Source organism: Centroberyx affinis, unplaced genomic scaffold (genome assembly GCF_046629955.1).
Source record: "Centroberyx affinis isolate AG114_WGS23_722 - 3 ecotype Tasmania unplaced genomic scaffold, CSIRO-AGI_Caff_v1 ptg002431l_1, whole genome shotgun sequence".
Taxonomy (NCBI): Eukaryota; Metazoa; Chordata; class Actinopteri; order Beryciformes; family Berycidae; genus Centroberyx; species Centroberyx affinis.
In genome coordinates, this window is record NW_027280675.1 from 51 (window position 1) to 69,599 (window position 69,549).

The window sequence follows — 69,549 nt, forward strand, 5'->3', positions numbered from 1 at the left end:
GAAAATTTGTTGACAATGCGTTTTGATGAAAACCTAAAACGTTGAAACCTTTACATAATTCATCTTATTGCACAGTAACAGTTTTTACAGTATTTTGACATACACAGACAAACACAAAGAATGTTACAGCATCCCCAACACTAGAGCGATTAGACCTTGCCTAACCTTAGTTCATTTTTTTTCAACAGGACACAAAGAAGCTCCGCTTTGATAGTCGTCTGCAAGCCACAATTGTAAGCTTCAAGACACTTTCAAATGATCAAAGAGAAAACACTTCTTCTTAGTTTGTTTTAATCACTGTCATTTTGATTCTAAACCACAGATGTGGAGGGATCCCGACTTGGCATGGAACACATCAGTCTACCCATATGATGAGGTCGTCCTGCCAGTACATAAAGTCTGGACCCAGAACTCCATGTAACTAATGCGTAAGTCTTTTACATCAGATAAGACTCTCAAACTATCCTGTCATGTTTTCTTTGTGGATTGTAGTTCATTTTCATGTCTTCATTATAGCCTCCCACTAAATTCTCATTCAAGTCATGAACATCTTGAAGCTGAAACACCTGGTTTCTCTCATGTCTGTAGAGTAAGCACAACTATGAAGCACAGCTCCCGCGATCTGCTGGTGTACCACAACGGCACCGTGAGGCACAATGTGATCATAAATGCAGAGGTGGACTGTGAAGTCAACCTGTTCAACTATCCCTTTGCTGCTGACAAATGTCCTGTTGCAATCCAAGCCTGGGCCAATGACGGTGAGCTCAGTTATTACTATGCTGTCTTCTGTGTAATAATACAATATTAATATACACTCACCGAGCACTTTATTAGGAAGACCTTACTAATACTGGGTAGGTATCAGCTTTCAGCTCAGTGTCAACCGGCTACCAAAGTGACATGTTGCGTTCTGAGATGCTTTTCTGCTCCCACAGTTGTAAAGAGCTTATCTGAGTTACTGAAGCCTTTCTGTCAGCCCCAACCAGTCTGGTCATTCTCCTCTGACCTCTCTCATCAACAAGGCGTTTCCGTCCGCAGAACTGCCGCTCACTGGATGTTTTTTTGTTTTTCGCACCATTCTGTGTAAACTCTAGAGACTGTTGTGTGTGAAAATCCCAGGAGATCAGCAGTTTCAGAAATACTCAAACCAGCCCGTCTGGTTTGAGTATTGGCATGGCATGGCAATAACCATGCAATGGTCAAAGTCACTGAGATCAAATTTTTTCCCCATTCTGATGCTTGATGTGAACATGACCACCTTGATGTGAACATAACTGAAACTGCTGACCTGTATCTGCATGATCTTAAGCATTGCACTGCTACCACATGATTGGCTGAATGGATAATTGCATGAATAAGCAGGTGTAGGTGTTCCTAATAAAGTGCTCGGTAAGTGTAATATAATATAATAATAATAAACAAACAATATTATATCAATGGTTTCAAGCAAAAGGGCCGTGGGCGACACTTTCCTAATGGTACAGGTGAGCAAAAACAACAGTTGAAATGATTGCAAACACAATATGGGAACTATTCTTACTTTTTTCAGAAAACTGATATTGCATATAAACCTATTTGTTTTGGTTGTTTTTAAATAACAGTTCCATAACAGTTAAAATGTAATCTCAGATAATAAGCTTTTCTGGTAATTTTCTATTACTATAATATATATATATATATATATATATATATATATGGGATCAGTAGGCCTACTAGACCTAGTAGGTCTATATATATATATATATATATACATATTGCAGCTTGTAAGAAAATATAATGCTTATTGATGCATTAGAACTGCAGTTATAAGACATTGGTGTAACTGAATTTGGGTGTAAACGAATTGAAGCACTAGTGTCTATGAGACATTGTATGGCAAGGTATGTAATGAATTATGATAACTGTTTCAACATGAGGTCCATTAGTCACCCTCTGCTGCACAGACAGACCTACTAGGTCTAGTAGGCCTACTGATCCCATGCAGCATCATAAGATATCGCTGTATGTGTTGAGTCAAGTGAAATTAAATGTAAATGTGAAGTGAAATTAAATGGTTATCTAAAATGAACCACACAGATGATAATCCTTGCCATGCAATCTGATAGAAAACTAGTTGGTACTTTTCCAGTTATGCTTCATAAAATCTGTTCTGTGACATTTTAGCAGTTTTAGTCATGTAACACATCATTCAGGGTGCAGAGGGAGTTAAGTGCAGATAATTATAAAGCTTTAATCAGGGCAAAAGTGGAGTAACGCCCTTTTTGCACCAAACTTTCACTTGATTCTTTTTTGTTTTTCTCCTTTGTGTTAACTTAGTTTATGTAAGAACTTATTTTCAGCCAAAATGTCACTTTTGCGCCAAACCCTCGATATTATCTGGTTCAAAATATATATTCTGTCAGTATGCCTTCTGAATATTCAAAGTAAACAAGGCTGAAATAGGCTACATTTTATTCAGGATGTGGAATGGAGCTGAGAATGGGACATTTGAAGATGATTGATGGTAACCATGGAGACTGGCGCACTGATGGTGTGTCCCTCCAAAAAAAAAGAGATGACCGCAATTACATCATGGTAAGTAAATACATTAGAGGACCTGTCATTTATCCTTATTATAGGTAACGATCCACCATATCCTTGCAATACTGGTATTAAACTTCAGGCACTTAAACATAAAACACTTAAACACTGTTAAAAAACTAAACAAAAAAAATGTATGCAATTTTGTTGTTTGGTGGTATATTTTTCTTATTCCCATGGAAAACCGGACAAATGTACAGCGTGACATCACTTCAAGATATTTCCAGTGCAGCTACAACAGAGTTTGATACTAGGCTTTTTTTAAACTGTGCAAAACATCAATGGTAAATGTCAGGTTTTGGTGTCAGTCCCTCAGATTTAAAGAGCAAGGGCTTCTTTCCAGATTCACCATTTTGCAAAATTTATCATCAAAGAGGCAGAGATACTAATTTCTCCACCGACAGTAGCCTCAATAGACTGGAAAAGGTATTGTGCTCTTGCTCTTACTAAGCTATTGCTAATGCTTTCTTCAACCCACAGCTGAATGCAACAAGTTCACGCGGTTCTGTAGGGGTTGCTGAAAGTCACTCTGGGAAATGTAGGAAATCACTAACTGGAGTAGAAGTAGATGAGGCAGGTTGAGGCAAAAGTAGAAAATAAAAAAGTTAATTACAAACTTCATCACAAAATAACCAGCAATCTGCCAGCTTTGACCAGCTGGCAGATTGATGATATGTGTTAGAGTAGGTGGATTCTTCCTCTGCATTTACAAATCTTGCATTCTGTCTTAGTAATAGACTGATAAATTTAGACTGGAAAGTCTTAAGAAAGAGGTAATGCTTTTTGCTCTTCATAAGTCAGCTTCAAAATGAATAAAATAGTAGGGTATTGTCTTTCAAGTCTTATGAAAAGCAATGCAAAAAACTCTTACCATCCTACTTCAGCTGTGATATCCTGACTGTCTACTTTAATCTTCAGGTGGAATTGAGCATCAGATACCTCAACCCCTTCATATCACTAGTCTTGCCCAGCATTCTGATCATCGTGGCTGATGTGGTCAGTTTCTCTCTGCCGCTAGGAGGTGGGGAGCGCAACTGCTTCAAGGTCACACTGGTGCTCAGCTTCACCATGTTCCTCATCATCCTCAATGACCTGCTCCCCGGAGACAGCCAGTGCAGCCCCATCATCCGTCAGTCATCTCACACGCACGCCACAAACACACACGCGCAGTATATAACTACATGAGCACTGTGTCTGCATCACAGTGTGAGTCTCAGTTTCCACATCTTTACCACTAACCTGCTGCTATACTCCACAGGAACCCACTTCTGTATTTGTCTGGTCTTGTTGGTGTTGAGCATGCTGGTGTCCATGGTGTTTACACGGGTGGCCAAAGATGGCGGCTTCCTTTCCTGCCGCAGGTTCAAAAAGGCATTACCGGAAAACACAGATGACAAGGAGGAGAGAGGGGATGAGGGTGAGAAAGATGTGAAGAGTCTATACTGCAAAACTCCAAGTCAAGTGTTTTGATGCCCAATGAAATATTACATAATAGAGGAAAGACTGTAATTGATCAGACTTTTGTCTGATCCTGATAGACAAATATTGAAAAACAATGACTCTGGCCAACATTCTGTATGGCACATGTAGCCTCTTCTAATTGCCACTTCAATCCATACAGAAGCCAAAGCTGACATTAGTGTCGTCCAGCTGAAAGCAGAGGAGGAGAGTCAAATGCTCCATAAGGTGGTCAACTTCCTGGAGGCTCTTGATGCCAAGGAGCTGGAGAACATGAGATGCCAGCACTATGCCAACAAACTGGACAGGATCTATTTCTGGATCTATTTGTTTATCGGTATTGTATACTTTTCCTCCATGAGCTATGTAATTATCAGCTATCCATGTTCTATTGATCATTTTGATTTCTGGTACTAATATAACTAGCTAACTTGCCTCATACTGCACCTCATTACTATAAGCAACAAGCTTCTCTAAGCCACTTGAAAGAAATAATTAATCTGTTGAGTGACAAGAGGTTATGAAATGCCTAAGCTGTTGTTTGTTGTTGCATTTATTTATCCTCACGTTCAGTCTGATGTGTCAAATCGTGTCCTCACCTCTCTCTCTGCTGTGGGATGTACTTGCTGTACCTCTCAGGGTGCTTGGTCAAATTTGTGTTGGCATATCTGTGAAAATCAAACAAAGAAATGAATAAAGGAATTTCACCTTTCGCGCCTGAATGGCATTATTTCAGATCAGCCGCATGACAACACAAGAATAATGTTGTATATAAGAATACTATGAAGTGATTACAGAGTTTCAACTATTCAATCAAATTAATTAAATCAATCAAATGTAGTGATGCATTGTGAACTGAACTGGACAGGTGGTTTGGGACAGTTTGGGAGATGTCAGCAGCACACAGGTCTGGATCTGGGACTGACCAAGCTTTCTCAATTTACCAACAGCCCTAAAGCAATTGTGTTGCTTCCACATATTAGTGAACACACGGCCTACAGATGATGATATAAGAAGACCTCTTGTTTACCCTGAACATCTCTTTGACCAGCTGGCAGTCTATAGCTTTCTGCTATAGGTGAAGAAAAACAAAGCTTTAATGAGAGGTTAAAGGGAAATACCAGTGTTTTTTTTTTAAGTTTGTGCCAATTGTCTTGGTTGCCTGTCTCCTTATATTATTTGTGGTGATGTCTGCACACAATCAGCATAGCTGGGAGGTATCAGTTTCCACTGTAATACACAGATACATACATTGAAAACAACAACCAAAATAATCTGGACTAGTATTATTTCTTGGTGTAATGGTGAGGTATAAAATCTGGATTCTGTTTGAACTCACCAAAGTGTTTGATGTTGATGATGTTTGGGTGTGACTCCAGAGATGCCTTTCTGTCTAATGACACTGTCTTCTTAGTGAGGGAGCTCCTTAGTCCCGCTGTGTCAAAGTCTTTGAAGGGCTTGAAGCTGCAATCTTTGGAGCCTGAAGGGTTAGCTGGTCCTAACTGGTCCAGAAACTTCCATTAGTGGTGGATTCTTGCTGAGTGTTGTCTGACTGTCTAGAGAGATTGTTACGAGATTGCAGAAGATCTTGATTCAAGATGGGATCTTGCTGAGAAAACTATTTGATCCTGGTTGCACAAAGGAGCTAAGTGGCTCATCAAGATTATGGTCACATGATGACTTTTCATCTGTGTTTTAGGCTTACTGACAATGTTCAAGGAGCCACTTCTCTTGCCTGTCAGGGCCATTGCTTGATGTCTGTGTGTTGCCCTTTCATTCCCACCTACAGCGACACAGAGAGAATCATAGGTTGCCTTAATGTCAACAGTCAACTCTTTCACAACAGTAAGTGAGCTCCCCCTGTGGGTCACCAGCTAAAACTACACAAGGAAGTTGGGAAGATACTGTATGTACTACTTTCTGTAGTCTGTTTGCCAACCAGGTGGCAAACCCATGTTTAGGAATGGGCTCAACACTCCCAAAATGTGAATGGGTGTCAGAGGCTTACAATAAGCCCACAACAGTGTGCAGAACTCAAAGCCAAAGCTGACATGCTGCAGGGACATTAAGAGTGTTGTTTTCAACAACATAAAACAAATAGTAGTAAAAGGCAAAGAATATGTAAAAACAGGGTAATACATTTTGACGAAAGACCTCAGTTGTTCTCTTCATCTTCTCAAAGCAGGCTATATTCATACAAACTATCTGTGGGTCTTTATGAAGAGGGAAAAAACAAATAAATGGGGAGGGGAAGTCTGTGCCAGACACTGGGGCCTGTATCGTCTAAAATTGACATCATCTCACCCCCAACTGAGTCTCTCTGACCTGAGGTAGGTTCTCTGTCCTTGTGTGCATCGAAATGACAGAGTTCTCCCGGTGCTAAAGGCGATGCTTGAATGACGTGAAGGTGGAGACATAACCTAGGTCACTCATTTTCTCCACATTTTCAAAATTCATAGATTCTGATCTGTTTCATTATTTAGGTTGTATGTGAGAAAGGTTATTTTTAGGCTGTGAGGGGAAGGTCACACAGTTTAGATACCTGGCCATCTTCACCGACAGTGTTTCTAATCAAACAAAAGCTGTTAATGGACAGCTATTTAATACCATGAACCATATAAGTGAATATACTGATAGGCCTTAATAACACTAACATTAGTTTACCCTGGTAAAAAAAAAAGAATAACTATAGGCTAATATTCCTATACAGACATAATGTATCTGTGGTACTCAATAGTGAGTTTAATGTGACCTTATCATACTTTATGGTATTTTTATCTCCTATGGAATCACTATCATTCTTCTGTTACAATATTACTATGAGGACTTAGTAGTTTTGCTGTGGTATTTAGATTCTAATAACAAAAAAAATCATAGGATTATTTGCTTTTGTGTGTTAGACCACAACTTAAAACCTATAAGGGTTAAATTTTACAGTTGCTTCACACTGCCCATTACCGCCCCCAACCGTGCATTTTGGTGGAAAAAATTGTAGGAATCAGAGGCGAACCAATTCTAAAAGTTGACATTTTAATTGAAATTGAAATAGGTGCTGTATGAAATTAAATCTCAAAAAGAGCTACAGACTATAATATTTTAATAGAATAATTACAAATTTTTGGCAATTATACTTCAATTTAGCAGTCATTGACTTAAGAGGAAAAACACACACAAAATATATGTTACCAAAATGTAAGTAAAGTAACTAATACCCATACACCCTCAGAAAAGAGAGATACCAGCCACCTGTTCAACAGGAACTAAGTAAGCATAAATATAATGTGTCATTCTACTCCATCTCACATTGCAGATGCTCGCCATTCTTTCTCTTTATCTCTAAGGCTCCTCTGTTCTGTTCATTGCCTAAAGAGAAAAAAATAAAATGGAAATACTGAGGTGACATGTGAATAGGACAAAAATGTATGTATATTATAGTAAATTATGGGCATTTTTCACATACCTGTTTAAAAATCTGGACACCGAGATAGTTCCTTGCCATGTTCCTCAGGTTGTTCTTCCCTCCCACCTTGCATCTGACATAGCCGTACAGGTTGGCCCATTGTAAAACCAACCCCATAATTACCACCGCCTGGAGGGCAACATTACAGCCAGGTATCAGAATTTGCATTTGAATGAGACCGGAATGAGAAATGACCCAGAAATTGTTTTGACAGACAGAAATTAAGTTGTCATTCAGGTAAAAAGCATTGAACTGACCAGCCACTTAATCTTGAAGGAGAAGATTGTACTGAACACAAAGATGATCCAGAAGATAGGGCACACAATGAGGCCAAGCCAGAAGATCTGGGACTCGGCACTGGAGGGAGTGTTTTTACTTTGTGCCTATCCGCAAAAGTAAAGAAGGTTTCATTTCAATCAATTTATTTACAAAGCTCCATCTCAATCTGTTATTCGAATGTTTTACAGAACAGTAGTGGCACTTTGGAAGTCATGTCGATTGTCCTCCATGAGGTGTCATCATTACGCTGCGCTGCATTTCTAAGAGAAGACAATGTAGTTGTGCTCTACTATCTTTAATTGTCCAAAAAGGTCATCCAGCTACATCACAGCCATATTAGCTGTAACACTGACTGTCTGACAAATGTTAAATTAGTATCTTAATGAAAGACACAAAGTGTGATGCATGATACGGTCAATAAACTGTAAATAACAACACAATCATAGTGTCTGTGTTACTTTGAATATCCTTATATTTATTGGATGGTCTCTATTACCTTCAGGATAGTCTAGGCTGCTACCATGGTGACATTTTTTGTAAAGAGGTAAAGTAATGAGGGCTTTTAGATTCCATGAACTTTCATGAACCTGAAGATTTCATGAACATGAAGAATTCTGGTAATTTTTTTGTCTCTATTTCCTGTTACCATGCCATACACACTGTGGGAATGCCTAACTGGTGAAAGGTCCTTATCGATTAGTTCCATACTGAATATGGCATAGATGTTTTTCATGCAGGTAGGCCACTGGGCGTTTGGGATGTGCCTAATGAACTCATGCTTACCTTTCTTGACTCAAACACCCAGTGACTCCTGCCATCTTCATCCACTTGATTCCACCATCTCAGGCCCACCAGTAATCTGCCAGACACATTCTGAAAAAAAACAACACCACCAAACAGAATATCTGTCTAAATGAAAGCTGGGTGAACACAGACTTTCCTCCCAATCTCACCGAGACCTCACAGGCCTATACCCACCTTGACTGTCCAGAAGTCACATGACAGCAGGAGAATGATGGTGACCATGCAGGCGATGAAACTACTACTGAGGATCTCACACAGCAAGTAGACCAAGATGGCACTCGTGCGAAAGAAGAGGTGGAAGAATGAGGCCAGTGGATGCCTGCAGCACAGATAATGGTCTGTTCTTTAGAGTTGTTTCAAAACTATCATGGTCGCTAGATGCGGTCTTTGCAGCACCGAATCTAGTCAGATCACAATTACAACACAAACTCTCACCTAATTTTAGACTTTCTTTGGTTTATTGTATCATCATCCTCACCAAAAAGGGGAGCGTCCTCCTGTAAAGTAAAAAATAAAAGTTAGTTTAAAAAATGTGATAATGGGCGCAAACAAAGACAGCGCTACTTGCAGTAGACTAAACGTCAATTAACAACTGTTCGTCAACTTTTTCTCAGCTTAGTTTGAACAGCTGATTTCATCATTAACACTTAAGAATATTTTAGAAAGTGCAATATATCGATTACAACGTGTTGTATACGCGTACATTTAGCCTATTGTTTGTGAATATTGATACATTAGATAGCCCACCGCTCACCTGTCTCAACATTTTGACGCTCTAGATGTATTTCCTGGTGACGTGGTTGTAAACAAACCGTGCTACGGAAAGTTGTCGGGAAAGTTGCCTGACTTAAATTCCAAGCAGCCGCTCCTCACCGTGTTTCCTTCTGTCGCCTATTTTTGGGCATGGCTTCATTACATTACCCAGCCCCACATTATGAGCAGAAGTTGCTCGTGATTTTTATAATGCAGACAAAACACGTTTGTTTCTTTCTCACAGAGACTTTGGAAAAGCATTTCTTAGGACTGTTTGATTATTCAGATATTCTTAGCATTTGTAGCTTATACACCGCTAATGAAATAATCTTCACTCAAACTTAATGCTAAATTTGTATTAAAAGTGTTTCATGCTGCTACTATTACTACTACTAACACCACTTCTTGTGTTAGACCTAATACTACTACTACTACTACTACTACTACTACTAGCCTAGTACTACTACTAATAATAATGATCATAATAATTTTAATAATAATCATAATAGGTGACACAATGAATTCATCTTTATTCACTCAGCTTCTTTTATTGCTTGCCTTTATTTTGAGGATACACAGGCTGAACCATGAAATCATTTGACATTTGAAAATAGAATTTATAATTTTTACATTCCCAAAATGAAATGCCAAGTATACAGCACAATAATGAGAGACAATACAGTAAAGATACATGCCAGTCAATATACAGTATATATTCCACTTCACAACTTTATAAAGAAATAACAGAGTATCATCATCAAAACAAACTATAATTTATACAAAACTGCTTTATATAATGTCAAAACAGTTCGCCGTTCACTTCCCTCCTCCTGCGGCGTTACGAGGTCAGGAACACCTCAAAGAGACTGGCGACTGAGTGCATTCGGTAGAAGATTCCAAAAGGAAGTCCAATATTCACAATAGCAGCCCACATGTTGAATTTGTAGAATTCAATTTCGGTGGCATGGTCAAACTGGGGACGAGCACCAAATGCAGGCATGATCCAGAGCTGTCGACAAAAAGAGAGAACATGTTTACTATTTGAGGGATTTAACAACAACAGTGAGTTTGAAGAGTCTACAGTGAGGAAGAACTGTACTCACGATGATGTTGGCGAGCAGCAGAAAGGCGCAGACCTCCTTCAGCACCCTCCTCTTCCATGTCAGTCTGGGTCTGTGCTCAGGAATGTGCGACATGTGGCCGTGCAGACTGTGGGCCGTGAGTACCCGGCTGGACTTGGTGTCCATGTCTGATCCCTCGAGGCTGCTCAGCTCTTTGCTCGCCTGCAGCACGTATGGGTTTGTAAAAACATTGACGGGGTGCGGCTCGTGAAAGGGCTCCCGGTGCAGGCCTTCAATTATGAAGAAGTTCTGCAGGCCCAGCTGGACCACAGTCAGGATTGCCCAGGCCAGGTTGAGGCCGTTCAGGTAGCCCTTGGCACCGGTTGCCACCAGAGCCACAATAGAGAAGTAACTGATGATGAATTGTCCCATCGACGCTCCCACCAGCAGCCCCACATCCAGACTGCGTGTGGGGTTTTTCTCAGAGACGTGTTCCCTATGGTCCAGCCTGTAGATGGCACAGCCGACCACAGTGGAGACAGACATCAGGCTCACTATCACTACATTCATGATAAAGTGCATCATCAGCACTCTGTCTCTCTTGTCATCGTCCTCCTTCTCCACTTCCACCTCGTACACTATGAATGTTGCTAGACCCGCCACCACCAAGAGAATTCCCGTCAGAGGACCCAGAAATACGTCCTTGAGACGGAACGTGGCGCTGTGGTGGTGGTGTTCATCTGCTATTCTACCAACATTTTTCCACATAACGTAGGCCATGGCAGAAGCAAAGAGACTGTACTCAATGTTGAAGGGGTACAGGTAGTAGTAGGCGTCCTTGAAGACGCTACATGAAGAGTGGCTGCACTTGCATTTATCATCACCGTAACTTGCTGAAAGACAAGAAAGTATGAGAGAAGTGTTATTTTACATGTGAGTGATTGCTTTATCTACTTTGATTGCTTCATCTACGTTGATTACCTTTTTCATTGTACATTCTTCGACCAGAGTGTTTAGTGGTGTTTGGATATTCTGGGATAATTGTTTGGTGAAGGGACTCCTCGGTGACCGCTGTCATCCACAAAACTAGATTTGTGGACAATATCAGCATCAGCCCACAGCTAAATAAGAGGGGGGGAAATCGGAGGAAAAGAGAGAAGGAAGAGGCAACAATGATGAGAAACAAAAAGTATTTGTGATCAGCTTTAAGCTTTTAGCCGATGTCCCTTTAAGTGATATTTTGAAAAATGTCATAATTTTTAGCACACATGCACTCATATAAGTTCAGTTACTGATATTGGCTTCCACCAGGTTAACACTGTATTGCTTTCCTTTTTCATAATCCTGATCATAATAATATGGTCACTTTGAATTTCCAAGGCAACAAATGTAAAAGGTTAACAGTTACGTTTTCTACTAAATTAAAATGTTTCATCAAAGTGAAATATTCCTTTAAAAACCTTGCACATACACTTATGAGACATAATGACACAGCATTTTAACAATGACAGTGAATAATGCAACAGATAGGAAAATCTATTAATCACCTACCGTGTAATGTTCCTTTGCACTTGCACGCAGTCCTTGGCATGGATCCACAGAAAGTATGTCTGAAAATTGATTTCACAATAATCAAAAACTTTGTAACTATAAAGACCAAATTAAATTATTGATTTCTCAGTCACTCAGCATTTATGTTGTGATCATTGTAGGATGCTGGCATGTTTACCTGCACAATTATGAAAAGAAGTTGCACGACAGGGAAGGCAACTTTGACAGCAGAATCGCAGTGGAGGTAGCCCACATAGCTGGCAATCTTGAAAATGTCCATGATAAGACTGAGGAGTCCAAACAGCACAAGTCCTCCTGAAGGAAAAAAATAAACATGGAATGGGAAAATGTAGAATAAGGAAAAGTTATAAAACCATTACAAATTGGTCAGTAACTAAATGAATGATTCACAAGCAAATATAACACAGGGATGAAAAAGTTCTTACCCCTGAGCCATATGGGTCCAGCGTGGCCGTCCTGGTAAAAGACAGCATGATCTTTCCTAGCCATGTAGATGGTATAATAAAGCATCCAGATGGTAGTGAGGAGGAGGAGAATGATGAGGAAAATCTGCAGGTCAGGGGAGCCGATGGCCACATTGTTGTAGGCGCTGCCGCTGACCAAGGCGCAGCCCAGGATCAGAACATTTAGAGAAATGATCCCAGACAGCAGCCAACCCCAGTTTCTGCCGTGCTCCCTCACAACTCCGCTGGAGGAAAGGGTTAGGTCGGGTTCACAGTGAGCGCTCCCCACTTGACCCGCTGCATTGATGTTGTTGGACAGGTGGGCCTCCTCTCCTCTCTCACTGTCTTTGGCTGTCATCCTACATGGTTCACATGGATTTCCAGTGGTCAAACAGTCGCATGGATAGCCAGTGGTCAAACACATGATTTCTCTCCCAAAGGTCTTTGTGCAAATGAGCTGTTGGCTATGTCTACCTCTATTTGAGATATTACAGGTTTAACAGCTACACCCACTCTTAGGCTTCTTCTAAAGAGAGATCCCGCCCAAGTGAAACCTTGTCATGAACCCAAAATCTCAAGTATAATTGCCACCCCATCAGTGCTATACAAAAGAGCAGTTTCTAATCGCCAAATGGGATTTGATTTCTTCCTTTGGTTTTGGTTTTGGCAAAGAATAACAAGGGGTGTAGCATGTTAACAGCGCTGCATTCTGTGGAATCCACAAAGCTATTTAGATATTCAAAGACCATTGTTCACATGGATGAACTGTGCTATTTTACTTGGGGACAGTGATAAATACACAGCTCTCCATATCTGATAAAAATAAGAATAGTATCAGGACAGATGATATAGCTCTAGCATCAGTGAAAACAGCTCATATTGACTTCATAGAAAAAGCAAGGCCCATTAACAATTCAAAATTCCATTAATTTAATCAGTGACCTGATCCAACAATAAGAATTAAACATCAAGAATAAGTATCAGGATACCTATAGAAGCCTACCTGGTGTGATCCTGAGAAGCAGTCTCAGCCTTCATGGCTTTTATATCCATCCACAGCCACTGTGGTTTACCTAGGACTTTGTGTACAAAGAGTCATAAATGTCAATAAATCTGTTATGAACAATACCATATTATTACCACACACAGTGTGTTTTGCACAAAATATTCATGTAAAGTTCAAAAGAGTTTTCCAAGAAAAGCCTTTTTTCACAACATCCACAATACAAGAAACCGGTTCCTTTTCAGATTAACAGCAACTTTTTTGATTTGACATTATACATTTTTAATGCCAATCATTCATTATAGAAGTTTTAACAACATGTCCAAAATAAATATGATGAAAGTTGAGAACAACAGAAATGGATAACACGTGAATTGATAAAAAAAAAAAGTTTTTCCATTAGCCATTTGCATTTAAACATTTTAGAGGCTTTATGTGTTGAATTTGGTTGTACTGCAAAAGTGTATCCACTTTTGCCCTGCAGCAGAGCACAGGTGCACCTCACAATCAAAATGTGGTCAAAATTCTCTAAATGGGTGTAGCAAACCCAACTTGACAATCTTTTTGGTTCAATGCTTGAAGGGAATACCTTCAGTGCGTTAATGCTATTCATGTTACATGGAAGAGATGGCTCTCTGCTCCTTTTCTAATGCGAAATGCCTAAGGTGTAGTACATGAAAAGGCTGGGCTCCATCCATGCCTATTGTCATGGAAGTTTCAATTGGCCAGTATGTCTGGCCACTTCCAGTCCCTGAGCAAGTAGGTTAAAACATGTGAAATTATCTTTATGTGAGATCAGTACTTAGGCTAATTGATATCCTTGGCATTAGGGTGGGGTTGAGAGCAATGCCACTTTCCCATTGCAACAGCCAACAACCATGTCAACACTTCAGCAGGAGACACATTGATCCCTTCCTTGTGTGAATTCAAGTCTTTTTTTTAAAATCTTGACAGTAAATGAGGAAACCTCTGAGGGAGAACAATACCTTATTGAGAAGAACAGGGAAATGCAGAATAAGAAGCAAAGTGTAACTAGAATGACTCGTTCTTTTGCATGACTGCTTGTGTAGGCTATGTCTCAATCACACTGAGAAAAAGTCCCATTATGCAAGAGATTCTTTAACCTTCTCCGATCTATAACATTTCAAGTAGTGGAGAAAAGGGGGGGTTGTAATTTCACAAATGGAAACAGCAGAAAGTGAGCAGGCGTGCCTCTGGGCTGTCAATCTGAATCATGGATGCCATAGATAGAATAGAACAAAATGAGAAATGACTGTCACTTTAGGGTGATGATGGCATTAAGATTGTTGCTCTGGCAAAAGTATATTGCTGATCTTTGTTACCATTTGAAACAGTTAAAAGTAGAATATTGGTTGTGTATTTTATGTGGAAACTTAAGAATGCACACAAGCATTTTCTGAAATAGTATACCAATTCTTCTGCTAAAGTGACACTAGGGTTGGGCGATGTCTACCAAATTGGCATATGACGATGTCCACAGTGAAACATCGCGATGGACGATGACATATCTTTGTTGGGGGGGGGGATTTTATAGACGAGTATGTAGCCTATGTTGGATATTAATTACTATTTCTATTTTTTGCACATTTGAGCCCACAGCCCATCCTCACCTACTCACCCGGTCTTTCCTTACTTTTCCTCCCTATAGCCTATGCTTAAGCAACCTCATTAAGCAGATCATCTGATTATAATTTTTTTTTTTTTTTAAATACTAGTCCTAGTGATGTAACTGCATAACTGCAGCACTTCACTTAATGTTTGGTAGGCGTAGTAGTCCGACTCCTACCTTTCGGTTTCAGAAATTTCGGTTCCTATAGGAGAGAACTAGTCCGTTGTAGATTTGAATTCATTTTCAATGACAGCTGTCCGTTGTCCGGGCACCGCCGGGCAGCGCAACCCAGTTGAACTTTATCTTGACGGATTCGTCACCGCAAATCAGAGGCGTTTTTAAAAAAAAAAATAGCGTTGACGTTCCTATCCGTTAGTAATTCTGTCCGTTTTCTGACGGATCAGTGTGGCCGGAGTTCGCTCTGTATGTAACGTTAAGTTTGAATCCTCAGTTGTGAGATACAAATAAAGACTCACCCCCCTATTTACTAAGGCAGGCGCAAACCAGGTAGATTTAAAAATAAATGTTATGTCTGAGCCTAAATTAAAACATGCTTTCACTGGGTGGTAAATAGTGTGATTAAATAAGCTATTTTTCCTTTAGTAAATCAGGTGCAAGGAGCTATTATAATAATTAGAATAAACCCATCCTATATTTTTGCGCTCTCTGGCTGACACTCCTTAAAAAACATATTCATCAGTTCTATGGATAAATGTTTTGATAAAGTTCTCTTATTGGCTTTTTATTGGTTGGGGGGGGCTTTCAATCACGATGTTGCGATGTAGAAGGCTGAATGGACGATGGCATCGGACCAACCCTAAGTGAAACCTCTATCCTGAATGAGTTTATCCCTGAGTTATAAATGGGTTATCGCCTTACTAGACCCATGTCATAAACATTTTGGAAATAATGAAAATTTCAGAAAAGTTTTGTTGAGATTTAGGCTATACAACTCAATGAAAATATTCCAGATAGCCTAAACCTAATGGAAGTGGATGGAAATTGTTTTTTTCAGCAATTAGTAGAGTGACATCTGTACCTACTTTTCTTGGCCCATAGGGTTGTAGCCAAATCTCTACGCTATAGGCCTAAACTGACAGAATATCATCAGCACCAAAGGCACTCAACACACAAATATTTTTTTATGTTCCTTTTTAGTACCTGTAGGCCCCACTTACATACATTTTGACTGTCCTTACAAAAATATTTTAGGACAGGCTATGCCATTCAAATAGCCTACCAGTGAAACTAGAAATTCCCTCTTATAGGAATATTATAGTGGTACCATAGGAGATAAAACACACCATAGTGTACAATAATGTAATTTAAAACTCATTACCGAGTACTACAGACACACTATAAATCCCTATAGGAATATCATAGGAATATTATAGTGATACAAAAAAGTTAAAAAAAAATGTATATATATATATATATATATAATCAAGAAAGGGTCACTATAAACTCACTGCTGAGTAGGCCTATCACAGACACTACAAGTCCATATAGGAATATCATAGGAATATTATAGGGATACTATATGAAATAAAAATCCCATAAGGTCACGACTCAGTTTACCTCAGACGCACTACAGATCCCTATCGCAATATTATAGGAATATTATATGCTAAAGTCAGCCATAGGCAATATGTAAAGAGATGAATGGTGTTTTGAGGGTCTACCACTGCAGGGCCCCAGTCTGAAGTGGACTACATTGGCCACCGGGAGCACTGTTAGCCATGCGGTGCGCATCCCGGTGCCGGCTGCCCCTGGATACCGACGCGCTCTGCCTCTATCTCTCGGCTCTACTGTGTAGGAGAGACACTGGCTGTGGTGGGACAGTGGAGCAAAGTGGCACCTCGGCCGGTCAGCGCCCACTACATGGCCGGACGATGATGATGATGATCAAACGGAACGGGGTCGAGGTTGGATTAATTCTGCACCATGAATGACAGGTACCACAAGGCGGCCCGGGACGGCTACCTGGACCTGTTGAGGGAGGCTACGCGGAAAGATCTCAACGCACCGGACGAAGATGGCATGACACCGACGTTATGGGCTGCTTATCACGGCAACCTGGAGGCTCTGCGGCTGATCGTAGGAAGGGGGTGGGTATATAAAGCCAGCTGCTCCTCAAATAAAAGGCCCATCATATCCTGTGCGCACTGCATGCACATACTAGGCTAGGCTACAGCCACCAGCCTGAAACAATGTCCACCTTAACTCATGCATATTCTGTAATTAAATCTATTTTTTTCTTAAAGCAAGTGTAAACTTCTGCCAACGCAACGGGGTGAGACAATTTCGCCTGTTTCAGGATTTTTCCCATATCAATATCAAGGCAGAATATGGCAGATCATTCCACACTTGAGAAGAAATTCTAAGAAATTCTTGAATACACTTTATTTGCATGAGAAACAAGTGACACTAGCTCGCCCAATCGACTCATTTTTACCTGTTTCGAGAACGAAATGGTTTTAAGATTAGACTAAATTACTTGATGATAGTTTTTGTACTGTTGTTCAGTCCAAACAGTACAGTCAAAAGGTCTGTCATTTCCAAAACCATGCCAACTGTTCACTGTGTAGAACTATGCACACGTGAAGTCACTTCACCAAATGTCCTGAAATCCTGTGATCAAAGCCTGACAATGACTTTTTTTTTTAAAACACATAGTTAAATATTTTTATATATTTTTATATTTTATCTTTCTAAATTATGAAGAAATGTAATTAAGTAAATTCAGTGTTTCAGTGTTTTGGTCTGTATGATTACATAGCATAATTGGATGCAAAGGGAAATGATTTACCAGAGAAACAGGACATACTTTTATTTTAACACGCTGCAGCATTTGACTTTTACCCTTGGCATCAATATGATGGAAATTGTTGGTCATTGTGTTGAAATTTATGTTCCATTATGTAACAGTTATGGAACAAAAGTTTTTACTTGAAATGAGTTTTCACCAGAAAGATCATTGTGGCTTTCATCTATGTTTTTCACATTTATAATGGATATATGCCATTTCAAGGTGAGACAAATTAGGCTACAAAGAAATGTTGGCCTATACTTCAGCAATGTGCGCAAATGTCATACTGTATGAAGGGACAGTTAGGACCGGGAAACACACAAAAGCCTATTTCTCTCCTTTTGTGGCTGACCTGGTTAGCCTGCCAGCCAGAAAAATGGGCCCATTATGAATGTGCATAATTGAGTAAAGTTTGAGTAACTCACTATAACAGTGAAACAACACTGTGGATCAGTGTGTGTGCGACCATGTTTTGATATCGGTAAAGCTTACATCACACATAATAGATTGGTGCAAGTTGCTTGAATGCAATACCAATGTAGGAGCACAAATAAGGAAGTGCTCAGGGCATTTATGTCTGGTCCCTTCTGCATTCTTAAAACACACAGGCAGCAAACCAAGAAGGATTTCATAGCTAGAGCTATGTGAAAATACAGGGGTTACGGTTAGGTATACCCTAAATTTCCCACGGAATAAGTGTAAACAAGGCATTAAAGGCATTTACCTCGCAAGGACACAGCATTCCCTTGATAACAGAAAACATAAACTGGCCCTCAATAATAAAGCCTGACTGACATTTGGTTCTAAAATTAAAGATTAATAGCTGCCATAATGTTTCACAGAGACGCCAAACTCGTGAAACCCAGGGAAATAATGATGAGAAGTTTAATGATGCTTGACAACTTTATGGGGACAATGCAGTACAGTGCTATGTGTGGCAGGTATATTGCATTGAGTATACAGTAACATCAAGCTGTCGCTGGGATTGAAGGCGAAACACCCCACAATGTGATAAAGAACTGGGGAGGGATAAGAGGAAAGCAGCCCTGTTACTATTGTGATCAGCATTTTACAGGGAGAAACATAAATTATTATAGATAAAGCTATTATATAAGGAAGTCCTTACCTGAGACAAGCTTATTATACAATCTGAGTTTAGTAAAGTAATAAATATTTTGTCTCAAAATAAAGATAACATAACTTACCGCTGGGCTAATTGCAGTTTATCTTTTCATGTTCCTTTATCTATTTCAGTCTTTCTGTGCCGAGTTAACGGTGTTATTTCATTGTTTGATCGTTGTTTTATTGGTGCCTCCTGGGCTGTTAGCCAAGTACATCATATCTCACACAATGATGACAAGCATTCTATCACCTTCAAACTGTAGCAAACCATGACCATTTCACTGAGGTGTTTGTCTGTCCACTGCGCTCTCAGAATAAGAACCCAATCCTGTCCAGGCCAAAGGCTTGGGGGTTGAAATCAGGGTCTGCAGGTGAGAGGGTGCTAATCGCTGCCCTGGTTGGGTCTAGCAGATCTGACACACATTCCCTGTGAAAACCTTACAACTCAATCCATAAATAATATATCTGAGCTTCTACAATGGCTTCACCTCCATCTCATCAAATATTGAACAGTCTGTACATGGCTCCATTGGAGAACTGATGCTATGCAAGGATAAGACAGTCAATCCAATAAAAATGTAAATTCAGAGGAGGGACCACTCACCAGGAGGTTCTTAACTGAAAGATGGACAGAAAATTTTACTTGAAATTCGAGTCCCATGCAATGCAAAGTTGCAGTGGCCACCTACAGCTTGTATATTACATGTACATCCTGTTTTCCTTAGAACAATTTCCGTTGTCAGTAGAAAATGAAATGCTAATGCATGATTGAATAATAATTACAACAAAATTCCAGTAATCAGAGAATAGATGAGTCATCATAGATTTGTATAGTAAGCCTATCATGGCAAAGAGAAGTGAGAAAGCTCCATACACTTCCTCTGTCTAGCCAACCAGCTGTAATGTGTTATGACTTGAGGAATCCAGCATGACATCACCAGCTATGCACAGTTGTGCTTCTGAGTCAGGCACAACCTATCCGGCCTCCCCCTGAAACTGGATACAGGTAGTGTAATGGCAATGCTGGCAAGCCTGTGGTCATATTACAGACCAACAGCAACAGTGTAGCACAAGTAGAGGTAACCCTAAGGTCGTGGGCTGTTGGCCAAGGGTGAGCACTGATGATATTATTGCCGATATGCCCCCAAATAATAATAAATTCCCTGTGCTGGATATGATTAATCAAACCATCCTGCCATTTGCCAGTTGGTTTGAGCCTTTTAAAATGGTTTATGGCCTAGAAGAGATCTGTGACCTTTTTTCAGATGCATAAAGGCCACGCAATGTTTAGGCTTTAAATTATTAATTAAGACTCCATGAACAACCCATGGATGGCAGGTCAGTGCTGAAAACATAATCAAAAAATCATAAGCTTACTCATGAGTGAGTCACTATATTTAGGGTCATCTAAACAGACGACAAGAAGAAGGTAATCTGTATCCTGGCTCGTATTGCACCTAGCTAACACTTAGCCTTTGGAACTGTGACACTTCTCTTAGCAATGATGGGTCAGTGTTTTATAAGGGATTTATGTTTCAAACAGTCCGAGAGAGATGGAAATATATATAAGTCTCTAGGATAATATATATAAGTCTGTAGGACATATTGGTCTCTGTCTCTCGTTCAAGTTCTCTGAGTCTAAAGGTGGTATCTAACTTATTTCTTCCGCACACAGAGGAAACCCTGACAAGTGTGACATATGGGGGAACACGCCACTCCACCTGGGGGCTGCCAATGGTCACCACAACTGCCTCTCCTTCCTGGTGTCTTTCGGTGCCAACATATGGTGCCTGGACAACGACTACCACACGCCGTTGGACATGGCCGCCGCAAAAAGTCACATGGACTGTGTCCGCTACCTGGACTCCATTGCTGCCAAGCAGACAGCCCTCAACCCCAAGCTTGTCGGCAAGCTGAAGGACCGGGCGTTTCGAGAAGCTGAGAGGCGAATCAAAGAGTGTGTGAAGATGCAGAAGAAGCACCACAAGCGTATGGAGCGGAAGTTCCATAAGGAGGCATCTGAGACTTCTATATCAGATGTCATGAGCTTTTCCAGTTACACCAGCAGCTCTGTGAGCCGCAAGATGCACAACTTCAATCCAACTACCGTCAGTGTGCCATATTCTCAGGTCAGGATTTTTCATGAATCTACTCTTACTTTTCAGTTGATATGCTTATGACTAATTTATGTGTTATTCCTATCCTGTAAGGCTACTTTTCATGCCACAAACCGGGGGAAGACAAAGATCCAGAAGAAGTTGGAGAGAAGGAAACAAGGGGATGGGACCTTCAAAATCTATGAGGATGGAAGGAAGAGTGTTCGCTCCCTCTCTGGCCTTCAGCTGGGCAACGATGTCATGTTCATCAAACAGGGGACCTATGTCAACCCAAAGGACCATGGCCGCCGCAACGTTCGTGACATGTTCTCTGGAATCAATGACGATGCCATTTCACGTGCCATCAGCGAGCCGGACCTCCATGGGCCCGATGTGGACTATTCTGAGATCAGCACCGACTCAGGCCACGACTCCCTGTTCAACCGGCCTGGTCTGGGCACCATGGTTTTTAGGAGGAACTATGTGAGTGGGGGGATGTTTGGCCTAGGTGGACGGGATGAGGCCAGTGTGGCGGGCATGGGCCGGTCAGCCGATACCGTACGTTTACGCAGCAGGCTGCAGCATTCCCCGAGTCTGGATGAAGACAGCATTGGCAGTGCACGCAGCCTGCAGGAGAGGAACGTGCAGGAGTTGCCCTGGGACGAGGTGGAGCTGGGGCTGGACGACGACGATGAGCCTGAGACAAACCCCCTGGAGGTCTTCCTGGCCACCCAGAGCATGAGCGAGTTTACCTCCATCTTCAAGAGGGAGAAGATCGACCTCGAAGCGCTATTGCTGTGCTCTGACCATGACCTCAAGAGCATCCACATCCCCTTAGGACCGAGGAAGAAGATCTTAGATGCTTGTAAGAGACGCCTGGAGACCATTGAGGACCCAGACTGCATTGAGGACACAGAACTGTAAGTGCTGGTTGTTGTTGTTTTTTTAATGAGATTTTTAATGATGCATCTTTCTTCTAGTCATAGAGATCTAGCCATTGAGGAAATTTTATTTTCAAATGAAAACCTCTTCTGTTACAAACATGGTTTATTCTGAAATGGTTCCTCTCTCGTCTTCCATTTTACTCTACAGATAACACGATGATCCTCCTGCTGCGTGCTTATCTAGCCTTAAAGGTCAGTAGAGCACTGTGGAGAGAGTGTCATGTATGGACTTAATGATTTACCTCCTCTGGTAACTCTGTGGTAACAAAGCAGAAAGGACATTGTCGTGATTTTACCTTGTGTTGTTAGACTCAGGAGAATCACATAGCCTTACAGAGTTACGGGAGTCCACTGCATTGCATGAATGAACAAACTCAATGACGATTATCAGAGTACAGTGTCCTGCAGTGTCCTTGTATGTCAAGTGGCATAATTAATGGAGAGTCGATTGTGTGGTCTGTGTCCCCTGAACATGTTTGCCCCTGTGGGGTAAGTCCTACCATCTCATGTGCCTGCATTGCTTGTGCCTGTGCATTTGTTTAAATGTATTTTTTCTAATAGATGCTTTGGACATTCATTTCATGACAATTTGTTTATTAATCAATTTTAAAAATATTTTTTTCCTTGACTCACTCAGCTGATGTGCAGTCATTATATTCACACATCTGTACATGTTTACATACAGTGAGCCATGTCAATCCAAGTTTGGCTCACTAGCAATGCAGGCCAATTGTTTGTAGAGTCAGTGAGCAAATATATTGAATCCTGTTTTTGAATACTCTATAGTATTGTGCATTGTGTGAAAACATGTCATCTTTAGATACGTATTTTTCTAATACACAAAATAACATGTTTTAGTTCTATATTTTGCATGTCCAGTGAATATGCAGTGAGGTATAAACCTTAAAAGCACTCATATCTTGTCTATATCATAGTCTTGTCAACAGTTTGTGTCTTGAATAGTTTTTAATATAGGCAGATAGGCTACATCTGAAAAGGAAAAGATGTCAACATTGAATGTCTAATTTTTTAAAAAGGAACATTTTTCAAGTGGACTTTTGGCTTAATAAAAGTACTAATTTAAATTATGCTGTATTCTATTTCACTGAGGTATCCATATACTCTATCTTGGGAGATAGAACAATGTAAGAAAGTACACTGATACTCATTCATTTATGTAGCTAAAGTATAACTGAATTTCATGAAATTTGCTGGGTTCCTGCTTAGCAACATGTCTATTATACTGTTCTTTATTATGCAGTTTCAGAACTACAGGTCAGTGAAAATACAGTCTCAGGCATTACCTGTTTACAAAGACAGTCTACCATGGCAGGAACTCTAGCTACCTATTTACATTTCCTGCTACAGCCAAGTATATGTGTGTGTGTGTGTGTGTGTGTGTGTGTGTGTGTGTGTGTGTGTGTGTGTGCATGAAAGAGGAAAATGGCTGTTTTGGCATCTTCAACTAGTCATAATAATCCTGCACCAGCTGCTCACACACAACACAAGGGTCAGTGCCTCCTCACTATGTACTGCATGACATGAAGTCAGGAAGTGGTAGATAAGCGCTGCTGTCTGGAAACTCAATGCCTCTGAGAATTCCAGCATAACTCTGTTATCAAAAGGAAACACTGTCAGCCTCCTCCTCAAAGGTCCTATAACAGTGTTCAGCCAAGGTCTCAGTGAATTACTTATTTGTGATAATGTCAACTAGAATAGTATCCGTGTACAGTTTTGATGTGTACATCTCTAGCTTTATTAATTCATTATTGTCACATAATTTGAAAGTAAAAAGACAACAAGAAACAAGTCAAGTCAGTAGCTTATAGGTAATGAACATGAGTACATTTACTCCCCTCCTTGCTGGGCTACAATACACGCGTCATTTCCTCCCCTCATCTCTGTGATCTGGTCAAGCTGCGTCTTGAGCTTAGTGAGGTTGGATACAGGGGAAAGAGAAGGGAAAAACAGGGGAGGGGTGAAAAATGAGAATGCTTTGGCTGGCTGACTTAACAAAAGATCTTAGGCGTGGTTCTCAATTCTTTCTTTATGCGCTCAAGGGGGTCCTCGGATTGCATTAAAGACAGGAAAGAGCAGTGTCGGAGTGTGGAGAAGTTAGGCCTTGTGACAGTTTAGCACGAAGCTTCACCAGTTCAGGTCTCCAGTGAGTAGAGGGGCTGTATCTAAGGCTGATCGGGCAGAGACTACAGTAGGTCACACTCAGACATGGAGATTCCCGACACAAACAATGAGGAGAACATGAAAGAGAATCCGCCACCTTGTGAAAAACAGGACAACTCTCACGCAAACAAAGACCTGGGGGATCCTACCAGCATGGCTGCATCTGGGGAAAGTAACTCCGACACACTGCTCCCGGATGATGTGCTATGTGACTCCTGCATCGAGAACCACAGCAAGGCTGTAAAATCCTGCCTGACCTGCCTAGTGTCTTACTGTGAATCCCATCTCAGGCCCCATCTGGAGAACGCCAAGTTTCAAAACCATCGGCTGGTGGATCCCCTCCACGACATTGAGTGTCGGACGTGTGAGGTCCATCATCTTCCTCTTGAACGCTTCTGCCTGGCAGATGGATGCTGTGTGTGTCGGGACTGCGAGAGCCAGGAGCATGATGGGCACACATCTGCATCTGTAGGGGAGGCGCGCAAAGAAATTGAGGTCTTAAACACACACTCACATAAACACACACACACTCACTCAAAGTACAATAAATTTCACAGTGTATAACACAAAGTGACATTAATGTATGTTCCTGTGAATGCAAGGCCTGATGTCTAGTAGAAAGACATGTTGGCAGACTTCTCATTTGATTATCACAAACTTATCTTTTTAATACTGACTGTTATATCTGAAATAGAATTCCTAAGTCTGATTACAGAGCTTTAACTTCCCTCTTACAAACAGGGAAAAAGAGGGCAAAATGCTCAGTTATGGTATGTTAGTAATCCTCTGGCATTTGTCCCAACATATGGTCTTGTTTGAGAACCTGATGTAGTATCTGTTGCACTTGTGTTTGATTGTATGCAGACCGAATTGCAGAAGAAACAAGTAGAGATTATCCAGAGCGTCTCAGCAGCTGAGAAGGCAGTTGGAAAGCTACAGAGCAACAATGCCTCAATTAAGGTACATTGCATAGGCAAATGTTACACCAGAATCCACTGCCTGTGTTATAATTTATTGATCTAATGCACAATGGCCCAGCACAACCTCACAAGATATTATTATGTTATTGTCATATTCCAGCCTTCAGTGTTTTTATTCTGTGTGTGTCTCTGTAATTGCACTCTGCCCCTTCAGTCTTCTGTGGCAGGGGTTGGTGTTGTTATTGAGGAGCAGTTTGCCAGGCTGCAGACAGCGGTGGAGGAGGCCAGGAGAGGGGCAGTGGAGGTACTGCAGGGAGAGCAGAGACAGGCCCTCAAACAGGCAGAGGGCATACAGGCACATCTTGAGCAGAGGAGGGCAGAGCTGACGAAAACCTTGGCTCAAATGGACAGACTGTCCAGGAACAAGACCGATGTCGACTTCCTGCGGGTAAAAATATATAGGATATTAAAAAACAAATTTAAGACACAGCTTTACCCTGTCAGTGTCAACCTTGCCTCATATGATCTGATACCTGGGGATTAGTACAGAATGTTCTCTGAGACAGACGGTTTATTTTGGATTTTGGAGTGTTGACAGTGTATACAGAGTAGGCATATCTGACAAAATTCCTTTCATTCATTTCATGGGAAAAAAAAACCACTGTCTTAGTGCTGGATCAGTGAAAAGGAGTTGCAGGTTATTTAACAGTTTTATGTCACTTCATCATGTGATCCTGAAGGGTTATTATGAGTTACAGTGTATGGTTACTTTCATTTTGCTTGTTGTAGGAGTACTCAGAGTGGAAGAAAGGAGTGATGGATGTGTGTCTGCCTGGTGTGTACGTCAACCTCATGGACCATCTAGCCCCTTTCAGTCATGTGGTGACTGATGCTACCCAGGAGCTGTGTGACCAAATCCTCTCCTCCTACAGGGAGAAACTGGTGACAGTCTGCAAAAGTGGTGGGTGTACAGTACATCATATTGTATTCCTTACCTTACATCTTGTGGCTCCTTGTGGCGAAAAGTGCCTCAACAATACTTCTCCAGTGGATCTTGCTCTGTGCTGTTTTTAGTTCTTCTTTGTTTGTTCTTCTCCACGTTTTCATGTTTTTTTATCTACCAATTAATTATTCAATATATTTATAAACCATAATGTCTTACCAAAATACAGAATAACCTCTCTGATGACTGATACCCTAGGTACTAAAGCCATGGTCCAAGCCCAGATGGCAGAATCTCAGCCTTCACCCCTGCCTGACCCTGAAACCCGAGAGGGCTTCTTGAAATGTAAATAACTGTTTTTAAGGTTTTTAATGTACATGCAACAATTTCATTTTTGTGTTTTCTATTCTTTGAATACAGATGCTCATTGTCCCTTTTTTTAAGCATATAAGTGACACTCCAATTACGTGCAATGACAAATGTGTTTCCCCTATAGATACAAGGAGTTTGACCTTTGACCCAGACACCACCCATCATTTCCTACGATTGACAGAGGACAGCAGAAAGCTGACCAACACCAGCCCCTGGCAGCACAGCTACCCAGACAACCCTGGGCGCTTTGAGTATTGGCGTCAGGCAATGACCTCAGAGAGCCTTTACCTGGGGAGGCATTACATTGAAATAGAGCTGAGTGGGGAGGGTGCACACATAGGAGTCACATATAAGAGCATTGATCGTAAGGGAGAGCAAAACACTAGCTGCATCACTGGGAATGACTTTTCTTGGTGTCTGGGAAGGAACAGGCGAGGTTTCTCTGCTTGGCATGCTGGTGTAGAGACACCCTTAGAAGGCACTGATATCACAAGGATTGGGTTATATGTTGACTTTTATCAAGGCTCTATTGCCTTCTATGATGTGACCGGCTCTATCACGCTGCTCCACAAGTACAAGGCTGATTTCATAGAGCCCTTGTATGCTACTGCCTGGCTCTCAAAGAAGGACAATATAGTTTCTCTAATTAATGCAAACACAATGCACAATATGCCAACACCTGCTGCCCCAGATTGTTAGGAATGTGAGGTTGTAAAAGGAAAATTAGCACATTTTGAATGTTTATTCTGTTTGTATAACAAGGTATACATGGAGGATTTTTTTTTTCATTGAAGTAAATTAGTGTCAGAGAAGGTTATACTTACTACCATCTAGTGGTGACTGTGCAACATGTACACAATGAACTTATGTGTAGTAATATGGGTGTTAGAAATTTACTGCAGTTTTACTACTCTGGAATATGGTATGAAAAAAAATGCAATTACCTGCCAACAATTCCTTTATTTGTTTCACAAGTTCATTCAGTTATCAAATTGCTTCAATGTCTGTCAGCTATTTTATGAGCTTATTTACATTGCTGGATTATTGTAGTTATGAGAGTATTTATTGTTTGTGAAGTGATTGTAAATCATCAACTAATATATTTCCATAATAAAAAAGAAATGAAAGTACATTGGAAATAATCAACATCCCTACTTTTCACTACAGTAGACTTCAGGCATTAAAATCAGTTTCATTCTCATCATACACTGGATTTACAAAGTGCACACCCGACTGAGTCAAGGAGATTGAACCATTAACTTCAGTCCCATACAGACTGGGTAAAGCAGGCAAAGTGGTGGGCTTGTCAAACATAGGATTATCAAAGCCGTGGTCAAGAGGCCCACCAAGTTCTCCAATGTCACTGTTTTTCTTCAAGCTGCTCAGAGACGGCATCGAAGGCATTGATGGCATGGAGATTTGGGGCATGTGGATAACCCTCTTACGAACCAGGACAACCAAGATGGCAACGAGTGTCAGTAGAATTAATAATCCAAACACAATTCCAACCACCATCTCAGTGCTACTCCCCAGATCATCACTGTTGCTGCTTCCGGAGGAGGCCTGGAATTCAGCCCCAGCAATTCCCAGGTGAGAGCCTTGAGAATGGACATCCTTCAGTATGTCACGGGCCAGAGACTCTGCAACCATACCTGCCTGTGGGCCGGTCTTCCCATCCAGAAGCACTATCTGGATCTCAGCTGAGGCACCAAATGGGATGATCCCCATGAACCGCTGTGACTTGAAGACTTTGGACATGCCCAACTGAATGGATTTGTATGATGGCTGGACAAGAAATAGGTGCTGGAGCCGTTGTCTGTAAGTCTGTAGGTTGAAGCCGATGGTATAATGGATGGTGACAATGGCACCACACACATCACAGCAGTGTCCTACAGGTCGGAGAGGCTTCTTACAGGTGAGAGGGGAACATGTTACACTGCCACAGATCCGCTCATGGCTTACAGAATTCCCACAGTCACAGCCAGAGGGATCTGCGCAGCCTGAGTTTCCAACACTGACAGTTGAGGATCCATGAAATTGCAGTCGGCCCGAGCCTGAACTGAGGTATTGGGAGAACTCAGATCTGCTACTAAAGGTCTTCCCCAGTACAGACACAGTTTGGACAGGAATGCTAGGCTTACTGGATGTGGTATCCACTCTGAAAGAGGAGCGGGCTTTGAACACCACATCGTCATACTGGCAAGGAACGCTCTCCTCATGGACCGAGAACAAGAAGTGTCCATTCTGCAGGTCATCCAGAGTTGTGGCTGCCTGCCACAGGGCTGGGTTGAACCACTGAGAAGATTCTGAATCTTTGAACTGGTGAGTGCCACCTGCTCCGCAGCCCGGCTCTTGTCCGCCCCCAACATAAAATCCAGCTCCTGAATTCAGGATGAACTCACCACCAACTGGCAACCTCATCTCCTGCACAGAATGGGTGGTCTCCACATACACTGACACTTTTCTCTGGACTGAAAACTGAACTTTGTCATTACCGCATGGAACAACTCCTTTGTCCCAGTTGGTTTTATTCTCATAGTTGGTGTCAGGAATCCATTGCTTGTACAGGGCATTTGTCACCCCAACAAGACAGAAGAGAAGAAACACGTCTGGCATTTTCAGCATCTTGAATGTTTGTGACAAACTGAGAGAACATTAAAGCGACCTTTGTTTCCAACCTTGTGACCAGCACAAGTGCACAGGTTGCCAGTAAAGTGATGAGCTAGGGGAAACATTCAGCTTTGGAACCAGGTGACCTGTAAAAGATTTACTTTTTCTGCAATAACTGAACTATCTTAGTCCTTTTATGTCCCAAGACAGCTTTTTAATCGCTTTAAAAGTATTTTTTTATATCCACCATGGAGGTTGTTTTCGCCCTTTCGTTTAGTTTGTCTGTCAGCAGGATATCTGAAAAACTGCTGAACAGATTTCAATGAAATTTGGTGGCCTGATAGGTCTTGGGTCAAAGAACAATTGATTAGATTTTGTTGGTGATCCAGATCTGGGATCTCCACCATTAGACTATTAGAATTTTTTTAGCCATAACTATGGAACTAGACAGAGACCTCATTCCAAAACTTGGGAGTATGTTTGTGGGATCAAGAAATTAATTTAACTTAAAATTTAAGTGATAGGAATGATAACTTTAGAATTGTTCAGCATGGCGGAGGTTTATTCAGGCCATCTTTTTATCTGTTCATTTAGTAATAAGATGGAGGACAGAGAGCGATCAGTGAATGAATGAATAAATAAAATTGTATTATTATTATTATTATTATTACTATTATTATTATCATTATTATTATTATTATTAGTAGTAGTAGTAGGCTAGTAGTACAGTAGTAGTAGAAGTAATATGTGGCCTAGTGGGCTGTTAATCGTAGTCTGTTGAAAGGATGTGATATAACCATATGAAAACCTGCAACTCGGTCCATGGCACGTTTTTCCCTTCCTGTGTTTAGGCCATAAATGATTTCACATCAGTAGGCCTAATTCCTAATGCTTAATTTTTGAGCTCATAGCACTCATGCACTGCCTGAGGCAGAGAGTCTTACCTGGGGTCATGAAAAAGCAGCGTTGCAAATTTCACACACGGCCTAGCTATAGGCCTCAATTAATCCTTGTGGAATAACGTGTAAATCAAGTGCAGCAGGTCGGATATGGCTCATACGAGGGCATTTACTTTGGAGAGGCGACCGGATCCCAGATTGCTCCTGAAATGTATTGGAGCATCACACCTGGTGTGGGGCGAGAATAATCAATTAGTTGAAACTGATTACACCTGTTTTCCCTCCATTTACGATATCTTGTGGTGCGCCAAGTCCAACTCCTACTGCATCAACCTGACTAGCAAACAGACAATGCGTGTGCACCGTTATTAGTTGGCTATTTGTTTTTGGGTTTCAACTCTCGGTGTTGTTCTTTTGCCCTTTCCTTGCATCGCTTTATATGTCATCAATATTTTAAACCTCTAGGCCTACATGTCTGGGTGTTAGACCTACCGCTGCCCATCTTGGCCGTCACCGTGGCCTACAATGTCGAGTAGCCGAATGGACATGAAAACTATAACCCGACAGATGTTCCGGACCTGCAACAAACTCTTCTCTAGGTAAAACTGGCATAAGGCATTGCTGCAGTGGTGCGATTCCAGTCTTGAGGTGTTGTCTGTGGCAAGTGTCTGTGGCGAAACAAGTGTTGTTTTTTTCTTTGGATCCCCGTTAGCGGCTGCAATTAGTAGCCTAACCCCATGCTGTCACACTCACACTACCGATATGGTGCATTACAAATAGACAGCTCATTGGCTGTGGCTGTCGTTTGATTATAATAATCAGTTAATTTATTACAGTCACCTGTTATCTTCCTACCAAAATGACCGTGTGATGATGTAATACTATGAATAGTAGTAACAGTAACTAATAGTATTTTATCTCCCGCAGCACTAACATAACTATAATATTCCAATAGGGGTTTAGAATTTTGTTGTGGTAGGCTATTGTAGTAATTTGTATCCTTCAAAATGTATAGGATTGCTGCTGTGTTTTGTTTTACAAAATCGTGACTTTCCTCTTAAGGAAAACGCCTAATGATGAGAGAGATGTTGTGGAGGCCCATCCATCCAACATTGAAACAGCAGCTCACATGGAGAATATCCAGCATTTGCCCAGTCTTGCACGTCCTCCCAGTGTGGAAGCGGTGAGGGAGAGGAACCACCACGGTGGCGGATGGCTCCTGTCTGGCATCATCTGTGTCAACATCCTGATCCTGGGTTGTGCTCTAGTCAGTGGCAGTGCCTTCAACAGCGTGGCCATTACTGCTGTACACAGACAAATCTTCCTTATCATTCTCCTCCTCCTCACCATCATCTGGATGCTGTTTTACACTATCTTCACCTTCCGAAAAGACGAAGCAGGCCTGTACAAAGACAGCCATGCAGGACCTGTGTGGCTCAGAGGTGAGACTGTCCTGAAATTTGGTAGGCTTGAGTTCTAGATGAGTGACATTTTAATCCTTAATAACTATTCTTAATTATGTTTTTTTTTGCAGCTGGACTTGTGCTGTTTGGCCTCCTCAGTCTGATCATGGACATTTTCAAGATTGCTAACTATGTGGGTTATCTCCATTGTGACTCTGCTGTCAAAGTTGCCTTCCCTGTTGTGCAAGCTGTATTTTTATTTGTCCAGGTTGGTGCATTTAAAAACATGACACTTGTGCATTGTAAGAACATGCACTGGCTTAGACTTAACTGGCCATTTCGCTCAATTGGAGAAAACTTCTAAAACTTGTCTGTTTTTAGACATACTTCCTATGGATTCATGCCAAGGACTGTGTGCAGCTACACAAGAATTTTACTCGGTAAATTCAGATATAAATCAAACAATTGTAGTTTTGTTTAACCTTGCTGCACACTCATTGTTTCATTTTTTTCAGGTGTGGGCTTACTCTTACCCTTTCCACTAACTTGGTATTGTGGATGGCTGCAGTCACCGAGGAATCGGTTCACCAAACTGAAATCTTTGAGAATATCACAGGCAGCATGTACAGAGGTATCTCGACATTATTAATTTCTCATCAAATTCATTCATGCAGTCACTTTCTGGAAGGACAACCAGTCTAATGAAAATAAACTTGGACTAAAGTGCTTCCTTTCCCATTTCAGCCAGCTATGGATATGACAAGTGTAAATGCAGTCACTCGGCATGTGACACCTTCAAAGAGGCCTTCTACTACTTGTACCCCTTCAACATTGAATACAGTCTCTTCGCCTCTGCTATGGCATATGTAATGTGGAAAAACGTTGGTCGAGTAGTAGACCACGCCCACCACGTTAAGTTCCGTCCAAAGGATGTGTGTTTGGGACCTGTAGCAGGATTACTCCTGGTAGTTGCAGGTCTGGCAACTTTCATAGTGTATGAGGTCGGTGTACTACAAGAGGAGCAGAAGAAGAGAAACAAAGCCCTGCTGATTCACTTCATAATGAATGTAGTGATAGTGAGCCTGATGTCTGTCTCTACTGTGGTCGGCTGTGCCATCTACAGGCTGGACCAGAGGGAACACGTCTCTGAGAAAAACCCCACACGCAGCCTGGATGTGGGGCTGCTGGTGGGAGCGTCGATGGGACAATTCATCATCAGCTATTTCACTATTGTGGCTGTGGTGGCAACTGGAGCCAAGGGCTACCTGAACGGCCTCAACCTGGCCTGGGCAATCCTGACTGTGGTCCAGCTGGGCCTGCAGAACTACTTCATCATTGAAGGCCTGCACCGGGAGCCCTTCCATGTGATGCAGGAAGCGGCACTGCACACAAATGCTCACGCTGTCCAAGATCATATGGAGATGAGCGTCGTTACAGAAAGCAATAAACCCAGGAACTTCCTGGCTTCAAATCTCAGTTGGAAGAGAAGGGTCCTGAAGGAAGTCTGTGCATTTTTACTGCTAGCTAACATCATTGTAAATCTAATTTACTTTCTTTCATTTTATTGAGATTCACTTGTATAACTGATTTAACAATGGCATATTGCCATTCCTTTACATGTCATTTCTGTTAATCAAGTCCTGTCCTAAATTTGGCCTGATTGTGTTGCTTGTTTTTGTTCTGACAGCTCTGGATCATGCCTGCATTTGGCGCTCGTCCCCAGTTTGACCACTCCATCGAGACCAAATTCTACAAATTCACCATGTGGGCTGCAATTGTGAATATTGGACTGCCTTTTGGAATCTTTTACCGCATGCACTCGGTTGCCAGTCTCTTTGAGGTGTACTTGATTGCTTAGATCAACTTATTTTAAGATGTATAGAGTATTTTTTATGCTATTGGTTGTCTATTTAATGTCTAAATCTTAAGTATTCTGTTTTTATGTTAAAGATTTGTTACAAGAATAAACTTGCTGGAACATCACACATTACTTGTCAGTCCAGTTGTTGATCAGTATTCCCAAAGCTGTTTTATTCCCACATACTTTGTTACATAAGTTGGTCATGTGTTCATCTGATTTTATGACTTCCTATGTACCATGTACCTTGTATTGCATCTAACAGCAACATATTACAGGTGACACATTTATGGTAATGGAAGGACATGGTTGGAAATTAATAACTCGCCTACATACTTCATCACCATATTATCAGTGTAGTGGGCAGGGCTTCAAGGGCTGTGATGGAGATGCTCTTGTTGGAGAGGGCAAATGACAATGGCTGTAAATTTACCACCACATGCAGTGCCACTTTTATGCTGCCAGGTTTAGAGGGAAACAAACTAAAAATCGACTAGGCCTCAACAAAGCTGGGAAAGACTCTCCACCAGAACTCTAGCAGTGAGCTATAGAGTTGGAGTTTATGGAAATTTCCTGGTAAAATCGGGCCTCTAATATCCAACTGTGCATTTATGTAGATGGTTTTCCGAAAAAGTTATGTTCCCTGTATGCTCCCTCCTGTATAGGATCATTGTTCAGTGACTACACTTAGAAAAACTGGACTAACTAATAATGGCAGCATAAATGAGCAACTAAAATGTTAAACCTTCAGAACCCATAGCCGGATTGATGGATAGGGACATAGTGCCACCTACTGGTCCAGAAGGAAAGGAGCAGTCTTAAAAGTACAATGTAAAAGTATCCTCCCTGGCCTGGTCAAACCACACATTTCAAGAGGGAATTCCACCAGAATGGACTACTGGGTTGTTAATCTGGACTAATTCCATAAATTAAAGTTTTATGAGCTTTCAAATAAAGGAAAATCCAAGCCTGTAACATCTAAATTGTGTTGGCTTAAGTGTTTAAATAAATACTTTGACATCAATGATTGGGATTCCCCTTGAAAACATGCTCTAAAAGCATACAGCCTGGTACTGTGACCAACACAATGCTTTTCAATATATATTTTCAGGATAATTTAAGGAAAATACAACTTTCAACATCAAGCATAGTATATACAGCATACCCAGCTGGAGCATAACTTAAGACAAAACCTAGTCATATACATAAAAACATACAGTCTGTATAGTTTGGTATTAAATATGTTTCCAAAGTTCTGTTCAGTTACATTGTCACATAAACTACAACCATATATAACAGAAGATAAGTGCAAGTTCACTTTGAAGCATGGCAAATACATGACAACAAATAACGTGAAACAATGTGCCATCCAAGATATGTTACAGGCTTCTATTAGACAGCATCATATCTCTAACACCAAGGCTGATGAAAACGTGAAACGATATTTTCACACTCTGTCTTTTACACTCCCTGGAAAAGAGCCAAAACCATTAGCAAACACATCAGTCATCTCAGTGCTTGGACAGACATTCTGTGGTCTTGAGGTCTGAGGAAATGTACAAACACAGTTGTTTACAAATATTATCGATCCATCAATCATCTCCCCTCTTCATCTGATGACTCATCTGGATGACTCTCCGACCCGAGTTGGTGGTGTAAGGGGCAAGCATTATGATGATGATTACGAGGCAACTTAAACACAGTGAGGTTTACTGGGGAACCAGCAGATACCGAAGCGAACAGGACTCCTGGAGCTAACCAGTCCCATTTTCAGTCAAAAAAAAACTCCCTGTCTACATCCTCTGGATCTCAAAGAGACGGACATCAGTGTCATACCAGATAGGCGGGTCCACGTTGCTAGAAAAACAAAACAAGATCTTAGTGTTCATTCATTAGGCAAAGATTACAGTCTGCATAATGCTCAGCTCTCATGCCTGACTCACCGCAAGTAGACCACACCCCACATGTAGGTGCGGAACCACATGGCAGTGCCTGCGTTGGCCTGATACTTTCTGATGAGGATGGGGTGAGGAACTGGAAGCAGGCCCACTAGTGTGCCATGCTGGAGGAACTTCAGGATCTCTGACTCATCTGTCAAGCCCCTAGAGGGAAATTATATGTAGGAGAAGGACAACTTAAGAAATATTTAAAGAAAGGTTGTGAGTCAGTGAATCCAGTAACACATCAAAGGCAGCCAGTGGATCCTTGTCCCTGCTGACCCAGAAGGAGCAGAAGTGATTACATACTTGTCGATGCAGATCTTCTCCACTTGGGGGACTAGCACTTGCAGCAAACGCATGATAGTCTGCAGGGGGAGTTTACACTTCCAGGAGAGAACCTACGATGAAAGAGTCAGATTTGGTCAAATACTCATTTGATGAAACTTTTCCAACTTCTATCAAAAACTGAAGGAGAGACTGAAGGCAACAGAAGTTACTGACCCATTCTGATGTGGGGGCCCAGTAGGATGCTGAAGATGCACTTGACAAACGTCTTCTCTCCATTTCAGCCTCAGTGTAGAAAACATCCTGATACAGTAGAAAAAAGTAGATTTGCTTAAGTGCATACATTATGCTTACATACAAACAAATCATGTGCACACACACGCACACACTTACTTCATTGTCTCTGCCTGAATTTGACTCTGTGTCACTGGTCCCAGCGATGGCACTTTGGTCTGAGTGGAGTGTGTGTGAGCCGTCTGTTTTTGGAACCGACACCATGGTTCCATCCTCTGATACCTGGGACTTCTCTGTCAGTTTATCAATGCCTGCAGAAAACCGTGATCCGCGCATCCATTAGAAGAGCCATGATACAGGCAAAAGCAATAATTCTTTAACACTTTGTTCAGATACTTTTTGTTTTTTGAAGGACTACATCAACTTTTTGAGAAGTTTGCCCATCCAGGTCAACTTAACCTTCATGTACCAAGAGGGTTGGCAGAAAAAACAACTCTGGATTACTAAAAGGTCTATCTTCTTATGTTAGACAATGCTAGCTCCTCCGTGCAACATGTTAGCATACGGACAGGACAGAGATACTGTATGTACCAGAGACACTAGAGATTGATTTTGATGATGGAGTAGATGGCTTTAGTGGTACTCATATCGTAACACGTAGATAAGGTAAGTTGACCAACAAGCCAATTTCCCAAAAAGTCGGTATAGTCCTAACAACAACAACAAGTAACATTCAAATAGTAACATCCAAATAGCACACAAATAGGGCATCCTGTACCTGGCATAGCGACCAGACTGGTCTTCAATGTACCAGGCTCTGCGGGCACAGCAGGGTGGGAGCCCTCCATGGAGACCGTCTCCTGGGAGCTGGTACGGGAAATGACATCGGGCGACTTCCTCTTCCTCTGTAAAGCCTTCTGGATGGAGCCGGGATCAGACGGCAGGTTGGCCAGCTGGTGGAACACGTTACGTTTGCGTATGATGGCGTACACCAGGTTGCAGTTTCCTGGAGGTGGGTAAGAGCAGAATACATTTATAGGCGCAAAGTCCATCTAAATTTGCCATCTAAACTTTTCTTTTCGTTTAAAAGAATACAATGAACAACAGGGAAAACATGGAAAGTCCATTCAAGCCCAGAATTCTGTAACATGACACCATTAAAGTCTGGACAAGAAATGTAACCCATGAGACACATAAAGGTAATCAATCATGTGCCAAACATTTGAAAGCTTCCTCTCACCATCAAACTGGTACTGGATAATATTATTGAAAGCCTCGAGCAGGAAGAACACAAGGTGGTGGTTCTGCGCTGCAGAGAAGAGGAACCAGTTGGTGGAGAACGCCTCCAGCAGGTGGAGCAGTTTATTAGCTGCCACCATGGACAGACTCTTCAGGTAGGGAGACACTAAAGTGGAAGGAGAGGAAATGTTAAAAAAAAACATGATATCCATCTATTATGTGGCTGATAATACTGTTTTAAACGCTTGGTGTTGAAAACAAAATCTATGTGCACTGCCCAACAGATGGAGCCAACGCTAGTCACCATTCACTACGATGGTGAGCAGACAGTCAAACAGAGGCTGCAGACGCTGGTGCCCGCTGGTGATAATCTTGTGGAACACCTGCAAAACAAACAGAGAGCCTTATGTAAGCATTAACTGCTTTTCACTGGGTAAACACCAGGAACATAAGTATTCAAGATGGCGCAAATGTAGCAGGGTTTTTTTACCACTATCAGCAGGTCGGCATGGGTCCCTGTAAACACCGGGATGTCCATAGGCACGTGGATGGAGTACGGCTTGTTCAAACGCACACCAAAGTTTCTCTCCCCACTCAGCAACAGCAAGATGAACACACCAATGTGCATGAGTCCAACACGGGCTGCCGCCAAGAAATACACACGTCAGAAGGAGAAGAATGCACAATGCATAGTGAAGGCTTGTAGGATGCAGTTTTCCCGATAAAAAGGCAATAGATAATAGATAATACTCACACTGGTCAGCCCTGGCATCATTCAGGTAGAAGAGTATAGGCACCAGAATGTCCAGCACGTCACTACTCTTCAGGACAAAAAACAGGAACTTCTGCCATGGGAACACAAAGGAGATGGCACTGAATAAAGCAACCATGGCTATTTTTTAGGAAACTCTTTAAATATTCCTCTTTAAGTGTGTTCCCCAACCTTATTGAAGTCGCAGAGCTTCCAGAAGAGCACCAACAGCTCTTGGTGGAACTGGATCTTCTTGGTGGAGTTGGGCAGGTAGGTCTGAGTCAGCGGGTTGGTCAGCAGACGAGCTAGGCCCTTCAGCACAAAGTCATAGTCCTGCGGATGGGGAGACACAAGAATGGTTTTGGACAAGGGGTCTTTACAGGGCAGATCTGCATGTACTTTATGGAAAAAATGAGAGAATGAGTACCTCTTCTCTGTGAATTCTCGACAAATAATTCACAAACAGGTTGTCTGGGCCTGTAGACTGCAGAGAGAGAATGAAATTAAAACACATCGTCCATACCCTATATTATTGGTAATCCAAATATAGGGGTCTGATGTCTTACCTCCTGCTCCTCCATGCTGGATGGGGAGGCAGAGCGGTGGGCCAGCCCTCCCTCGTGCTCCAGCGTGACAATGAGGATCTGCACAGCCTGCTCCACCAGCTGCTCCCGGTAGTCAGAAAAGAGCAGGTGGTTGTACGGGATGCCGTAGCCCACTGGATCATAGGCACACACCACATTGAGTAGAGAGGTGAACAGAGGTAAGGCATGCCTAGGGAATAAGATGTGAAGAGCATGTTAGGGACACGTGCGTGTCTTTGTGTAGAATTTATCCTGTGACTCTATAGCTGGCTTATCATCCAAGTACTTTTATGTGAATTGTGATGTACTGGATTAGAGAGGTTGAATGGAGATGGCAAATTTGGATAAAATAAATCAATATTGCAAAAATGTTTTTACACTGTTTCAGGCAGTAATGTCTTTTATCAATTAAGAAATGATTTATTAATTTCCATAACAGTGATGGAAATGCATCTGTCAAATAAATACTGTCATAGCATGAAGACTCTTGTGTTGTCCGACGTAGCTATACTTTCAGGAAGCCTATTTCTTTGCTTCAATCCAGCTGATAGAAACCCACCTAGTTTGCACACACATTTCAAAAGTTCGCTTAATGATTCGCTTGACAGCTGGATGAACACATAGTATGTGTAGTATGTGTGTTTGTGCATACTTATCTGCATACTTATCTTACCTATTTTCTGAGGAGCAGAAGAAAGTCACCCAGGGGTTGAGAACATTGTTGTCTGATGAAGGAGGCAGGTACATCGCCTCAGAGAAGCAGGTTAGTAACAATCTCAGCAACTCAGTCCTGATGAGGATCACAGAGGAAGACAGAGAGAGGCAAGAAACAAAAGCATGTCAGTCAAAAGTCAAGATGAGAGAGTAAAGAACAACACAGACATTGCCAACCAAGCACACCAAGGGCACCCGGCACCCTGACTCACCTATTCAGGTCATGGATGTAATTGAGAGGGGGGGACTGTGCGAAGCCCACCCCCGCCTCCCAGATGTACTCACAGCTGTCTATAGACTGCATGTCCTCCACCGAGTCCTGGATGGGGCGTCAAAAGACATCCACTTGAGTTATTCAAGAAGAGACAAATCAAATTCTCTCATATATTAGGTACTGGATTTAACATGTTCTCAGTGACATTGCATATGTTCTATGTGTATATTCTATATGTCTATACTTTCTCTCAAGGGCCTCAGGATCTGTATCTGGTCTTCCTGTATTCAGTGATGTGATTTAGAGCAGTGATTCTCAACCTTTTTCATATCAACAACCCCTAATTTAGTACACATTAGGGCCACGGACCCCCATTCAATGAAATGTTGTCTCTCTGACCCAAATCTGAGAATATTTTTATTGTTAGACATGATTTTGTCCAGAATTTTGTCCAAAGCTTTCTGTATCGTAGGTAGAAAGATAACAGTGGAACTATGATCAAAATAGTTATTCTTCTACGTTCTCTAATTGTGTTAACTTCTTTTAAATTAAATAATGGTGAAGTTTAACACTTCATCAATTTGCTAGGGACCACCTGGAACCCCCTCAAGGACCCCGGTAGTCCCTGGACCCCAGGTTGAGTACCACTGATTTAGAGAGGAAATGGTAATATGATAAACAAATGCTGCATGTTATCCAGGATGTTTAATATATGGAGGCTTTTCCTCATCAAGAGCAACACTGCAGTCTGACACACAACATTCCATTCTTGCTAATGAGTGACAAAGAACTCTTTCTGGTGAGACCAGTGGTGTATCACGCTCTGGGATCTCTTTCTACAATCTCTCTTCAGACAAACTTGGGTGACAGGCTAGTTTGGGCAGTTTTACACCAGGAAGAAGGAAACACTGCTTGGAAAAACCTCCTTCACCTTTATATATCAAACCTAGCGCAACCTTGAAACGTGAAAGTGTGTCAAACTATGTTCCAGCTACCTGTCATAACACGTCAGAGATTATTTACGTCTGCTGGGTGGCGATGAAATGACAAGCTTTGATGACGTGGCATGCAGGGCAAGAGGTCACCCGGTACTCACAGGGCCTCTCCTGTGGCTGTGCACAGTGAAGTCAGGGCAGAACAGCAGGTCAGCGATAGCCAGGAGCAGCGATTCGGCCAGCGGACGAGCTCCATCATCATCATCCATCTCATCTGTCTGGGAAGGAGACAAAAGGGAGGCACACATGAATGGGATCAGATCTAGATGTAGAACATTGTTCTGTGACGGGTAAAATTGTGCAAGAGTGTTCATGGCTCCGATGGAACGTTTGAGAAACAGATGAAATCACCTTGTTGCACTATGTTTCCTTTTCATCTTTCTCTACAGGGAAATGGAAATGACACCTCCTCTAAATTCTACACTACAGCTGGAATGAGGAAAACAATTACCAAAATGAGCGAAGGGCTTGCCTTGCCTCAACAGAAGAGGCTTACAGCCCCCGCAGATTCATTATAGCACTGGACTGAGGAGACACCTGGGACACAGGATGAGAATATTGATGCATTTTCGTGACTGCTCTATCATACAGTTTTAGTAACAACTGTGTCATGGCGTTTGCAGTAATATCACGCAAATGGCGGTGACACGCTCTGATCCGCAGTGTTAAGAGTGATCAACAGGTCTTGATACTTACATGAATTTATGTTTCAAATGACTGAAACAACTAACCATCATAGGCTTCCTTTACTCTGCCCACTCACCCCAGCCCGTCCAGCGCCCGGCACAGTGGACCAGAAGAATCCCCTCCAGTCCTGGTCCTCAAAGATGTAGGGCAGGATGCGGCTCAGTATGCGGGTGCAGTTCAACACCACCTGCTTCTCCCTCTCCGTGGGACAGCCAGACTCTGCCCCCTGCACCAGCTTCTCCACTGCCTGAGGGACAGGGGCATGTGGCCAGGAGGTACATGTGTGTGAGGGTTAGGGTTGCTGAACCAGACAAAGTATAGAGGCAAACACACACACTACATTAAAGATCCAGTGCAATGATTTTCATTCAGTCAGTGAAAGTTTGCTATGGATTTCTAATGCGAGGGGTGTCATCAGTATTTGATGGTTAATCTAAGTTATTATAACTGCTTTGTTGCCTATTTATTGCTTGGTGTCCAGCCCCCATGAATTGAAATAACTGCCGGTGGATAGGGTTGTGTCCAGACCGCTATGAATCGCCATGCAAATTCAAAACGTGCTAAATACTGTGATTCATGGGGGCTGGACAACAGGCAAGCCTATTTTTCTATGCCCAGCCAATTCTCAGTAGGTTGAGAAGACCCTGTCAACATGGTCAACATGCTTAGCACCAAAACAAACCTCTGAGTTTGTGACTTCTTGGTCCGTTAAAAACAATGGTACCACTCCTTTCTTCAACATCAACTTACTTGTACAGTAGATATAAGTGTTTATTGGTGCCAGTTGCTTAAGCCCTCCTTCCGAAAATGGGCAGCGCAGACAAAGCTTGTAAAACAGAGTGAGCCTAATCCTTCCCTCTAACTGTGCCATCCGCTGGATGTTTATGTTTTTGTCACTGGGGAACAAAGATCCAGTGCTAGAACTTGGCCACTCATCAACAATACATATTTGAGGCTTCCTGATTTTATGTAGTTTGGCAAAAACCAAGTTAGCTCTCTGACTGACAGACATGGATACTGTCCAATCAGAGTCTTCATTAAAATCTGGGTATTTGACATCATTTACCACAGGAGGTAGATTGGATTTCTAAATAGATTTAATTCTGTAACTTTACATTAACCTGCCCTTTGTTAAACAATACAATGAGATGGGGAAATGCGATTCTCATTTCACTGGACCTTTAATAAGGATTTGACTTCTGAACTTTATTCAGTTATGTCTACATAATCAACAGCATGCTGCAGCCCATGTCTAACATAGGTAACAAAACCCACTGAATCCTAGGGCTCTCGTTGGCTCCTCCTCTTTATTTCATTAGGGAGCAGTAAGTCCCCAGTATGTCTGCTTTGTTTCTGATAGGCAGCTTCAAAAGGAAGCTTGGAGCTGGAGACGGGAAGGGAGGGGAGGGGAGGGGAAGTTGACTTGCTTCTTTCCTAAATGTGAGCGCAATAGGCACTGACTTGCTGACAGAAGCCTCTGCAGGGCTCTAACAAAAACAAAAACCCTGCACAGTTTCATAACAACACGATTCCATGACTATGCCTCCTTATGAGATGTTTTTTACCTGATACTGCTAAGTAATCTCCCGAAAACCTTGTACAAACAAGATTACATTTCATCAACATATAAACATTTCATACCAAGACTTGTGGATCATGTACCTTATAGCAAAGGGTTGCTAAATTTGAGGGGGACTCCTCTCGAACAGCTCTTATCTCTGCAGCTGGCACCAGTGCAAAAACATCCTGGACCGTGGTGGTGGTGTCTGCCCAGAACTGGTCCCAGAAGGCATCGTCTGTGGCTTCCACTGGCTGGAGGAAATAATGTTTACACTACAATTCCCATCTCCCATACTGCTTATCTGGGCCAAATGGGGCGTTTTATGTGAATCAGATTTGAGATACTGAGTGATTTTGCAAGGCAGCTCAAATATAATTTTGCCCTTTTCATCATCAATAATAAATGCTATATGTTTTGTCTTGCATTATAGCACATCTCGGCAAAAAAGAGCACCTTATGGCAATGTAAACACAAGCTCTATAGACAACAACATGAGGAAACATGATCTGGCGCACTGATCTCAGCACAGTCCACCTGCCGCATCTGGAAGCGTGGTCATTTTCTGATGGGACCTACGTCATCAGCACTGATTTAGCTACGCCACCCTAGTGTTTATCTTTCCACTAAACGCAGAGGTAAATAGCCTTTTGGTTTATGACAGCTCACGCGCATCACAGAATCGGCCATTATTTAATGCAACAGTAAGCAAATGTGTCAGCGCGACTGACATATTTGGGGCACGTTGCAGAAATCGTCCTAAATCTGCCGTATTAACTGATTACACGTTTCCTTTTTTGGCAAAACAATAGAATGTGCATTGAACAGGCTTTTTGCCACCAGATCTTGAGCGTTACCTCATCTCCTCGGTGATGCTCTCGCAATTGAGTATATCTGGTGCGCTCATCGCCACTGTTTCCCTATGCAATCCTTCATTCTGTTGCATGGAAATGTAAATTACCTGTGTTTTGGTTGTCAGCTGTATCACCGCTTTCCTGAAGTTCAGCTTAGAGTCGGTGCTGCCCATTTCGATTATTTCCCTTTATTATAATGGGACCGCTGCTGCTGTGAATCCCAGTTAATCTCACCTCCTTCCTTCGCTTGAGTCATTGGCGGAGGCGTTTTCTGCGCTATTGGTTGGCTGGACAGCGCAATACAGACTGCAACTTCCGGGTTCGGAAGGTATCAATCGTAGAGATTCAGTGTTTTTATACCAGCAATTCATTGCTACGTTATAATGAATTCAAAATAGTAAATTTTTACCAATATCTTGGGGTGGAATTTTTTTAAATGATCCACTCTTACCTATATACTGCCATGTATCCTACTAACGACTAACTGGGCGATGGGCTGCAGCTTGTTGTCCATTGCATGTAAAATTTGTTTTATTTGTGGTTATGTATTTTCAACCACAGCAGTAAGCATTATATTTGGTTATATTGTATCAGCAGTAAACATACTGTACTCAATCTGTTATAAACAGCGACATCTTTTGGGGTAATGAATATAGCCTATGTCAAGCAATAGGACAATTTGTTGAGTGGGGTTGCTTTGATTCACCACTAAATAATAAAACTTGTGTAATTGCAAGCAACAAGTGGCAATATTTAGTATGAGTACATGATGATAGTTTAATACATAAATCATTACATTAATTAGCAGCAACCAGTCCTGTTCTTTCTTGCGCTGCATTGGAGCATGCGCGCCAGTGTGTATTTTATGGTGCCTTCAAGAGCTCCTCGTAAAAGCCAACCTCCCAACTCTATAGCAAAACGAACTTGTTGGTGGCTGTTTTGTTTCAGAAATCAAGTGAGCTACTATGTATTTAGCATCAGAACTATCAGGAGGAAACAGTACATGCATCTACGCATGTCTGAACGCCTAGACATTTGCTGTACATAATACATATGGCCTTCTGCATACCTGTTAAAGTGAACATGAAGCACATTTTGCTATAAATAGGTGGGTAAACAAGATGGTTAGTACAGCGAGTAAGGTCATTGGGGAGCAGCAGGTCTGGCTCATTGATATTTATAAGAAGCGGGTAATAGGAAAGTCAAACAGCATTATTGATTGTCCTGAGCAGTCCCGTACTATGTTGAGTTTGACCTCCCGCCCTCAGGAAGATTGATTAGAACAACTTCCTCAATTTGCACTAAATATAAGTATTATTCTATTTATCATAATAATAATAATAACAGCATAGCACTTTTTGCACATATGCATTTCTTTTTGCACAGAGTCTGTAACAAGACGTGGAACTCCTTATCTCTTGGATTCTGTGAATCCTTCCATGGTGGATTGTTTTCCACATTGTATTGTATGTTCTGTATCCTGACTGCACAACAAATGTATCATTTGGGACAATAAAATTATTGATTGCTTGATTGAATTATTTATTTTCTTCATATTCTCATATTCTTCTAATTTTCTATATAATGCATATATTTTAATGTTTTCTAACTTTTATTTATTTCATATATTTCTGGTAAGCCTATTATTTTTTAGTATATTTTCACATCATAGCCTACATATTTCTGTTGTCTCAGTTTGTTCTACTGCCATTATTTTGCACACCGTCCTATTGCTGTGGTTTATTTTTTTCATACGTTTCATCCATACATTTATGCTTAACACGTTTTAGCATTGACATATGTTTAAATATCCGACATTTTGCTATAGCCATACTTATGCTGTGATAAAAACAAAAATACATCACTAGAAGTTAAGCAACCAAGAAGTGTTTTGAAGTTTACCACTTCGTTGGGTCATTCATGTGACCTATACTCGGAAATAGGATTTTTTCAAGAGCATTTAAAGGCAACGTTACTGCGCGCTGCGCAGCCGCAGTACCATGTAAACACAACTGCCGCGGTCGGTTGTCACAGGAGGTTGAACTAGAGATAGCTAATCTCACCCTCAGGTTGTTGCACTGAGACGGTTAGCCTTCTATCAGACAAGCTTAGTGTTTTTTTCTTCCACACGTGTATTGTGGTCAACTAATCTATCATCTAACTTTACTGCTTTGTCGTGCTTGAAAGGGATCGGTAACACTGAGTAGTCAGCTGCAGCTCGAGCAACATTTAGCTAGCCAGCTTAGCTAACTGTTAGCTAACTGTGGTGCCAGAGTTAACGTTAGCTAGTAGCTAAATCTGTAGTGAGACTGACTTTACCTCGCTACCCAGCGCCCAGTCTTTCTTGTTTGCCATCCACTAGCTAAGTAGCTACAATGTCTGTGTAGTTAGCTTGTATCTGACGACTTTTAACCAAAATGGCTAACGGTAGCACCTTATTGACTATGCCGAATATTTAGCCAGCTAGCCAGCTTGCTAACTCAAGAGAACAGGCCAACGACTGACAGAAAACAAGCCTGTCACTGCAGCCGACAACGTCAACTAGCCGGGCCTCCTATCTGGTTAGGATAAATACAAAGTCTACTCATCTAGATTGATGCATTTAATGTCGTCATATGTTGACTGAAAACAGGTGAGGGCTTCGGCATCTTCGCACTATCTATGATCTTGTCTGAAAATACCCTATGGCCCAGTTGGACCAGCCCAGTTGTCTTTGTTTAGCTATAACGTTATTGTTAAGCTTCATGCTTGTCTGAGATACTCCATACAGGGAGTTGGAGCATAGAGTCAGCCAGAGAACAGTGTTACGTCTTGGCATGTTATATTAGTGTTATTATTTTTATTCATTCACCAAATATAAACGGATAAGATCTGACCAGTACCTGTGTTTGCCTACTTGTTGACTTTTGATATACTCAAAACCCAAGTGCTGTATCCATTTTTTCTTACAGGTTGTTAGGGGTATTCTGTGACCAGTAGCCGTTTTGCTTGATTACATTCATGTGTAGGCTCTAATGTCTGTTCATGGGTATGATTTTTCCTGTATGTCAAAAAGGAAACGGCAGCGGAGTGGTGGTGAAGAGGAGAATGGCCAGCTGGTGCCCCAAGCCAAAAGGCTGAGTAGAGCTCATCCTCTCTCACCTGAGCCAGGCCGGGATGCCTGGGACTCTGAGGTACAAATGAGCTTCAGAGGAAAAGTAAAAATGGCATTACTGACAGTGACGGTCACCTGTCCTTGCCTCTCTCAGCACTGCTTTGTTAATAGCAATATCATGTCAGCTTGCAACTGGGCAAACGGTTCCCTGTCCTACCTAAAGCAGAAATATTACTTGATAACTATTTGTCTTATTATTTTAGGCTACTTAGAGATATTCAGGGTTCCCAATGGGCCCTGAAAATCCTTGAACGTTTCTGGATTTGAGGAAAAATACAGTAAGGCCCCAAAAGTTTTTGTAAACAAATGGATGGACTTGAAAATACTTGATCTTTAAAATTAAACTGTAGGACCGAAATTTCAATATGCCCCAGTTCTCTGGCCCTCTCTCCGTCCTTGGAGAGAGGGCCTCCACATCCCGAGGAAAACCCTATGATGAATATTTACCTAGATATAGCCACAGTTTTAAAATGAATGATTTCACCAGGATATCTTGACTTGACAAAATCATGAGTGAAAAATGAGGCCTCTCTGGTGTCTAATTTTGACCATTGCTATGTCTTACCCCAAAACATGCCAGTTTTGGGTCCTTGAATTTTACAATTCAATTTCATGTCTACATTTGTGTGGACATGAAATTCAATCTCAGCCTGGATATTGACATATTGCTGTCACTTTACTCTGTCAGGTAAACATAGGTTCTTATAAGGAAACAATAACTAACTTGACAGTGAACATGGCTTGCTAGCTCAGCACTAATGTTATCTCTCATATTCCAGTCATCCAACAGTGAGAGCAGTGGGATCAGCAGTCCAGAGCATGCGGTCGGGAGCTGCAGCAGTCAGTGTGCTGTGGACAGTCTGGGCGGCCCCAGCGCTCCGGGCCCCTGCAGCCCCCTCAGCTTGGCCGACTCCTCAGAGCTGGCCGGCCCCACAAACCTGATCTCCTACCACCAGATCAACCGCATCCTGAGGGAGGCCCACTTCCAGAGCCTGCAGAGCCGAGGCCACCTCAGAGACACATGATTACCCCATAGCGAGCGCCCCTCTGCCGGCCACCAGAGGACTGAAGCCCCTTAAAGCATGTCAGAGCATCACATGGTGAATCATGTCACTCAGCTCTTCCCCACCCACCTCCAGTTCTCATGATATCTCACAGCTCTGTTTTCTCTATATATCTGTGGATGGAGACCAGGTCCTTGTCTGGTATCTGGAGGGGGTTCATCATTAGAAAAAAAAAAGTAAGTGATAATCATTTTAGCAATAATAACTGTGTGATCGACTTGAAACATTTTTTTGTGACCCACTTGATTTCTGACCAGTCTGGTTTACATGCTGCTCTAAGAGCCTCATAGTGACTGATTGTTGATGATGAATCCATTTGTTTTTTTCATAACTTGGTTGTATGAAAACAGTGCTGCATGAATTGCAGAAATGCAACCAAACACTATTCTTAGGCCGGTCAATATGACTTGTTTAGTCTCCTGATAGGGTGTCTGATGTTGTATTATGCTGAATCTGAACTGTGTTTAAGTACATGGATCAGTCTCGGGGAGGATTTGCACTTGGATTACCTTTTTGCTTTCACATTGTTACAGGGCTCCTTAGACTTTATTGAACCTTAATCAAATGTGTTTTTTTTTTATTGCTTGTATGGAGGGGTTTTTGATGTGGTAATGGGCATGTAGGGAAATGTACTTTTTCTGTCCTGTATGTAGAGCAGAGGGGGTACAGCCTTTAGGGACAAAAATACATTCCCCAGGCTTTGTTTGCAATATGGCTCAAGCCACTAAAATGCTCTCGTTGCAAGCAAACCTTCCTGCTTGTGCACTACCATTTGATGGTTGCTGTATGACTGTCCTGTGCACTGAACATCCAGGTATAAGCACTGACCGTAAGGCTGTGCATTCCTCCTCCTTTTCTTAAAGTGGGATTGGTTTCATTGCTGACTCCTTATCCCAGGAACAAGCTCAGCTATTCATCTTTTCAGACTGTGTTTGGTGTTATCAGAAATCAAAGCGTTTTGAAGATGTGCTTTATTTTTATGATGATATATTTTTTTGTATTTAGGATTGTACATGACATTTACCTGCCATTGAAGTTTTTTTTTTTTGTAAATTCGCCTACATTTCAAAAATAAAAATTGATGTTTTCAAACATATGTGTTTTGAAATCTTTCTCACACATTTGACAAGTGAGCATATATTTCTCTATTTTACTGTGATGGTAAATTGAGTAGGCTGAAATGGCTGCACTGCGCATTTTTTTTTTTTTTTTTGCCACATAATAGACCTCAAAATGAGGATCCTGATCTTGTGAAGACTAATATTTTCTTCAGAGTCTGGGTCCCATACATACTATGTTTATTTCAGTGAGGACATACTTATTGGGTTTGAATTCTAGGTATGCACTACACCGGCTGTGATATAGGAATCCCCACATACTCCCCTTTTCTTCCAAATGGATAGTAATGAATGACTCCCCATGCACTGAGACCATCATTAATGAGATATGACCTGTATGAGGGAGGAGCAGTGAAAGGTTCCTTTAATTAGCACACTACATGTCCTTGTCTTGTCACAGACACAGAGTAACAGATTACATACATTAATGCACCACACGTAACCACGGATACCTTGCCTGCTACTGTGGGTCCTCATTACTAGCTTCCTTTGATTCCCCCCACACCATATCTACCAAGTTAGGGATGACGAATGGGCCAATGATAATCCATGATTAGTTATCTTTCTGCACCATGACAGCATAGTTATTTCTTTTCAGGAGTGCAAGCCTTCTCATTATCTCAGGAAATTCAGCTACCAAACATACAGTAGGCCTACAGTAACAACATTTAGAGAGGGGAATTAGTGCCTGGAAAGTAAGTCTTTTGTTAAGATCATCTCTTAAATTATGCCTGTTTTGAGCAGGCCTTTGGAACTAGTATGCAAATATTACATTCCATTTAGGCACAGGCCTCTATATTTAAGCGTAAGCAGCCTAATTAGGCTGGTGACAATGGCGTGCAACCAGCAGCAGCTTGGATAAATATTTGCAAGTAGCTGATTCAATTACCACTGATAGGCATCCAAATCTTTATTCAAGAAAATCTATTAAATGCATATTAAAGGAATAGTTCACCACAAAATTCTCCAAAATTCTCACCCCCATGTCAGATGAAACTCCATTAAAGTTTGTAGGATCACCAAACACACAGCGAGTTAACCCCTATAGCTTCATCTCAGCCTTCTACCAAACTATTGTAGTTAACAAGGCCATCTTTTTACAGCTCCAACAAAGTAGGCTATAACTACTAACATGTTGGATGCATACACGACTAGAACAAAGCATTGTCAGTGACAATAATGAGGTAAATATGTAACTTGCATAATAACTTTTGGACCCACTGTGTAATCATTTAGCTACAAAACTCTTGGATTAAGCTGTTTGGAGAAATTTGATGGACAATTTATGCTTTTTGGAGCTGTAAAAAGATGGCCCCGTTAACTTTAATAGTTTGGGAGAAGGCTTTGATGGAACTACGGGGGCTAACGCTGTTAATAATACCATTTGCATCAATGGGGTTTCAACTAACATGGGGGTGAGTAGATAATGATTGAATTTTCATTTTGGGGTGAACAAATCATGTAAGGTAATGAAAACGATAAGGATTCAACCTCATATAAATGATAAAATAGCTATATTGAGCCTGGATCAGGAAAAGCACTCTCCCTCAACAGACAGAAACAATATACAGTATATTCTCTCAAGTCTATCTTCAGACAACCAGGCCTGACAAGACTAAGTTTATACTGTGGAATGTCTGGTCACACCGCCACAGTCATGAGGGAATTACATACCAAGGAAGAATCTGGGAATTTGAGCCAACGCCATTAGGCTGCATGTCTTTCAGGGGGTGAAGGGATGATGAGCAGCACAACGTAATAAGTATTTTAATTCACACAGGACACAGTAAAACATGCTGATGGTTGCTCCCATCACCACAGCATCAAGCACCAAGCTCCCATCAAGCACAATATCTTAAAGCATTCACAATATTTAAGGAACAGCAGATGTTCTGAGCACAGATGTTCATGAAAAGAGCAGTAGATGGCAGCACACTCTGAGACTTAGCTGGACGCATACTGTATTCCATAGATCCCAATCTGGATCTCATGAATGCTAGGGAACTATACAACAGGATCAAGAAGTGCAGACTACATTGAAGATATTTATCGTTAATCTGTTTTCACACAAACACACACACACACACACACACACACACACACACACGCACCGCACACTGTCCTTTCCATGCAGCGCACAGATATGAAGGAGGGCGGTGATGAATGGCTCATATCAGTTGAGTAGAGAGGCAGGAGAGAGTTAAATGAACTGTCCTTGTTCTGGGGTCTATGTATGCGCATACATTGTTATATTTTTACCATGGCCAGCGAAAAATCTGGGTTAGTCTATGGCTCCTTTTCTTTGTGTCCTCTCTGCTAAGATTCCCATCTCTCTTCAAAGACAAAAGCACAGTGAAAACCAGCTACACACAACAATACTACCATGATGTAGTAGACAAACTATGTTTTACATTTATCAGTGTCTAGTTCAGTTTCCAGACTCGCAAACATAATTGGCCATGTTACATCAGCTTCGGAAGATTAGGGGTGCTGCTCTGTGTCCACTTTGGCTTTTTCAGCCAAAGTGGACACAGAGCAGCACCCCTACTCTTCAGGCCCATGGCCTATATTGAAAAATTGTAGTTATGTCAGGGTTAAAGGAATGTGAGAACAGAAAGCAATGGTGAGATAAAGTTGATCTGGTCACCCTGTCTCTCTTTGCCAGACTTTGGCTGAAATGTGTTTGGGCAGCTGTTGCCTGGCATGAGATGGTGATTGGGTTGGCATTAACTGTACTGCTTTCCCTTGCCAGCCAACACAAACATCTGCTTTGCACCCCCACCCCCATTTCACCCAATATCAAACAACAAAGCCTGCCTGCTCTGGTGCCCCCATGCCCATCCCAAGAATTAATGACCCACCAAGCACATTAGCGGTGCCCTATTGCCCTGGCATGGCTGGAGCGGGGAATAGGGAAAGCCATGGCAAGCAAACAAGGAGAGGGCAGGGTTAGTGGGTCAGAATGATAAAGTACCTCACAGGTCAAGATTTGAAATGGATGGCAATTTCAGGTGATATAGGTATGTTTGACTCCATGTATGCAAGTCTTCTTCCATTCTCTCATTCCCTGGATAATCAGCTATACCATTACTGCCAGAGCCATGTTGAGTGATTAAACAAGTACTTGATTTGTTGTAGATTTCCATGCAGGGGCACTGTTAGAAATGCTGGACTCTATGAAAAGATGTGATGCTGTGTCCCCTACAGCACTGTATCTAAGAAAGTACAGTATCTCTTTGCCTCTGAAAGATGCTGTCCAGCTACGGGTGGCAGTGGAGACTAGTGACTCAAACAGTTGAGGAGAACAGGTCTTGGTGAAATACAGGATCGAGCTCAGGAAATTGTGTAAAACAGTAAGGTTAAAAAATGTATGGCTACCAAGGCTACAGTACTCAGGACTAAACAACCTACTTTTATGGAAAAGGGTCAAACATTTGGGGAGGGTCATCCTCCTTATCCCCTATGGACCAGCCTTCCCTGCTCCTGCATTCAGGGTGACTGGGTTATCTCACTAACTGTAGCCTTAACATGCTGCCCTAAAGCAAGTGAGAAACAATCATTTCCCTAAGCTAAAGAAAGCAAACAGTCCAGCCACTCTCTATAGAGTTCAGTCTGTCTGTCTGCAGTGCTAATGCTATGAACCGACTGGCCAGAGTGCTAAGATAACCGACGGGCTCTGTGTGCTTCGGTCAGTGTCTCCGGTTCCACTTTATGGCCTCCCTATTCAATTTCACACAATGTGCTCCAGAGACAATGTACAGTAGACTGTTTTCACTGCACAGCGAAGCTACAGTCAAGGCCCCAATCAATCACAATAAAAGTTCACCCCAGAAGAAAGGCTGTGAGCAGTTTCTTGTCCCACCGCCCACAACCATTCCTCCTTTTATGGTGCCTTGTGAGATGGCCCTGCTAAAGCTGGGAATATTCAACTACACGATCTTGTATTTGTATTACTTGATGTTTACTTGGTTCAGTTTTGCCCTGTTCAACTGTCAAGACTCATAGGCTTTCAATCTAGAGAGTGCCAGGGAGCAGAAGTGCAATAGTTTAGAGAGAGTCGTGCTGAGTGGGACTCTTAAGGGTTGGCTGGGTAGAGCATGCACTCAGCGCACCATCATATAGACCGCTGTTTTCTAAATGGCCCCTATTAACTGAATGGGAATAGGCTGCACTCAGGACTGTGTTGTTAGCTCAAAGAGGACAGGCTACATGGCTCACACAGCCTGGTGTCGTCTTCACACGGCTGACCTGCCACACTGGCATGTTTCATCAGGAGAGGACTCATATGGCGCCTCTCAGAGCCACCGAGGTGCAATTTGTTGCATTTGGACTATAACTGTCAGGAAGAGATATACCCTCACTTAAATAGCCGCCCATAATCTGCCCCTCTCCCTGTATTATCCTAATTGAACCCATGGGCAGCCAGCGCCATCAATAGCTGAGCTCATCTGCAAATTAATAAAACATGGGCCCCCACCAAATGCATGCTGGTGATAGAGCTTTAGGCTACTTAGACATACTAAAGGAGAGAGTGTATGTGATTGTTATTCGCAAAAGAAATGGAAGTACAATAAAATATTCCCATTCTTTTTTTTTCAGTGGTGATGAGAGCGACTCCTTATGACTCCCACAGTCCCACATGTAATCCCATATGTAATGAGCTCCTCTCTCTCCCTCCTCTCCCTCCTCCCCTCTAGTCTTTTTGGTAATGGAGATGCTTATCATTAAAGCCAACATTCACCACTTACATAAACATGTACTCTGCAGTGTAGTAATGTAACATCTATGGCTTCAGGGTTTTGGGCTGGAAATTGCAACTGATTCAACAGGTGATCACTAAACAGGATAATGTTTTTTTCCTCTCGCCGTATACTGTTTAAGCCACATATTCCCTGGTCAGGAGTGAGACATGCTGGCACCATCAACAAGTGCCACATCAGCAGAAGTACAGGGGGGCTTTTGACTTTGTGTTTATTTTGACTGTCTGGACTGACGCCCAGCATGATGTGGGAGACGATGAAAGAGGTGGTCATCATAATAAGACCTAGATCTTAATAACAACAAATCCTGGAGGACGCAAACTAAGCAGCCAGAAGTTATTAAAGACATTTATCATGTCTGTTAGCAGTCACTCTCCCCTCCACCACCCCCCACCCTTGATGATCACTCCTCTGTTGAATGTGAAACCAAGGCTGCGATGTCCAAACTTCTTCTTCTTCTTCTTCTTCTTCTTCTTCTTCTTCTTCTTCTTCTTCTTCTTCTTCTCTTTCTTCACTCTCAAACATGTTTTTGCAGCACAAGTCCCTTTGTTTTCAGATAGTTATACAAAAACCAAGGCAGACATTGAAAGACTGCGACCTCCTACCGTTTCTCCAAAAGGGAGGCCAAGCTCGAAGCTGCATCACACTCTGAGAGAAGGCAGGACTCCTCCAATATCAACACAAGGTACTAGGCCTTGAGTGCACCTCAAAGCTTTTGGTCTATTCATGGGCCCATTTTACAGCGCAGTGTGCATTGATGAAGAAAAGCCTTCGGGACATAAAGAAAGGAATGCTGTAAAAGCATGGAAGGCCGTGACAACTTGATGGGCCATCGAGAACGACTGTGAACAACCAGAAACATGGAGAGAAAAGGCTGACATCACAGAGCTTGGTTATTATGGATTCATGGCTATATGGACAAAATAGAAAAAACAAACTGACACTCCAAAGAAAACAGTGAGTAATCCTTAGACAGTGTATTGTTTGAGCATGTACATGATTGTTGAAACACCTCGATGCCACAGTGAATGACTGTGCACACTTTATCTATGCTGGACCAGTTACAAAGTAGGGGATGTAAAAACATGAATAATCGCCAAACCAGAGTGAGAGATGAGTTCCCAGGAACAGTATACACAAGGCTGTGCCTTCTTATCCATATCCTTGATAGTTGCTCTATGGTAACACACATCCGCAAACGATTTAGGAGTGAGTGATTCACATCACTCCTAAAGACAGACAACTCTACAACAATGTCATTACACATACAGCCTGCATAACGCCTAGAGCTCCACAAAACACTGTAAAATGCACAGAACGGGTGGTAAGTTGGAGTTTGGAAGTCCTGAGCTGTTAAACCTTTGTGGCTTGGTGCAGCGCTCTTGTTAGACCTTGCTACATCTGATTCCGGTGTGTTGTACCCATATAGATAAATGTGTTAGTATCAAGACAGAATCAGAATCAAGACAGAATTGTACCAAAGCAGAAACCTACCAAGAATTTATGTCTTCAAATGTGTCCTTTTCAACAATGCGGTATGCAATTGGGTGTCTGCGTTGTGCTTTTTGATTTAGCCTTTCCAAAATTCAGTGGAAACATAACATCTTACATCCCCTTGAACGTCTTGTATAGTGCAGCAGAGCGTAATGTCGACTTTCATTACTGGAATGGGAGTGTTTGAAAGAGTAAAGCTTGGAGTTGATCCAGACAGTCTCGCTAAAATTTGCTGTGTTGATTAACACAGGCTTTTTTTTTTCTCAAGGAAGTCACTCACTGTCATTGTCGCTACCCATAAAAAGTGGAGCCCAAAGAACATTAAGTAGAGAATTTACAACCACCATATATTTGAGTGGAGAGCTGCTAAACCTTATGAAGTCTCACTTGGCGCTCTAAGGTTTTGCTTTCTCTGTCTCGCTCTGTTGGTTTTTTCCCCTGTTGCTTCAGAGTGCCTACAATTTCCCTCTCTTTATTTTCATTGGCATTTAAAGAGCACTGTGCTCTGTTGAATGTACTCATTCAATAGTGAGCTTTTCAACACACACATGCACACACACAAATGCACCTGAACACATGCGCACACACACCCAAAGAAAGGAGCCGTGAACATGCAGAGAGTTGTCCCTGACTTCCCTGCTCAATGCCACAGGACATAGGAACCCAGCAAGTTTTAGACGTACACCAGGTCTGAAAGCATTTCTCCCGTCAATGCTAGTCATTGGTGGGGGGCATTCATTGATTGGCTTGGTTTCTATTCCCTTTTGTGCAAGTGGCTTTAGTCCTGGCTTTATGAAGGTTGCTGAAATCTATTCAGAACATTCTCTTTGCCTGGTGGAGCATAGCACAGCGGTGCAGCAGCCTCTGTCTCCACCTTTATTGGTGGAAATCGCCCTTGCACATTTTAATCTGCCATCTCCTGGGGTCTCATCACAGTTTATAGCTTTATATGTCTCATCAGGTTTTATATTCTAGGATCACACAAAAGATGACTTCCCCCCTTTTTTTTCCACTTTCGATCTCCTTTTTGGCTTTTCAATCGCCATCATCTTTTAGCACTCTGATATTTTCAGCTGAGTGAATGAATTTATGTGCCGGGGGAATAGTCAAAAAGGAAAGAGGACATATGTACCATCACATTAAAAATGTCAGGGCATATTGTCGGGGTTCTAAACTCACCTAATACGGATGCTGTCTGTGTGTCAACATGGATCCACTGATGAATAGAAGCAGTCTTCCTGAAATACTCCCACATGATTGGCCACACCGGAGATCAAAGTGTATTTGTGCAGCAACATTTTATGATTCGCATTTTAATGCAGAAATGTGACAAGAAGTTGAAAGGCTATGAACACACTCCAAAGTGTGTTCCAATAACTAAAACTTTAGCTGTTTTACCTCCCATAAAAAGCTAGCATGCAACTCGAGGCTGTCAGGATCTAAAATAATGACAAGGACTTGTCTGAGAGGTTGGTGTCAGAAATTATCAATAATTGTGTCATTATTCACCCATATGACTCATATAGAAGCAGCCCATTATAGCACCTGCATTTTTGAACCCACACACCAAACACACACACACACACACACACACACACAGCAGTAACGGCTCCGTGCAGATGGTGCTATATCCACATCTGGCACAGCTGGAGTTGTGAGCACATCTGTTCTATCCCAGGTGGAGGCAGGGAGGGCTACCACTCCTTTAATACTGACCTTCTCTTACTTACTTTTACTTTTTCTATCTATACTGTACTGTGCCACGCAGCCAAAACCCACGGCTAGTAGGGTTCGCCTACGTTCCCCCAATCCAGACAGAATGCACCATCATGCTCGCCCAAGGGGAACAAATGTCTGCCCAAATCACGTCGTTTACACTCTCCTACACATCGTTTTCCCCCTTCTTTGTGTTCTCGCTTCCCTGACTTCATTGACTTTCATTGGCTTTCTTCTTTTATTCTCTTTCTTTTTCATTCTTCTCTCTCTCTCTCTCTCTCTCTCTCTCTCTCTCTCTCTCTCTCCCTCCCTCCCTGATCTGCTTTGTTCCCTGGACCACAGACAGCCAACATCAGCAGCTGTGTAAAGTGTCTCCCACACCAAACCATCATTCCTACGGCTGCAAGAGTTTGTGGTCGTTTTGTTGACCGTTATGATAACACCGTGCCAGTGGACACCATGCTCCACAGCATAACAGAGATATTGCTGTGGTCCCAGTAGGGCTAATTCACATTACATAGGTGGAAAAATATGCAAAGAATTTGGAATTTACTGTATTTGCAATTTGAAATAGGCTACAGCCCAAGACTGGTGATCTTTCGCTTATTAATTTCATTTCACTGTCCCATTCTTCTTTCTGGTGATCCATGAGACCTATTTCCTTTCTCCTCCATCACCTTCTACTTCTCTACATCTTACTTTTTACTTGCCCCATTTTGCAATCAATCTGCTGTTCATCTTATCTAATGAGCTCATTATGGTGTCATAAGCCATGGAGATTGATAATAATGGCTTAGAAATGTCCCATCGATTCACTTCTATATCAGGCCTGTAAAGGCTCTCTACATTCAAACCATAAGAGGTCAACAGAATCTTCTCTGCTGTCTACAGTGTGGCACATCCTTTGTTTTCAACACAACTGCCCCTCCCCCCCATTCAAGATGACTGAGATGGGTACTGGTTTGTAGTTAGGCAGCTAATACAGATCTGCCTGCCTGCTAATACAGATCTCAGTTAAGCTGCCTCAACAGAGGTGTGAAAATGCGTGCCAGCCTGAAGGAAATATGAATGACCTCATTGCAATGCAGTGGCTTTCATTCAGTAGGCTTTAATTTTGCTTTATTTTATCCATGTTTACAGAGACCAGTAAATGAAACAGAATGTTAACAGCAGACATCGTGTATTATTCCAGCCAATCAAAACAAAGGAGAGTTGTTACAGTTGGTCAGTTTGCTGGAAGTCTTTAATTTTTATGGCTGGGCTTTTTAACAGCCATGACTGATGGAGCCATTTGACTCTAAAGCTGTAAGAGCTCCTGTTTGTAACGCAGGCAAGTTTGCTGGGCCAGTATCAATATGTCTGAGGAACACAGTACAGCTTTATGTATGCTGTTTGTGTGTTTGTGCGAGTGTGTGTGTTTGCCTCTCAACGTGTGTATTAGTGAGAGACAGAAAGAAAGAGAGAAGGAGGGAGAGAGACAGAGACAGACAGGAAAAAACGAGAGGGGGGGGGTGTTAATGGTAATGGGGGGAGCAAGGGGCGGGAGGGGGGGGGGGTGACAGAATTTGCGCCCACATGAATAGCGCACAGTCAGCATGCGAGCTCAAATCACTTCAATAGTTTCACATCAGGCAATTTAATGGCACAATCTCGGCCAGTGAAGTTTTTATTCCAAATCCTGTCCATAATCTAATGGCCTTTGAAAGTCTGCCACTTCCCCCTGGCTGACAGGTTGTGCATTTGGATCTAATTGAATCCATTTACATCCTGCACAAATGGAAAGCACATGGAGGCCTACCCACCTGGTTCTGATCAGCTACTGAGTTGGGAGAGCCACACTCTTTAGAGCACACCCAGTGCCAGCAGGGGATACACAGAGCGAGTGAATAAGACAGGGAGAGAGAGAGAGAGAGAGAGAGAGAGAGAGAGAGAAAGAGAAAGAGAGAGAGAGAGAGGGAGGGGAGGGCTGTAGATGGAGAGAAAGAGGGAGAGTGAACACCTTTTAGTATTACTTCTGGCGCTAGTATAATTCAATTTGAGTAAAACCGTCAGCTACCCCTTCGTATATTCATGTATCCATATCTATCTGGCAACACTCGCTTAAAGACTGTGGTCTTTTACAGTGGTGTGGGATTTTACCACAAGGGGGAGTCCAGTAATTCCCACTCCCTGTATCTACCCAATGTTGGACTTGAGCGTACAGCTACAACAGAGGGGACTGGAGTTAAGCTTTAAAATTTAGGATTGGTACTTGACATTACCAGGCTGAAAGCTAGGCCTAGGTCTTTTTTTATTTAATGTTAGATTCTAAAAATAAGCATCCTTTCTTTCACAGTTTAGCCGCACTAGAAACTTAGATGAAAAGGCTCGATAAATGGTCTTTATAGGATGTGATACTAATTCTTAGAGGTCAATGCACATGTTATGGATGAGTGTCCCTGGATGCTGGTGGGTAAGGGCATGTGGAAAGCTGTTTATGTGTGTGTTATCAGTGTGAGTGTGCAGCAGTTTGCGTGTGTGAGTATACTGTCTCTGTATGTGCCCTACATTCACGAGTGTGTCTGCATGTGGACATGGTTAATGGGGGCAGAGGGTAACATCATGACCTTCATCAGGTCCCCCTCCTGGCTCATCCCAGCCCCACCTCACTCCACATCTGGTTTGACCATCTACACCCCAAACCCCTGCTAGCCACCCCTGCCTGCACCTCATCAATCCTTGGTGTCATCGTTGCCACACTTCTGGCTATTGCCAAAGTAAGCCATGACACGAAGACGTGAAAATGATGAATGGACTTTTCCGGACAGGAAGCGACGGTTGAAGAGACACCCCACCCTCACTCATCTTCCCATCCATTTTTCACTTTCTTTCCTCTGCCACGTCTCTCCATTGCCCATCCCGCTCGAGTCAATAGGAGCCAAGCTATCATGTTCCGCAAATATAGCCCTCCAAAATATGGGGTTACTTTTTTTCAGCCAGGCTAATGTGATCCTTGTCCCCACAATGGCTACAAATGGCGAGCTGCTGCTCCAGCCTCGTCTTTTGGAGTTGTTGTGAGTAACACTGAGACGCTCCAAACTTCCATATATTATTTTCCCTAAACATTCAAAGCAAAAAGGGCAACATGTTTAACCAAGTCACCAAAATAGTTTCAGGAAAACCCACTTTTCAATATGTTATTTTAACATGGTAATCATTATACTTTATCCATCTGCATCCCATTGTTTCAATGTTGACTATGGCAGCGGCCACCAGAAACACTGTGGTTCACTCACAGTGTACACTGACGATATGTGTCTCAGCGGTTTGATATGCAACTAGCTTAGGCCTCACATCCCCAACCACAAGCGTTACAGTGATCCTTGGGACTTTTGTATACCATCCATTGTTGTGTCTGCCTACCCGTTTCGTGTCCATTCTCCGCCGGACAATACTGTCCATTAACCATTATGAGTTGCTGTAGTTTTATTGGTTGTTGATGTGAATAGAAGTCTCACTGTGTTCCACGAGGGATGGAATATCAATCTCGATCGCCATAACGATTGGCCATGACTCGCTCTGCATGTGAGGCTACTGTACGACACTACACATTGTCCCTGAACCTTGTAGAGGTTCTTGTAATGGTTCACAACTGAGAAATCCATCTTAAACTTTGGTCAGACATTGTTAGTACCATTATAAATTGCGGTAATTTTCTGTGTCATGTGCCATATGTTTTTAATATTTGTGTGAGGGTATGTGTTAAGGCTTCGGGGGCATGTTTTCGAACTGAACCGCCACTTAAAATCCCTCCATAGTCATCACTTGCATTTCACCCTCATGAACTCTAGCTTCCAATATCACACCAAAGAAACACTCCCTTGTTTCTGTGCTCCCCCAGGGCAAAGTGGCACTGGTAGATATTTAAGAGATTTAAGCCTCCTTTGTTTGTGGGACTGAGGCACAAACCGAGGCTACTCCTTCTCTAGTCCTACACCACACAGCAACAAGATCACTGGGCTTCAGTACAATATCTTCATCTATCTATAAAATTAATCTGAGGCAGCATACAGGAGTTTTGTTTTCTTCAAAGGAGATGAATAAAACATCCACAGACCATAAATACATGTACGTTTTCTTTCGATCATTTGTTTTTCCAGCAGTTCAAATTCATTCTCTAAGGAGTTGCACATGGGTCTGACATTTATTTGGGGGTAAGACAAACTCCTCTCTTTAATCTTGTTATGCGCAGTAAGGCAGTAGTGAATATTAAAAGACATAAAACGGTTTCAGCACACAGGTTAAACACAAGTTTTTTGGGATTCCCCTTTAATTTCACTGTCTTTAACTAACATATTGAAACTTACTTAGCTACAGTATTATCCAGTTAAGAATTCAGTGTGAATGTGTTGAGTGATTTCCTTTCATGTAATTTGATTAGTGGGCCAGGATTACAGCCAGCCCTCCCCCATATACTATTATTGAGAGTAGAAAAACAATTAAGCTATACATGTTAACTATCAAGGAGACAATGCATACGCACATGCACAGACACAGCACACACAAAGATACAGACACATACGCACAAAACACACACACACGCGCGCAGGCACACACAGAGAAGTCTCATTTAATCCTTTATGATGCGCCTGGAATTTCTAATGATTTTAATTAGGAAAGGTGCAGTAGGAGTCTACTCCGTGGCAATGCTGACACTCCAGGGTGCCTGGAGCCAATTAAAAATATGTGCTGATCAAACAGCCTGCCCTCGCCTTGCACGACTATCCCCGGAGCCTCGACTGCTGCAGTGGGATGGCCAAGCTCAGGGCCTCTTGCTCCCACAGAACAGGCTGGAGAGGAGTCGGTGGAGCTACACCCGACACTCTCCACCCATGGCATCCGGTTCAAGGCTCAGCTACTCCCATTAGCTCCACATTACAGTGGGCAATGAAAGGCCAAGCAGCCGAGTAGAAGCCCCAAAAGTGAAATCCCTCAGTTCACAATCAAACATCTGTGAGAAAATGACACACTCCCGTTTGACACGTCGTCCCCGCTGAGATCTTTTTTTTTTTTTTTTTTTTTTTTTCCACAAGGGAACTGGCTCAGTCCAATTTTCCCTCACACTATAAGTGAGAACTTCACATTAAATTAGAATTATAAGACAATTTAGAATTAGAAGACAATTAATTCTGGTATTAATTACACTATTCCTTTTGTTTCACGCAATCCCTGTGGTGTTGTTAGACCCAGGAGAGCCCAAAATAAATAAAATAAAATGAAATAAATCCAACAAATTGCCTATATTTTTCAAATGTTAATATTTTTGAGGAATCCTTCATCTCTGTCGTACCCATCCCCCCCCCCCCGTGAAGTCCCTCCTCCCTCTATCATTAGGCATCTCTGTCCCTGGTGATTAATGATACTAATGAGCATGTGCAGCCATTCACTCTGCCACACATTTTTCTATCCTCTGGCCTAAGCCATGTGTCATGTCCTCCTGAGAGAGGAGGACAGGGCGCCTTGGTCATATTCAGACAAACAATGATATTAACTTATATCTTTTGCAATATCTTTGTCAGAGGGGCGAGTGACACACATGCAATGTATGTGCACAGGCATATGTAGTATACACGCACACACACACACACAAAGGCCTAGGCATTAAGACTAAGCCTTATTACATTTTCAGCAACTACAAACATATTGTATTTCTGAAAAGCAATATTGTCGACATGAAAGTGAAAGCACCCAGAAAAAGATATTTACATGCATTTGCATGCCGGATTAGTAATAGGAGAACACAAGGCAGGATGTTTACTGTACATATAGACCATATAGGGCTGTCTACACTATGTATGTTGGCAAATAAATATCTTTCTCAGTGCATATCGACTGGCTTCATCATTTAAATATGACAAGCTACTGCTATCGCTGACCTGCTGAAAGTCTGACATTTATGGCTGCCATTCTCCAGCATACGCTGCGTGTGTGTGTGGGGCCTGTAGTGATTTGGTGTGCGCCGTCACAAAAGATGGATCTCTATTTGTTTTTCTTTCTCACTCTTTGTCTCTTCCTCCGTGTGTGTCTGTGTGTTGGGGAGAGCCGAAATCAAAATACAATCTATTCTAAAAAAAAGGTTCTAAAAAGGTAATTTGTGTGTAAATTGTAAAATCAGCACTGAAACAGTGTGAATAATGTTCTTCCACCTCAGGGGGATTTTTTAGAGCACATGCAGGATGTTGCTAGGTGAACTGACTGCGCCCGCCTCTGTTTCTACTTGTTCACTTAGGCATTGTTGCGATGATCTAGCATTGTTAAAGTTTTATCTTTGGCAGACATTGCCGGCTTGTCAGGTAGGGAGTGAAAGTGATAACGGCATATTTGAAGATCCATAAAAAGGCCCCTACATCTTTGGGAGTCGTATCAGCCCAGACAGTGAAATACGGCTCATCACTTTTATGTCTGAACCACAATTGGCCATTGGGATGTGAAATTAATCTGACAGAAGGGCCATCTGCTATAGGGGGCACATTGGCCCCCACGAACACTGGTTTAGGCTTTGCAAAGGACATTTTTAATTGGACACTTCATGCGAAAAGCATATACATGTCACATAAACTGATTCGTTGGTATGACGGGGGAGCCGGATTTATGACAGTGAGCAGAGAGAGAGAGAGAGAGAGAGAGAGAGAGAGAGACTTAGAAGAACAAGAGAGGCAGTGCAGGGAGGCAGAGGGCTGGACAGTACTTTAGTTACTGCTGTACAATCATTGCGCCACACCAGATAACTGTGGAGGGAAGTGTCCCCGCTTAGTATTTACTCCCCTTTGTCCAGGACGTTTGTTCAAAATTCGCTTGTTAGCAGAGGCCATGGCATTTTAACATGCTCTGACTTCATTGCTTGCTAGTGTCATTGTTGTTACTGTTGTAGTTGTTATTGTGGATAAGCACCAACATATGAGGCCTTTCTGCTAAGTTTTTCAGTTTGGGACACGGCCTGCTGTGCTAGGAATGCCTGAATCACTGAATTCTTATTGATCATTCATCACTAACTGGCCTCCTGGTCCCAGCACCTTCATGTTTCGGCCACAGCTGTAACATAGAGAGGTGGATCATTGGAGGCTGAGGCCGCTGCAGTCTCATTGTCTGGCCTCTCACACTTGTTTAAATGCTATATTTGTCTGTTCTGCAGTTTACATTAGTGATTGTTACATTGCTTGAATTAGTCACAATACAAAAGTTTAAGTGTCAAGGCTAAAGTTTTAGTATTTTGTTTTTGTGAGTGTGTGTGAAATGTATCTAAACAGTAGCAGATTTACACTGGCTCTGTCTGTCAGCTCCAAAACACTGAGGACATTCCAATAAATAAAATGGCCTTTTATCGTAGATATCTCCCCATTCAATTGCTCATGCACAGGTGTAAAGACAAATTCCTCTGAAATCTCTATTGTAAGAACAATCCAGTGGCATATTATTATCTTCATATCAAATTACTTGACAGATTAGCTAAAAAGACATGAGCACTGTGTATTGATTTACAGTTAAGAGAAATTCTGAATCTAAATTGTGACTCACACTTGCTCCACTCTCCAGCCTTCCTCATTCTGAAATTACATCAACCCATGATGGTATTAGATGATAATCTGGTCTCCATCATTTCTGAATCCATCTGCATGCCAGGGATTTTAGCAATCTGTTACCAGTCAACTTGATGCAGGCTCTGCTGCATAACACAATCTCCCTTATAGCACTATGTAAGCAGTAAACAAACGTACTCCTGATTTGTACCATTTCACCACCACTAGAAATCATGTGGTATTATTTCTCCATCAGACTGGCAAGGGCAATCAGAATATCCTGATAAGTCAGCCCTCACAATCTAAGCATTTAGGGTTTAGTGGGAGGAAGAGGATAAAGAGTGGGTTGTGTGAAATGAATGCGGGGGCTATGTGAATGGAGGAAGCCCAAAGGGCTGAGCAGACTCAGCCATGGACAGACCTGGGCCTGCGAGATACTGGGCCTGTGTCTGGGCCCCTGATCTGATCTACATTATCACTGCCCAGTTTAGCCATGTGATGTTTATGCAATGCTCCTCGAACCTGCAGCTGGGGGAGAAATCAATCGCCTCACAAACCTCCTTTCTTCTCTCAAACAAGAGCTTTTTAGTGACAACAGCCATCTTGGTCACATGACCATGGGAGCATCATGCAAACCCCCCAATGTCCCCCAGCACCCCTCACTGCAGATGTTGGGAAACAACATGGCTGATAAGTTTAATAATGGAGGCACAATGTTGTCCTTGTGCGTCTTTAAACCTTCAACAGCTGTATTAGACAGCTATGATCATAAGACTTGGTGAAGGAATACCATGGCTTAACATGCAGCAGGGCTTGAACCAATCCTATGATACCTTACTTCAGAAAGTTACAGACTGGTTTGCATAAATCAGTAGGCCTATAATTGGAGAGTCAACTATAGGCTAATGTGTTTTCTTTGTGTTTTGTTGTGTGTTTTTTTTTTTTTTTTGAGGGGGGTTGCATATCACATGACGTAAAAGGCTAACAGATAGCCTTAAATAGACCTACCAATGGTCCAAATGGATACTCAATTAGTACAGTGAGACAGTTTGTTGATCTGAACTGTGAACACAGGGTTGGTGTTGCAGTAGAATTAATTATGCAGCAGAAATGCAGTAGCAATAATTAATTGCAGTAATACACACACACACACACACACACACACACACACACACACACACACACACACACACAGTGTTCACTTTTGAACAACATCGTGTCCATCGCTAATGGCACGGAATTGTATTAGAGCAGCCTCCAACTGTTGATGAACTTTACAAATTTTGTTGTTTCCTTTCTGGGTGCGGAGCTGCAGGGGAAACAGAGCTGGCCTGATGTAATCCCCGGTGAAGTAATGAAGGGGTTAAAAATATGACGTCAGGTTCCCTGGGTCGGTGAACTTAAAGGTAGAGCGAGGCAAATGTGCGCCGAGGATATCACAGCAAAGGGGGAATATAGCTGAAATGAAGAGATCCTCCAGATATGCGGACAAATTCCATCGTCCAGCAGGCTTCAGTGGAATAACAAAATCACTCTGGAAGCACAGACTTCCAATTGCGATAACATTTTATGATACTTTATGATGCGCGACCTTATTCAGTGCAAATTATTACCCATTTGTTCTTTTTAGCTCTTTTCGGTTGTTTGGATACTGCTCCGTTCATTTTGTCCCAGTTATATGTTTTTAACCTGCTCGTGATAATTACGTTCTACGTTACGCTGCTATTGTCCCAATTTGTTATTAATATTATTATTTTGGGTATATAGATACAGTTGGCTGAAGACCAAAATTGTTTGCATTTTTACACAAAAATACGCAGTCGATATTATGTCTATTAGGCTATAATATAGCCTACTAGGCTATAATATAGCCTACTGCGATAAAAACGATATCTATTGCTCGCCTGTAGACTCTCATGGTTCCCTGCTCTTTTGTTTGCAGGCTCGGCAGAGAGGGGAAGTAGGTTTGCTGTAACATAGTCCATACATTGTGAATGTGTGAGATCTGCTTTATTCTTATAAACGCAATATCCTGCTATTAAAATGTGTCTGCGCTGCCCTTTAGGGAGAGCTGCATCTCTGCCACTAAAAATAAATGAGAATACTTGTATTGGTGTGGTATAGAAAAATCAGTCTAGTGCAGTGTTAAATACACTGCCAGCCTTCGGCAGGCTTCTGGTTATGCCATATGCCACTACAATTCAGACGTTTTCCATGTACCCCCCACCCCCACCCCCCAACACACACACACACACACACACACACACACACACACACACACACACACACACACACACACACACCTCCACCCCCCACCCAGACCTCGATTATGCCAATCCACCCATAATAAATACAATAAATATGGTAGTCTATCTTTTCAGAGGTGACCAAAAAACAGATTTTTTGAATGTATGTTTGTAAAGTTCTTCAGGTCTGTGTGAAGGATCTTACCTGTCCATTCAGACATTTTGCTATTACTTATAGGTTAATTCTGCCGCGTGATATGTAATAATAATAATATGTAATAAAGTAATCAGATCACACACACACACACACACACATACACACACACCGGGTCAAAGGCTGTATGTCCGTTGCCTCGTTTGTCCATCTTCAACTCCATATTATTTCGGACTGTGGTTTCAAGGACTTTACTTGACCAACTAAACGCATAAAAATAATCCCGAGTCATCACTCACTAATGTTGGACGTATTTATGTCATTACAAAATTAACCCCTTGCAATGTGCCCATTCATTTCCATTATGGTCTATATTTTGAGCCCTAAGTTATTATGAGGTTATGAGATTTCTTTTTATATCTTGAATTAATAGAATGCCTTTTTTTTTTTCAAATGTACCCCACCTACCTAGTTAGAAACCCCCCCCCCCCCAATATTTTCACAAAGTGTGTAAGCTGCAGCACTTCCACATGTTCCAGATGACCGCCTGTATCTGGTATCTCAGTTCTTCTTGTGGTAGATCTGTTTTTACGTGCGAAAATAAAAGCCAACAGACTATGAGTTTGTTCATCCCTGATATCCAAGGGCCCTTTCTCCGTCTATAGATGTGGGTGGGAGACACCGAGTGTCAATCATCAACGCTTCATTGATCAAGGACAATCCTCGTCGTAAAACTGGTCTTTTTCTTAAGAAATCACTCACTCCGTATTAATTATCACTCTGCCCTGCCATGCTAGAGCGAGGAAAGCGTGCGTGCATGTGCGTGTGCACGTACGCGCGAGTGTTTTGTGTGTGCGTGTGTGTCTGTGTGTATGTGTGTGTGTCTGTGTGTGTGTGTAGGCTACAAATGACCACCTTCTTGACTACTTCACATTGCATGCAGTCGCTTGAAAATAACCTATAATGAGATAAAGCACTGATATACAGTAAATCCCAACGCCTTCTGCTAAATGCAAGTTTGTATTAAAGCAGCTCTCACTGTGAAGCTTTTGTAAAATCTCCCAGTCTATATTGATACTTTACAGTGAAAATAGTATCAGATATTGTGCACCATGGTCACACCATGGTATACAGAGAAAAAGCAATAGCCTACATGAAATTCAATTGTAGCCTACATTATTTGTGCGAGTAAAAATAATCTCAGAAATATTATGGATTTTTATGGATAGGCTATATGTATGTGGCCATGTCAAACTGAAGCTGAATCCAGGATAATAGGCTGCAAACCTATTGCATTGACAAATAACATCGAGCAGTGCCAGTGTGAGATAATACATTAATTAATGATTTTTTTATTTTTTTTTTTTTTTAAAAAGGAAAACAAAATCTATATTTAGATTTTTGTCAGGCTATCCAACATTTTGAAATTCGAGGCCTGAACCTCTGGGTCAGGGGGTCACACACATAGTCAGATATATGGTAATATAATTTTTAAATAATTCTACTAAATTTATTGTAATTATTGTTAATATTTGTATTTTCCTGTGATCAGTCAGTTAAATCAAATATTTACCCCAGGATTACCTATTTTTGCAGAGCAAGAACAATATAGGAGAATATATTTATTGCAACGTTTTATTGTTGTGTTCAAAGATAACCAAATGATTGGAAATGAAGACAATTATCTCTTTTATTATTATTTTAAAATAAACATACAATTAAAAATGTAGTGTATTATTAATAGGCTATAGGAAAGCGTCTTTTCTTTGGGTGGCTGCCATTATTCAGCCACATAATGACATGTAGCTGCTACAAACAGGGCCTCCCAAAACAAATTTCAGGAAAACCTTGATGGGTAAATTCTTATTTAAATGCCTGTAATGTAGCCTACACATGGTAAATACATCCAATGTTGTAGGTCAAAAACATTAAAACATTTCTGCTGTAGCCTAGTTATAGGCTATACATGTATGATGGTTATATATATAATGGTCTCTACATTCTCCTCATGCATTCATCGGCTATCTCGCCGGTGCTCCATGCAAACATTTTACACCCCGGTCTGAATTTAGCGACTAAACCAGACCAAAACTATTACAAACAGCATGCGATGCTATCATCCAATTAATTAAAAGTCGAATCGTACGTTAAACAAATTGCATCGGTTTTAGTTTTACCACACTAACCCACTACGACAAACCTCATGCAGCCACACTTTAAAATGGTGAAAGACTCCATGCAGATTTTCTCCATTAAAGCGGACTTCGGCAGGGCGATCCACAACCAAAGATTTTTTTTCTCCTTTTACCCTCACGCACAGCCTAAACTATACGCTCTGCTCTGTTTCGTGGCTCGTTTCACTTGTTTTCCTAACTTTTCATAACGATTAGGCATCGCTGCTCCACGTTTATCCGAAAACTAACCTCGATTATTTTAAATATCTAACATATAATTTCCCCCTCTCTGCAGTATTCCCTTTGATTCACGCTTGACTCATATGGCTTCAGGGCCAATGGGGGTCCGCCTTTGGGGAGCCTTGAAACCGTCTCTTATCTCCTTTCATCATCTAACCCGGGGATGCCTTGAAACCGCAGGGCCAGTTATTGCCTTTTTTTCAGACAGCCTAATGCGGACTGGCCAACAGCCAATCAGAGTCTTGTTTACACTCTGTGACTGACAATGCTCTGGCAACGTGCCAACCAATCAAAACCTTATATTCAGTGGGATTCATTTGTAAACATTTAGCATAATGTAATAACCTAAGTCCATAGTAATAACATGGGCGAAAATATTGGAATTATTGTCTTGTCTCGATGATTCAGTGTCTGTTTTCATGAAATTGGCTTTGAAACTATTGGCCACATAGTGGAAAAGCCCCCTTTGGCCGTAAAGAAGATAGTGGACAAAATATAGGCACAGGAATAGCACAGTGAGTGTTTGATGTGTATAAATTTCATGATTTGTGAGGACAATTGAAATTTTATCTGCATATTTCATCAGATTAACTTAAAAAAGACAGTGCGAGTGTGTCT

At 41.9% G+C, this 69,549-nt stretch overlaps 8 protein-coding genes and 1 pseudogene across 10 annotated transcripts; 5 read left to right on the forward strand and 4 right to left on the reverse strand.

Moving 5' to 3' along the window:
- The first annotated feature begins 322 nt into the window (after positions 1-322).
- On the forward strand, positions 323-4,718 carry LOC139656270 (5-hydroxytryptamine receptor 3A-like; annotated as a pseudogene).
- A 2,347-nt stretch (positions 4,719-7,065) lies between these two features.
- On the reverse strand, positions 7,066-9,413 carry LOC139656271 (Golgi apparatus membrane protein TVP23 homolog B). The gene is made up of 7 exons (XM_071533793.1): positions 9,336-9,413; positions 9,017-9,078; positions 8,756-8,900; positions 8,561-8,650; positions 7,756-7,881; positions 7,499-7,627; positions 7,066-7,401 (listed from the first exon to the last, which is right to left on the reverse strand). The coding sequence occupies exons 1-7, from the start codon at positions 9,345-9,347 to the stop codon at positions 7,375-7,377; spliced, it is 591 nt and encodes a 196-aa protein (XP_071389894.1). The 5' UTR covers positions 9,348-9,413; the 3' UTR covers positions 7,066-7,374.
- Positions 9,414-9,892: 479 nt separating this feature from the next.
- otop2 (otopetrin 2) lies at positions 9,893-12,834 on the reverse strand. Its single transcript, XM_071533799.1, has 6 exons — positions 12,393-12,834; positions 12,125-12,261; positions 11,947-12,005; positions 11,377-11,516; positions 10,438-11,288; positions 9,893-10,343 (listed from the first exon to the last, which is right to left on the reverse strand). The coding sequence occupies exons 1-6, from the start codon at positions 12,832-12,834 to the stop codon at positions 10,173-10,175; spliced, it is 1,800 nt and encodes a 599-aa protein (XP_071389900.1). The 3' UTR covers positions 9,893-10,172.
- Positions 12,835-16,890: 4,056 nt separating this feature from the next.
- Positions 16,891-22,996, forward strand: ush1ga (Usher syndrome 1Ga (autosomal recessive)). Of its 2 annotated transcripts, XM_071533802.1 has the most exons (4): positions 16,891-17,151; positions 20,650-21,103; positions 21,185-21,990; positions 22,163-22,996. In XM_071533802.1, the coding sequence occupies exons 1-4, from the start codon at positions 16,988-16,990 to the stop codon at positions 22,164-22,166; spliced, it is 1,428 nt and encodes a 475-aa protein (XP_071389903.1). In that variant the 5' UTR covers positions 16,891-16,987; the 3' UTR covers positions 22,167-22,996. The 2 variants fall into 2 exon arrangements, with proteins under 2 accessions (XP_071389903.1, XP_071389902.1); XM_071533801.1 differs by lacking the exon at positions 22,163-22,996 and having other exon boundaries at positions 21,185-21,994.
- Positions 22,997-24,020: 1,024 nt separating this feature from the next.
- Positions 24,021-27,484, forward strand: LOC139656276 (tripartite motif-containing protein 16-like protein). Its single transcript, XM_071533798.1, has 6 exons — positions 24,021-24,690; positions 25,060-25,155; positions 25,330-25,563; positions 25,905-26,076; positions 26,317-26,403; positions 26,555-27,484. The coding sequence occupies exons 1-6, from the start codon at positions 24,241-24,243 to the stop codon at positions 27,127-27,129; spliced, it is 1,614 nt and encodes a 537-aa protein (XP_071389899.1). The 5' UTR covers positions 24,021-24,240; the 3' UTR covers positions 27,130-27,484.
- Positions 27,485-27,603: 119 nt separating this feature from the next.
- amn (amnion associated transmembrane protein) lies at positions 27,604-29,125 on the reverse strand. The gene has a single exon (XM_071533803.1). The coding sequence runs from the start codon at positions 29,053-29,055 to the stop codon at positions 27,604-27,606; it is 1,452 nt and encodes a 483-aa protein (XP_071389904.1). The 5' UTR covers positions 29,056-29,125.
- A 1,339-nt stretch (positions 29,126-30,464) lies between these two features.
- Positions 30,465-33,200, forward strand: LOC139656272 (proton channel OTOP2-like). Its single transcript, XM_071533794.1, has 7 exons — positions 30,465-30,538; positions 31,002-31,381; positions 31,474-31,610; positions 31,724-31,782; positions 31,858-31,973; positions 32,087-32,877; positions 33,030-33,200. Exons 1-7 carry the CDS (start codon positions 30,465-30,467, stop codon positions 33,198-33,200), a joined length of 1,728 nt encoding a protein of 575 aa, XP_071389895.1.
- Positions 33,201-33,408: 208 nt separating this feature from the next.
- Positions 33,409-43,497, reverse strand: hid1a (HID1 domain containing a). 2 transcript variants are annotated; one of them, XM_071533796.1, is made up of 20 exons: positions 43,363-43,497; positions 42,506-42,655; positions 40,920-41,090; positions 40,258-40,374; positions 39,754-39,756; positions 39,160-39,266; positions 38,907-39,023; positions 38,216-38,423; positions 38,077-38,133; positions 37,842-37,982; positions 37,653-37,743; positions 37,389-37,540; positions 37,203-37,281; positions 36,900-37,064; positions 36,438-36,665; positions 35,870-35,970; positions 35,642-35,710; positions 35,447-35,538; positions 35,144-35,302; positions 33,409-35,057 (listed from the first exon to the last, which is right to left on the reverse strand). In XM_071533796.1, exons 1-20 carry the CDS (start codon positions 43,426-43,428, stop codon positions 34,994-34,996), a joined length of 2,337 nt encoding a protein of 778 aa, XP_071389897.1. In that variant the 5' UTR covers positions 43,429-43,497; the 3' UTR covers positions 33,409-34,993. The 2 variants fall into 2 exon arrangements, with proteins under 2 accessions (XP_071389897.1, XP_071389896.1); XM_071533795.1 differs by lacking the exon at positions 39,754-39,756 and having other exon boundaries at positions 35,642-35,728; positions 35,819-35,970.
- Positions 43,498-45,286: 1,789 nt separating this feature from the next.
- LOC139656275 (protein VCF1) lies at positions 45,287-48,529 on the forward strand. The gene is made up of 3 exons (XM_071533797.1): positions 45,287-45,887; positions 46,311-46,428; positions 47,189-48,529. The coding sequence occupies exons 1-3, from the start codon at positions 45,871-45,873 to the stop codon at positions 47,432-47,434; spliced, it is 381 nt and encodes a 126-aa protein (XP_071389898.1). The 5' UTR covers positions 45,287-45,870; the 3' UTR covers positions 47,435-48,529.
- The last annotated feature ends 21,020 nt before the right edge of the window (positions 48,530-69,549 follow it).

Excerpts from the sequence above, each read along its gene's own strand:
- LOC139656271 (XM_071533793.1), bottom strand. Across the intron at positions 8,901-9,016 it reads CAAAGAAAGTCTAAAATTAG|GCATCCACTGGCCTCATTCT; the intron begins GTGAGAGTTTGT and ends TCTGTGCTGCAG. Across the intron at positions 7,402-7,498 it reads GTGTCCAGATTTTTAAACAG|GCAATGAACAGAACAGAGGA; the intron begins GTATGTGAAAAA and ends TTTTCTCTTTAG.
- otop2 (XM_071533799.1), bottom strand. The coding sequence starts at position 12,834 with ATGTGTTTGACCACTGGCTATCCATGCGACTGTTTGACCACTGGAAAT. Across the intron at positions 11,289-11,376 it reads AAGAATGTACAATGAAAAAG|CAAGTTACGGTGATGATAAA; the intron begins GTAATCAACGTA and ends CTTGTCTTTCAG. Across the intron at positions 10,344-10,437 it reads TGCTGCTCGCCAACATCATC|CTCTGGATCATGCCTGCATT; the intron begins GTGAGTACAGTT and ends TTTTGTCGACAG.
- ush1ga (XM_071533802.1), top strand. The coding sequence starts at position 16,988 with ATGAATGACAGGTACCACAAGGCGGCCCGGGACGGCTACCTGGACCTG. Across the intron at positions 17,152-20,649 it reads CGGCTGATCGTAGGAAGGGG|AGGAAACCCTGACAAGTGTG; the intron begins GTGGGTATATAA and ends TTCCGCACACAG. Across the intron at positions 21,104-21,184 it reads TCAGTGTGCCATATTCTCAG|GCTACTTTTCATGCCACAAA; the intron begins GTCAGGATTTTT and ends CTATCCTGTAAG.
- LOC139656276 (XM_071533798.1), top strand. The coding sequence starts at position 24,241 with ATGGAGATTCCCGACACAAACAATGAGGAGAACATGAAAGAGAATCCG. Across the intron at positions 25,156-25,329 it reads GCAACAATGCCTCAATTAAG|TCTTCTGTGGCAGGGGTTGG; the intron begins GTACATTGCATA and ends CTGCCCCTTCAG. Across the intron at positions 26,077-26,316 it reads GGTGACAGTCTGCAAAAGTG|GTACTAAAGCCATGGTCCAA; the intron begins GTGGGTGTACAG and ends CTGATACCCTAG.
- amn (XM_071533803.1), bottom strand. The coding sequence starts at position 29,055 with ATGCTGAAAATGCCAGACGTGTTTCTTCTCTTCTGTCTTGTTGGGGTG.
- LOC139656272 (XM_071533794.1), top strand. The coding sequence starts at position 30,465 with ATGTCGAGTAGCCGAATGGACATGAAAACTATAACCCGACAGATGTTC. Across the intron at positions 31,611-31,723 it reads CTGTATTTTTATTTGTCCAG|ACATACTTCCTATGGATTCA; the intron begins GTTGGTGCATTT and ends GTCTGTTTTTAG. Across the intron at positions 31,783-31,857 it reads CTACACAAGAATTTTACTCG|GTGTGGGCTTACTCTTACCC; the intron begins GTAAATTCAGAT and ends CATTTTTTTCAG.
- hid1a (XM_071533795.1), bottom strand. The coding sequence starts at position 43,428 with ATGGGCAGCACCGACTCTAAGCTGAACTTCAGGAAAGCGGTGATACAG. Across the intron at positions 37,541-37,652 it reads TGATGCCAGGGCTGACCAGT|CCCGTGTTGGACTCATGCAC; the intron begins GTGAGTATTATC and ends TCTTGGCGGCAG. Across the intron at positions 35,729-35,818 it reads ATTCAGGCAGAGACAATGAA|GATGTTTTCTACACTGAGGC; the intron begins GTAAGTGTGTGC and ends CTACTGTATCAG.
- LOC139656275 (XM_071533797.1), top strand. Across the intron at positions 46,429-47,188 it reads GGGATGCCTGGGACTCTGAG|TCATCCAACAGTGAGAGCAG; the intron begins GTACAAATGAGC and ends CTCATATTCCAG.